This window comes from Scyliorhinus torazame, chromosome 12 (assembly GCF_047496885.1).
Source record: "Scyliorhinus torazame isolate Kashiwa2021f chromosome 12, sScyTor2.1, whole genome shotgun sequence".
NCBI classification, from domain to species: Eukaryota; Metazoa; Chordata; class Chondrichthyes; order Carcharhiniformes; family Scyliorhinidae; genus Scyliorhinus; species Scyliorhinus torazame.
In genome coordinates this window covers 72612248-72682496 of record NC_092718.1, presented here as the reverse complement: position 1 = coordinate 72682496, position 70249 = coordinate 72612248, and the positions used below count along the sequence as shown (strand labels likewise).

The 70249-nt window shown below is 50.5% G+C and overlaps 1 protein-coding gene across 2 annotated transcripts; it reads right to left on the bottom strand.

Moving 5' to 3' along the window:
- Positions 1-58937: 58937 nt before the first annotated feature.
- On the bottom strand, positions 58938-69750 carry lin37 (lin-37 DREAM MuvB core complex component). Of its 2 annotated transcripts, none has more exons than XM_072468857.1 (5): positions 69611-69750; positions 67606-67772; positions 62626-62772; positions 60959-61032; positions 58938-60382 (listed from the first exon to the last, which is right to left on the bottom strand). In XM_072468857.1, the coding sequence occupies exons 1-5, from the start codon at positions 69702-69704 to the stop codon at positions 60301-60303; spliced, it is 564 nt and encodes a 187-aa protein (XP_072324958.1). In that variant the 5' UTR covers positions 69705-69750; the 3' UTR covers positions 58938-60300. The 2 variants fall into 2 exon arrangements, with proteins under 2 accessions (XP_072324958.1, XP_072324959.1); XM_072468858.1 differs by lacking the exon at positions 69611-69750 and adding an exon at positions 69320-69585.
- Positions 69751-70249: the final 499 nt, after the last annotated feature.

Here is a 70249-nt window from a genome sequence, read left to right as displayed (position 1 = left end):
CCGCACTTTTTAAATCTCCACTCTGACTCACAGCTCCCGCACTTTTGAAATCTCCGCTCTGACTCTCAGCGCCTGCTCTTTTTAAATCTCCACTCTGACTCTGAGCACTTACTCTTTTTAAATCTCCACTCTGACTCGCAGCTCCCCCTCTTTATAAATCTCCGCTCTGCCTCACAACTCCGCTCTTTTTAAATTTCCACTCCGACTCTGAGCACTCACTCTTTTAAAATCGCCGCTCTGACTCTTAGAGCCTGCTCTTTTTAAATCTCCGCTCTGACTCGCAGCTCCCGATCTTTTTAAATCTCCGCTCTGACTCGCAGCTCACGCTCTTTTTCAATCTCCGCTCTGACTCACAGCACTCGCTCTTTTTAAATCTCCGCTCTGACTCGTAGCTCCCGCTCTTTTTAAATCTCCGCTCTGACTCGCAGCTCACGCTCTTTTTAAATCTACGCACTGTCTCTCAGCTACTGCGCTTTTTAAATCTCCGCTCTGACTCTGAGCACACACTCTTTTTAAATCTCCGCTCTGACTCACAACTCCGCACTTTTTAAATCTCAGAACTGACTCGCAGCTCCCGCTCTTTTTAAATCTCCGTTCTGACTCACAGCTCCCGCTCTTTTTAAATTTCCACTCTGACTCTCAGTGCCCTCTGTTTTTAAATCTCCGCTCTGACTCTCAGCTCCCGCTTTTTTAAAATCTCCGCTCTGACTCACAACTCCGCTCTTTTTAAATCGCCGCTCTGACTCGCAGCTCCCGCTCGTTTTAAACCTCCGCTCTGACTGTCAGCGCCCGCTCTTTTTAAATCTCCGCTCTGACTCACAGCTCGCGCTCTTTTTAAATCTCCGGTCTTACTCGCAGCTTCCGCTCTTTTTAAATCTCCGCTCTGACTCGCAAGTCCCGCTCTTTTTAAATCTCCGCTCTGACTCGCAAGTCCCGCTCTTTTTAAATCTCCGCTCTGACTCTCAGCGCCTGCTCTTTTTAAATCTCCACTCGGACTCTGAGCACTTACTCTTTCTAAATCTCCACTCTGACTCACAGCGCCCGCTCTTTTTAAATCTCCGCTCTGACTTGCAGCTCCCGCTCTTTATAAATCTCCGCTCTGACTCTCAGCACCCGCTTTTTAAATCTCCGTTCTGAGTCTGAGCACTGGCTCTTTTTAAATCTCCGCTCTGACTCACAGCTCCTGCTCTTTTTAAATCTCCGCTCTGACTCGCAGCTCACGCTCTTTTTAAATCTCCGCTCTGACTCACAGCGCCCGCTTTTTAAATCTGCGCTCTGACTCACAGCTCCCGCTCTTTTTAAATCTACGCTCTGACTCGCAGCTCCCGCTCTTTTTAAATCTCCGCTCTTACTCGCAGCTTCCGCTCTTTTTAAATCTCCACTCTGACTCACAGCTCCCGCACTTTTTAAATCTCCACTCTGACTCACAGCTCCCGCACTTTTGAAATCTCCGCTCTGACTCTCAGCGCCTGCTCTTTTTAAATCTCCACTCTGACTCTGAGCACTTACTCTTTTTAAATCTCCACTCTGACTCGCAGCTCCCCCTCTTTATAAATCTCCGCTCTGCCTCACAACTCCGCTCTTTTTAAATTTGCACTCCGACTCTGAGCACTCACTCTTTTAAAATCGCCGCTCTGACTCTCAGAGCCTGCTCTTTTTAAATCTCCGCTCTGACTCGCAGCTCCCGATCTTTTTAAATCTCCGCTCTGACTCGCAAGTCCCGCTCTTTTTAAATCTCAGCTCTGACTCGCAGCTCCCGCTCTTTTTAAATCTCCGTTCTGACTCACAGCTCCCGCTCTTTTTAAATTTCCACTCTGACTCTCAGTGCCCTCTGTTTTTAAATCTCCGCTCTGACTCTCAGCTCCCGCTTTTTTAAAATCTCCGCTCTGACTCACAACTCCGCTCTTTTTAAATCGCCGCTCTGACTCGCAGCTCCCGCTCGTTTTAAACCTCCGCTCTGACTGTCAGCGCCCGCTCTTTTTAAATCTCCGCTCTGACTCACAGCTCGCGCTCTTTTTAAATCTCCGGTCTTACTCGCAGCTTCCGCTCTTTTTAAATCTCCGCTCTGACTCGCAAGTCCCGCTCTTTTTAAATCTCCGCTCTGACTCTCAGCGCCTGCTCTTTTTAAATCTCCACTCGGACTCTGAGCACTAACTCTTTCTAAATCTCCACTCTGACTCACAGCGCCCGCTCTTTTTAAATCTCCGCTCTGACTTGCAGCTCCCGCTCTTTATAAATCTCCGCTCTGACTCTCAGCACCCGCTTTTTAAATCTCCGTTCTGAGTCTGAGCACTGGCTCTTTTTAAATCTCCGCTCTGACTCACAGCTCCTGCTCTTTTTAAATCTCCGCTCTGACTCGCAGCTCACGCTCTTTTTAAATCTCCGCTCTGACTCGCAGCTCCCGCTCTTTTTAAATCTCCGCTCTTACTCGCAGCTTCCGCTCTTTTTAAATCTCCACTCTGACTCACAGCTCCCGCACTTTTTAAATCTCCACTCTGACTCACAGCTCCCGCACTTTTGAAATCTCCGCTCTGACTCTCAGCGCCTGCTCTTTTTAAATCTCCACTCTGACTCTGAGCACTTACTCTTTTTAAATCTCCACTCTGACTCGCAGCTCCCCCTCTTTATAAATCTCCGCTCTGCCTCACAACTCCGCTCTTTTTAAATTTCCACTCCGACTCTGAGCACTCACTCTTTTAAAATCGCCGCTCTGACTCTTAGAGCCTGCTCTTTTTAAATCTCCGCTCTGACTCGCAGCTCCCGATCTTTTTAAATCTCCGCTCTGACTCGCAGCTCACGCTCTTTTTCAATCTCCGCTCTGACTCACAGCACTCGCTCTTTTTAAATCTCCGCTCTGACTCGTAGCTCCCGCTCTTTTTAAATCTCCGCTCTGACTCGCAGCTCACGCTCTTTTTAAATCTACGCACTGTCTCTCAGCTACTGCGCTTTTTAAATCTCCGCTCTGACTCTGAGCACACACTCTTTTTAAATCTCCGCTCTGACTCACAACTCCGCTCTTTTTAAGTTTATACTCTGACTCTTAGTGCCCGCTCTTTTTAAATCTCCGCTCCGACTCTCAGCGCCCGCTCTTTTTAAATCTCCGCTCTGACTCGCAGCTCCCGCTCTTTTTAAATCTCCGCTCTGACTCACAACTCCGCACTTTTTAAATCTCAGCTCTGACTCGCAGCTCCCGCTCTTTTTAAATCCCCGTTCTGACTCACAGCTCCCGCTCTTTTTAAATTTCCACTCTGACTCTCAGTGCCCTCTGTTTTTAAATCTCCGCTCTGACTCGCAGCTCCCGCTCTTTTTAAATCTCCGCTCTGACTCACAACTCCGCACTTTTTAAATCTCAGCTCTGACTCGCAGCTCCCGCTCTTTTTAAATCCCCGTTCTGACTCACAGCTCCCGCTCTTTTTAAATTTCCACTCTGACTCTCAGTGCCCTCTGTTTTTAAATCTCCGCTCTGACTCTCAGCTCCCGCTTTTTTAAAATCTCCGCTCTGACTCACAACTCCGCTCTTTTTAAATCGCCGCTCTGACTCGCAGCTCCCGCTCGTTTTAAACCTCCGCTCTGACTGTCAGCGCCCGCTCTTTTTAAATCTCCGCTCTGACTCTCAGTGCCCGCTCTTTTTAAATCTCCGCTCTGACTCTCAGCGCCTGCTCTTTTTAAATCTCCGCTCTGACTCAGCGACCGCTCTTTTTAAATCTCCGCTCTGACTTGCAGCTCCCGCTCTTTATAAATCTCCGCTCTGACTCTCAGCACCCGCTTTTTAAATCTCCGTTCTGAATCTGAGCACTGGCTCTTTTTAAATCTCCGCTCTGACTCACAGCTCCTGCTCTTTTTAAATCTCCGCTCTGACTCGCAGCTCACGCTCTTTTTAAATCTCCGCTCTGACTCACAGCGCCCGCTTTTTAAATCTGCGCTCTGACTCACAGCTCCCGCTCTTTTTAAATCTACGCTCTGACTCGCAGCTCCCGCTCTTTTTAAATCTCCGCTCTTACTCGCAGCTTCCGCTCTTTTTAAATCTCCACTCTGACTCACAGCTCCCGCACTTTTTAAATCTCCACTCTGACTCACAGCTCCCGCACTTTTGAAATCTCCGCCCTGACTCTCAGCGCCTGCTCTTTTTAAATCTCCACTCTGACTCTGAGCTCGCGCTCTTTTTAAATCTACGCACTGTCTCTCAGCTACTGCTCTTTTTAAATCTCCACTCTGACTCGCAGCTCCCCCTCTTTATAAATCTCCGCTCTGCCTCACAACTCCGCTCTTTTTAAATTTCCACTCCGACTCTGAGCACTCACTCTTTTAAAATCGCCGCTCTGACTCTCAGAGCCTGCTCTTTTTAAATCTCCGCTCTGACTCGCAGCTCCCGATCTTTTTAAATCTCCGCTCTGACTCGCAGCTCACGCTCTTTTTCAATCTCCGCTCTGACTCACAGCACTCGCTCTTTTTAAATCTCCGCTCTGACTCGCAGCTCACGCTCTTTTTAAATCTCCGCTCTGACTCTCAGCTCCTGCGCTTTTTAAATCTCCACTCTGACTCTGAGCACTCCCTCTTTTTAAATCTCCGCTCTGACTCGTAGCTCCCGCTCTTTTTAAATCTCCGCTCTGACTCGCAGCTCACGCTCTTTTTAAATCTACGCACTGTCTCTCAGCTACTGCGCTTTTTAAATCTCCGCTCTGACTCTGAGCACACACTCTTTTTAAATCTCCGCTCTGACTCACAACTCCGCTCTTTTTAAGTTTATACTCTGACTCTTAGTGCCCGCTCTTTTTAAATCTCCGCTCCGACTCTCAGCGCCCGCTCTTTTTAAATCTCCGCTCTGACTCGCAGCTCCCGCTCTTTTTAAATCTCCGCTCTGACTCACAACTCCGCACTTTTTAAATCTCAGCTCTGACTCGCAGCTCCCGCTCTTTTTAAATCTCCGTTCTGACTCACAGCTCCCGCTCTTTTTAAATTTCCACTCTGACTCTCAGTGCCCTCTGTTTTTAAATCTCCGCTCTGACTCTCAGCTCCCGCTTTTTTAAAATCTCCGCTCTGACTCACAACTCCGCTCTTTTTAAATCGCCGCTCTGACTCGCAGCTCCCGCTCGTTTTAAACCTCCGCTCTGACTGTCAGCGCCCGCTCTTTTTAAATCTCCGCTCTGACTCACAGCTCGCGCTCTTTTTAAATCTCCGGTCTTACTCGCAGCTTCCGCTCTTTTTAAATCTCCGCTCTGACTCGCAAGTCCCGCTCTTTTTAAATCTCCGCTCTGACTCTCAGCGCCTGCTCTTTTTAAATCTCCACTCGGACTCTGAGCACTTACTCTTTCTAAATCTCCACTCTGACTCACAGCGCCCGCTCTTTTTAAATCTCCGCTCTGACTTGCAGCTCCCGCTCTTTATAAATCTCCGCTCTGACTCTCAGCACCCGCTTTTTAAATCTCCGTTCTGAGTCTGAGCACTGGCTCTTTTTAAATCTCCGCTCTGACTCACAGCTCCTGCTCTTTTTAAATCTCCGCTCTGACTCGCAGCTCACGCTCTTTTTAAATCTCCGCTCTGACTCACAGCGCCCGCTTTTTAAATCTGCGCTCTGACTCACAGCTCCCGCTCTTTTTAAATCTACGCTCTGACTCGCAGCTCCCGCTCTTTTTAAATCTCCGCTCTTACTCGCAGCTTCCGCTCTTTTTAAATCTCCACTCTGACTCACAGCTCCCGCACTTTTTAAATCTCCACTCTGACTCACAGCTCCCGCACTTTTGAAATCTCCGCTCTGACTCTCAGCGCCTGCTCTTTTTAAATCTCCACTCTGACTCTGAGCACTTACTCTTTTTAAATCTCCACTCTGACTCGCAGCTCCCCCTCTTTATAAATCTCCGCTCTGCCTCACAACTCCGCTCTTTTTAAATTTGCACTCCGACTCTGAGCACTCACTCTTTTAAAATCGCCGCTCTGACTCTTAGAGCCTGCTCTTTTTAAATCTCCGCTCTGACTCGCAGCTCCCGATCTTTTTAAATCTCCGCTCTGACTCGCAGCTCACGCTCTTTTTCAATCTCCGCTCTGACTCACAGCACTCGCTCTTTTTAAATCTCCGCTCTGACTCGTAGCTCCCGCTCTTTTTAAATCTCCGCTCTGACTCGCAGCTCACGCTCTTTTTAAATCTACGCACTGTCTCTCAGCTACTGCGCTTTTTAAATCTCCGCTCTGACTCTGAGCACACACTCTTTTTAAATCTCCGCTCTGACTCACAACTCCGCTCTTTTTAAGTTTATACTCTGACTCTTAGTGCCCGCTCTTTTTAAATCTCCGCTCCGACTCTCAGCGCCCGCTCTTTTTAAATCTCCGCTCTGACTCGCAGCTCCCGCTCTTTTTAAATCTCCGCTCTGACTCACAACTCCGCACTTTTTAAATCTCAGCTCTGACTCGCAGCTCCCGCTCTTTTTAAATCTCCGTTCTGACTCACAGCTCCCGCTCTTTTTAAATTTCCACTCTGACTCTCAGTGCCCTCTGTTTTTAAATCTCCGCTCTGACTCTCAGCTCCCGCTTTTTTAAAATCTCCGCTCTGACTCACAACTCCGCTCTTTTTAAATCGCCGCTCTGACTCGCAGCTCCCGCTCGTTTTAAACCTCCGCTCTGACTGTCAGCGCCCGCTCTTTTTAAATCTCCGCTCTGACTCACAGCTCGCGCTCTTTTTAAATCTCCGGTCTTACTCGCAGCTTCCGCTCTTTTTAAATCTCCGCTCTGACTCGCAAGTCCCGCTCTTTTTAAATCTCCGCTCTGACTCTCAGCGCCTGCTCTTTTTAAATCTCCACTCGGACTCTGAGCACTTACTCTTTCTAAATCTCCACTCTGACTCACAGCGCCCGCTCTTTTTAAATCTCCGCTCTGACTTGCAGCTCCCGCTCTTTATAAATCTCCGCTCTGACTCTCAGCACCCGCTTTTTAAATCACCGTTCTGAGTCTGAGCACTGGCTCTTTTTAAATCTCCGCTCTGACTCACAGCTCCTGCTCTTTTTAAATCTCCGCTCTGACTCGCAGCTCACGCTCTTTTTAAATCTCCGCTCTGACTCACAGCGCCCGCTTTTTAAATCTGCGCTCTGACTCACAGCTCCCGCTCTTTTTAAATCTACGCTCTGACTCGCAGCTCCCGCTCTTTTTAAATCTCCGCTCTTACTCGCAGCTTCCGCTCTTTTTAAATCTCCACTCTGACTCACAGCTCCCGCACTTTTGAAATCTCCGCTCTGACTCTCAGCGCCTGCTCTTTTTAAATCTCCACTCTGACTCTGAGCACTTACTCTTTTTAAATCTCCACTCTGACTCGCAGCTCCCCCTCTTTATAAATCTCCGCTCTGCCTCACAACTCCGCTCTTTTTAAATTTGCACTCCGACTCTGAGCACTCACTCTTTTAAAATCGCCGCTCTGACTCTTAGAGCCTGCTCTTTTTAAATCTCCGCTCTGACTCGCAGCTCCCGATCTTTTTAAATCTCCGCTCTGACTCGCAGCTCACGCTCTTTTTCAATCTCCGCTCTGACTCACAGCACTCGCTCTTTTTAAATCTCCGCTCTGACTCGTAGCTCCCGCTCTTTTTAAATCTCCGCTCTGACTCGCAGCTCACGCTCTTTTTAAATCTACGCACTGTCTCTCAGCTACTGCGCTTTTTAAATCTCCGCTCTGACTCTGAGCACACACTCTTTTTAAATCTCCGCTCTGACTCACAACTCCGCTCTTTTTAAGTTTATACTCTGACTCTTAGTGCCCGCTCTTTTTAAATCTCCGCTCCGACTCTCAGCGCCCGCTCTTTTTAAATCTCCGCTCTGACTCGCAGCTCCCGCTCTTTTTAAATCTCCGCTCTGACTCACAACTCCGCACTTTTTAAATCTCAGCTCTGACTCGCAGCTCCCGCTCTTTTTAAATCTCCGTTCTGACTCACAGCTCCCGCTCTTTTTAAATTTCCACTCTGACTCTCAGTGCCCTCTGTTTTTAAATCTCCGCTCTGACTCTCAGCTCCCGCTTTTTTAAAATCTCCGCTCTGACTCACAACTCCGCTCTTTTTAAATCGCCGCTCTGACTCGCAGCTCCCGCTCGTTTTAAACCTCCGCTCTGACTGTCAGCGCCCGCTCTTTTTAAATCTCCGCTCTGACTCACAGCTCGCGCTCTTTTTAAATCTCCGGTCTTACTCGCAGCTTCCGCTCTTTTTAAATCTCCGCTCTGACTCGCAAGTCCCGCTCTTTTTAAATCTCCGCTCTGACTCTCAGCGCCTGCTCTTTTTAAATCTCCACTCGGACTCTGAGCACTTACTCTTTCTAAATCTCCACTCTGACTCACAGCGCCCGCTCTTTTTAAATCTCCGCTCTGACTTGCAGCTCCCGCTCTTTATAAATCTCCGCTCTGACTCTCAGCACCCGCTTTTTAAATCTCCGTTCTGAGTCTGAGCACTGGCTCTTTTTAAATCTCCGCTCTGACTCACAGCTCCTGCTCTTTTTAAATCTCCGCTCTGACTCGCAGCTCACGCTCTTTTTAAATCTCCGCTCTGACTCACAGCGCCCGCTTTTTAAATCTGCGCTCTGACTCACAGCTCCCGCTCTTTTTAAATCTACGCTCTGACTCGCAGCTCCCGCTCTTTTTAAATCTCCGCTCTTACTCGCAGCTTCCGCTCTTTTTAAATCTCCACTCTGACTCACATCTCCCGCACTTTTTAAATCTCCACTCTGACTCACAGCTCCCGCACTTTTGAAATCTCCGCTCTGACTCTCAGCGCCTGCTCTTTTTAAATCTCCACTCTGACTCTGAGCACTTACTCTTTTTAAATCTCCACTCTGACTCGCAGCTCCCCCTCTTTATAAATCTCCGCTCTGCCTCACAACTCCGCTCTTTTTAAATTTGCACTCCGACTCTGAGCACTCACTCTTTTAAAATCGCCGCTCTGACTCTTAGAGCCTGCTCTTTTTAAATCTCCGCTCTGACTCGCAGCTCCCGATCTTTTTAAATCTCCGCTCTGACTCGCAGCTCACGCTCTTTTTCAATCTCCGCTCTGACTCACAGCACTCGCTCTTTTTAAATCTCCGCTCTGACTCGTAGCTCCCGCTCTTTTTAAATCTCCGCTCTGACTCGCAGCTCACGCTCTTTTTAAATCTACGCACTGTCTCTCAGCTACTGCGCTTTTTAAATCTCCGCTCTGACTCTGAGCACACACTCTTTTTAAATCTCCGCTCTGACTCACAACTCCGCTCTTTTTAAGTTTATACTCTGACTCTTAGTGCCCGCTCTTTTTAAATCTCCGCTCCGACTCTCAGCGCCCGCTCTTTTTAAATCTCCGCTCTGACTCGCAGCTCCCGCTCTTTTTAAATCTCCGCTCTGACTCACAACTCCGCACTTTTTAAATCTCAGCTCTGACTCGCAGCTCCCGCTCTTTTTAAATCTCCGTTCTGACTCACAGCTCCCGCTCTTTTTAAATTTCCACTCTGACTCTCAGTGCCCTCTGTTTTTAAATCTCCGCTCTGACTCTCAGCTCCCGCTTTTTTAAAATCTCCGCTCTGACTCACAACTCCGCTCTTTTTAAATCGCCGCTCTGACTCGCAGCTCCCGCTCGTTTTAAACCTCCGCTCTGACTGTCAGCGCCCGCTCTTTTTAAATCTCCGCTCTGACTCACAGCTCGCGCTCTTTTTAAATCTCCGGTCTTACTCGCAGCTTCCGCTCTTTTTAAATCTCCGCTCTGACTCGCAAGTCCCGCTCTTTTTAAATCTCCGCTCTGACTCTCAGCGCCTGCTCTTTTTAAATCTCCACTCGGACTCTGAGCACTTACTCTTTCTAAATCTCCACTCTGACTCACAGCGCCCGCTCTTTTTAAATCTCCGCTCTGACTTGCAGCTCCCGCTCTTTATAAATCTCCGCTCTGACTCTCAGCACCCGCTTTTTAAATCTCCGTTCTGAGTCTGAGCACTGGCTCTTTTTAAATCTCCGCTCTGACTCACAGCTCCTGCTCTTTTTAAATCTCCGCTCTGACTCGCAGCTCACGCTCTTTTTAAATCTCCGCTCTGACTCACAGCGCCCGCTTTTTCAATCTGCGCTCTGACTCACAGCTCCCGCTCTTTTTAAATCTACGCTCTGACTCGCAGCTCCCGCTCTTTTTAAATCTCCGCTCTTACTCGCAGCTTCCGCTCTTTTTAAATCTCCACTCTGACTCACATCTCCCGCACTTTTTAAATCTCCACTCTGACTCACAGCTCCCGCACTTTTGAAATCTCCGCTCTGACTCTCAGCGCCTGCTCTTTTTAAATCTCCACTCTGACTCTGAGCACTTACTCTTTTTAAATCTCCACTCTGACTCGCAGCTCCCCCTCTTTATAAATCTCCGCTCTGCCTCACAACTCCGCTCTTTTTAAATTTGCACTCCGACTCTGAGCACTCACTCTTTTAAAATCGCCGCTCTGACTCTTAGAGCCTGCTCTTTTTAAATCTCCGCTCTGACTCGCAGCTCCCGATCTTTTTAAATCTCCGCTCTGACTCGCAGCTCACGCTCTTTTTCAATCTCCGCTCTGACTCACAGCACTCGCTCTTTTTAAATCTCCGCTCTGACTCGTAGCTCCCGCTCTTTTTAAATCTCCGCTCTGACTCGCAGCTCACGCTCTTTTTAAATCTACGCACTGTCTCTCAGCTACTGCGCTTTTTAAATCTCCGCTCTGACTCTGAGCACACACTCTTTTTAAATCTCCGCTCTGACTCACAACTCCGCTCTTTTTAAGTTTATACTCTGACTCTTAGTGCCCGCTCTTTTTAAATCTCCGCTCCGACTCTCAGCGCCCGCTCTTTTTAAATCTCCGCTCTGACTCGCAGCTCCCGCTCTTTTTAAATCTCCGCTCTGACTCACAACTCCGCACTTTTTAAATCTCAGCTCTGACTCGCAGCTCCCGCTCTTTTTAAATCCCCGTTCTGACTCACAGCTCCCGCTCTTTTTAAATTTCCACTCTGACTCTCAGTGCCCTCTGTTTTTAAATCTCCGCTCTGACTCGCAGCTCCCACTCTTTTTAAATCTGCGCTCTGACTCACAGCTCCCGCTCTTTTTAAATCTACGCTCTGACTCGCAGCTCCCGCTCTTTTTAAATCTCCGCTCTTACTCGCAGCTTCCGCTCTTTTTAAATCTCCACTCTGACTCACAGCTCCCGCACTTTTTAAATCTCCACTCTGACTCACAGCTCCCGCACTTTTGAAATCTCCGCTCTGACTCTCAGCGCCTGCTCTTTTTAAATCTCCACTCTGACTCTGAGCACTTACTCTTTTTAAATCTCCACTCTGACTCGCAGCTCCCCCTCTTTATAAATCTCCGCTCTGCCTCACAACTCCGCTCTTTTTAAATTTGCACTCCGACTCTGAGCACTCACTCTTTTAAAATCGCCGCTCTGACTCTTAGAGCCTGCTCTTTTTAAATCTCCGCTCTGACTCGCAGCTCCCGATCTTTTTAAATCTCCGCTCTGACTCGCAGCTCACGCTCTTTTTCAATCTCCACTCTGACTCACAGCACTCGCTCTTTTTAAATCTCCGCTCTGACTCGTAGCTCCCGCTCTTTTTAAATCTCCGCTCTGACTCGCAGCTCACGCTCTTTTTAAATCTACGCACTGTCTCTCAGCTACTGCGCTTTTTAAATCTCCGCTCTGACTCTGAGCACACACTCTTTTTAAATCTCCGCTCTGACTCACAACTCCGCTCTTTTTAAGTTTATACTCTGACTCTTAGTGCCCGCTCTTTTTAAATCTCCGCTCCGACTCTCAGCGCCCGCTCTTTTTAAATCTCCGCTCTGACTCGCAGCTCCCGCTCTTTTTAAATCTCCGCTCTGACTCACAACTCCGCACTTTTTAAATCTCAGCTCTGACTCGCAGCTCCCGCTCTTTTTAAATCCCCGTTCTGACTCACAGCTCCCGCTCTTTTTAAATTTCCACTCTGACTCTCAGTGCCCTCTGTTTTTAAATCTCCGCTCTGACTCTCAGCTCCCGCTTTTTTAAAATCTCCGCTCTGACTCACAACTCCGCTCTTTTTAAATCGCCGCTCTGACTCGCAGCTCCCGCTCGTTTTAAACCTCCGCTCTGACTGTCAGCGCCCGCTCTTTTTAAATCTCCGCTCTGACTCACAGCTCGCGCTCTTTTTAAATCTCCGGTCTTACTCGCAGCTTCCGCTCTTTTTAAATCTCCGCTCTGACTCGCAAGTCCCGCTCTTTTTAAATCTCCGCTCTGACTCTCAGCGCCTGCTCTTTTTAAATCTCCACTCGGACTCTGAGCACTTACTCTTTCTAAATCTCCACTCTGACTCACAGCGCCCGCTCTTTTTAAATCTCCGCTCTGACTTGCAGCTCCCGCTCTTTATAAATCTCCGCTCTGACTCTCAGCACCCGCTTTTTAAATCTCCGTTCTGAGTCTGAGCACTGGCTCTTTTTAAATCTCCGCTCTGACTCACAGCTCCTGCTCTTTTTAAATCTCCGCTCTGACTCGCAGCTCACGCTCTTTTTAAATCTCCGCTCTGACTCACAGCGCCCGCTTTTTAAATCTGCGCTCTGACTCACAGCTCCCGCTCTTTTTAAATCTACGCTCTGACTCGCAGCTCCCGCTCTTTTTAAATCTCCGCTCTTACTCGCAGCTTCCGCTCTTTTTAAATCTCCACTCTGACTCACAGCTCCCGCACTTTTTAAATCTCCACTCTGACTCACAGCTCCCGCACTTTTGAAATCTCCGCTCTGACTCTCAGCGCCTGCTCTTTTTAAATCTCCTCTCTGACTCTGAGCACTTACTCTTTTTAAATCTCCACTCTGACTCGCAGCTCCCCCTCTTTATAAATCTCCGCTCTGCCTCACAACTCCGCTCTTTTTAAATTTGCACTCCGACTCTGAGCACTCACTCTTTTAAAATCGCCGCTCTGACTCTTAGAGCCTGCTCTTTTTAAATCTCCGCTCTGACTCGCAGCTCCCGATCTTTTTAAATCTCCGCTCTGACTCGCAGCTCACGCTCTTTTTCAATCTCCGCTCTGACTCACAGCACTCGCTCTTTTTAAATCTCCGCTCTGACTCGTAGCTCCCGCTCTTTTTAAATCTCCGCTCTGACTCGCAGCTCACGCTCTTTTTAAATCTACGCACTGTCTCTCAGCTACTGCGCTTTTTAAATCTCCGCTCTGACTCTGAGCACACACTCTTTTTAAATCTCCGCTCTGACTCACAACTCCGCTCTTTTTAAGTTTATACTCTGACTCTTAGTGCCCGCTCTTTTTAAATCTCCGCTCCGACTCTCAGCGCCCGCTCTTTTTAAATCTCCGCTCTGACTCGCAGCTCCCGCTCTTTTTAAATCTCCGCTCTGACTCACAACTCCGCACTTTTTAAATCTCAGCTCTGACTCGCAGCTCCCGCTCTTTTTAAATCCCCGTTCTGACTCACAGCTCCCGCTCTTTTTAAATTTCCACTCTGACTCTCAGTGCCCTCTGTTTTTAAATCTCCGCTCTGACTCGCAGCTCCCGCTCTTTTTAAATCTCCGCTCTGACTCACAACTCCGCACTTTTTAAATCTCAGCTCTGACTCGCAGCTCCCGCTCTTTTTAAATCCCCGTTCTGACTCACAGCTCCCGCTCTTTTTAAATTTCCACTCTGACTCTCAGTGCCCTCTGTTTTTAAATCTCCGCTCTGACTCTCAGCTCCCGCTTTTTTAAAATCTCCGCTCTGACTCACAACTCCGCTCTTTTTAAATCGCCGCTCTGACTCGCAGCTCCCGCTCGTTTTAAACCTCCGCTCTGACTGTCAGCGCCCGCTCTTTTTAAATCTCCGCTCTGACTCTCAGTGCCCGCTCTTTTTAAATCTCCGCTCTGACTCTCAGCGCCTGCTCTTTTTAAATCTCCGCTCTGACTCAGCGACCGCTCTTTTTAAATCTCCGCTCTGACTTGCAGCTCCCGCTCTTTATAAATCTCCGCTCTGACTCTCAGCACCCGCTTTTTAAATCTCCGTTCTGAATCTGAGCACTGGCTCTTTTTAAATCTCCGCTCTGACTCACAGCTCCTGCTCTTTTTAAATCTCCGCTCTGACTCGCAGCTCACGCTCTTTTTAAATCTCCGCTCTGACTCACAGCGCCCGCTTTTTAAATCTGCGCTCTGACTCACAGCTCCCGCTCTTTTTAAATCTACGCTCTGACTCGCAGCTCCCGCTCTTTTTAAATCTCCGCTCTGACTCTCAGCCCCTGCGCTTTTCAAATCTCCGCTCTGACTCTGAGCACTCGCTCTTTTTAAATCTCCGCTCTGACTCACAGCTCCTGCTCTTTTTAAATCTCCGCTCTGACTCGCAGCTCACGCTCTTTTTAAATCTCCGCTCTGACTCTCAGCTCCTGCGCTTTTTAAATCTCCACTCTGACTCTGAGCACTTACTCTTTTTAAATCTCCACTCTGACTCGCAGCTCCCGCTCTTTATAAATCTCCGCTCTGACTCACAGCTCCCGCTCTTTTTAAATCTCCTGTCTTACTCGCAGCTTCCGCTCTTTTTAAATCTCCGCTCTGACTCGCAGCTCCCGCTCTTTTTAAATCTCCACTCTGACTCGCAGCTCACGCTCTTTTTAAATCTCCGCTCTGACTCTCAGCCCCTGCGATTTTCAAATCTCCGCTCTGACTCTGAGCACTCACGCTTTTGAAATCTCCGCTCTGACTCGCAGCTCCCGCTCTTTTTAAATCTCCGCTGTGACTCACAACTCTACTCTTTTTAAATCTCCGCTCTGACTCGCAGCTCCCGCTCTTTTTAAACCTCCGCTCTGACTGTCAGCGCCCGCTCTTTTTAAAACTCCGCTCTGACTCACAGCGCCCGCTCTTTTTAAATCTCCGCTCTGACTCACAGCTTCCGCTCTTTTTAAATCTACGCTCTGACTCTCAGCGCCCGCTCTTTTTATATCTCCGCTCTGACTCGCAGCTCCCGCTCTTTTTAAATCTCCGCTCTGACTCACAACTCCGCACTTTTTAAATCTCAGTTCTGACTCGCAGCTCCCGCTCTTTATAAATCTCCGCTCTGCCTCACAACTCCGCTTTTTTTAAATTTCCACTCCGACTCTGAGCACTCACTCTTTTAAAATCTCCGCTCTGACTCGCAGCTCCCGCTCTTTTTAAATCTCCACTCTGACTCGCAGCTCACCCTCTTTTTAAATCTCCGCTCTGACTCTCAGCGCCTGCTCTTTTTAAATCTCCACTCTGACTCTGAGCACTTACTCTTTTTAAATCTCCACTCTGACTCGCAGCTCCCCCTCTTTATAAATCTCCGCTCTGCCTCACAACTCCGCTCTTTTTAAATTTGCACTCCGACTCTGAGCACTCACTCTTTTTAAATCTCCGCTCTGACTCACAGCGCCCGCTTTTTAAATCTGCGCTCTGACTCACAGCTCCCGCTCTTTTTAAATCTACGCTCTGACTCGCAGCGCCCGCTCGTTTTAAACCTCCGCTCTGACTGTCAGCGCCCGCTCTTTTTAAATCTCCGCTCTGACTCACAGCTCGCGCTCTTTTTAAATCTCCGGTCTTACTCGCAGCTTCCGCTCTTTTTAAATCTCCGCTCTGACTCGCAAGTCCCGCTCTTTTTAAATCTCCGCTCTGACTCTCAGCGCCTGCTCTTTTTAAATCTCCACTCGGACTCTGAGCACTTACTCTTTCTAAATCTCCACTCTGACTCACAGCGCCCGCTCTTTTTAAATCTCCGCTCTGACTTGCAGCTCCCGCTCTTTATAAATCTCCGCTCTGACTCTCAGCACCCGCTTTTTAAATCTCCGTTCTGAGTCTGAGCACTGGCTCTTTTTAAATCTCCGCTCTGACTCACAGCTCCTGCTCTTTTTAAATCTCCGCTCTGACTCGCAGCTCACGCTCTTTTTAAATCTCCGCTCTGACTCACAGCGCCCGCTTTTTAAATCTGCGCTCTGACTCACAGCTCCCGCTCTTTTTAAATCTACGCTCTGACTCGCAGCTCCCGCTCTTTTTAAATCTCCGCTCTTACTCGCAGCTTCCGCTCTTTTTAAATCTCCACTCTGACTCACAGCTCCCGCACTTTTTAAATCTCCACTCTGACTCACAGCTCCCGCACTTTTGAAATCTCCGCTCTGACTCTCAGCGCCTGCTCTTTTTAAATCTCCACTCTGACTCTGAGCACTTACTCTTTTTAAATCTCCACTCTGACTCGCAGCTCCCCCTCTTTATAAATCTCCGCTCTGCCTCACAACTCCGCTCTTTTTAAATTTGCACTCCGACTCTGAGCACTCACTCTTTTAAAATCGCCGCTCTGACTCTTAGAGCCTGCTCTTTTTAAATCTCCGCTCTGACTCGCAGCTCCCGATCTTTTTAAATCTCCGCTCTGACTCGCAGCTCACGCTCTTTTTCAATCTCCGCTCTGACTCACAGCACTCGCTCTTTTTAAATCTCCGCTCTGACTCGTAGCTCCCGCTCTTTTTAAATCTCCGCTCTGACTCGCAGCTCACGCTCTTTTTAAATCTACGCACTGTCTCTCAGCTACTGCGCTTTTTAAATCTCCGCTCTGACTCTGAGCACACACTCTTTTTAAATCTCCGCTCTGACTCACAACTCCGCTCTTTTTAAGTTTATACTCTGACTCTTAGTGCCCGCTCTTTTTAAATCTCCGCTCCGACTCTCAGCGCCCGCTCTTTTTAAATCTCCGCTCTGACTCGCAGCTCCCGCTCTTTTTAAATCTCCGCTCTGACTCACAACTCCGCACTTTTTAAATCTCAGCTCTGACTCGCAGCTCCCGCTCTTTTTAAATCTCCGTTCTGACTCACAGCTCCCGCTCTTTTTAAATTTCCACTCCGACTCTGAGCACTCACTCTTTTAAAATCGCCGCTCTGACTCTCAGAGCCTGCTCTTTTTAAATCTCCGCTCTGACTCGCAGCTCCCGATCTTTTTAAATCTCCGCTCTGACTCGCAGCTCACGCTCTTTTTCAATCTCCGCTCTGACTCACAGCACTCGCTCTTTTTAAATCTCCGCTCTGACTCACAGCTCCTGCTCTTTTTAAATCTCTGCTCTGACTCGCAGCTCACGCTCTTTTTAAATCTCCGCTCTGACTCTCAGCTCCTGCGCTTTTTAAATCTCCACTCTGACTCTGAGCACTCCCTCTTTTTAAATCTCCGCTCTGACTCGTAGCTCCCGCTCTTTTTAAATCTCCGCTCTGACTCGCAGCTCACGCTCTTTTTAAATCTACGCACTGTCTCTCAGCTACTGCGCTTTTTAAATCTCCGCTCTGACTCTGAGCACACACTCTTTTTAAATCTCCGCTCTGACTCACAACTCCGCTCTTTTTAAGTTTATACTCTGACTCTTAGTGCCCGCTCTTTTTAAATCTCCGCTCCGACTCTCAGCGCCCGCTCTTTTTAAATCTCCGCTCTGACTCGCAGCTCCCGCTCTTTTTAAATCTCCGCTCTGACTCACAACTCCGCACTTTTTAAATCTCAGCTCTGACTCGCAGCTCCCGCTCTTTTTAAATCTCCGTTCTGACTCACAGCTCCCGCTCTTTTTAAATTTCCACTCTGACTCTCAGTGCCCTCTGTTTTTAAATCTCCGCTCTGACTCTCAGCTCCCGCTTTTTTAAAATCTCCGCTCTGACTCACAACTCCGCTCTTTTTAAATCGCCGCTCTGACTCGCAGCTCCCGCTCGTTTTAAACCTCCGCTCTGACTGTCAGCGCCCGCTCTTTTTAAATCTCCGCTCTGACTCACAGCTCGCGCTCTTTTTAAATCTCCGGTCTTACTCGCAGCTTCCGCTCTTTTTAAATCTCCGCTCTGACTCGCAAGTCCCGCTCTTTTTAAATCTCCGCTCTGACTCTCAGCGCCTGCTCTTTTTAAATCTCCACTCGGACTCTGAGCACTTACTCTTTCTAAATCTCCACTCTGACTCACAGCGCCCGCTCTTTTTAAATCTCCGCTCTGACTTGCAGCTCCCGCTCTTTATAAATCTCCGCTCTGACTCTCAGCACCCGCTTTTTAAATCTCCGTTCTGAGTCTGAGCACTGGCTCTTTTTAAATCTCCGCTCTGACTCACAGCTCCTGCTCTTTTTAAATCTCCGCTCTGACTCGCAGCTCACGCTCTTTTTAAATCTCCGCTCTGACTCACAGCGCCCGCTTTTTAAATCTCCGTTCTGAGTCTGAGCACTGGCTCTTTTTAAATCTCCGCTCTGACTCACAGCTCCTGCTCTTTTTAAATCTCCGCTCTGACTCGCAGCTCACGCTCTTTTTAAATCTCCGCTCTGACTCACAGCGCCCGCTTTTTCAATCTGCGCTCTGACTCACAGCTCCCGCTCTTTTTAAATCTACGCTCTGACTCGCAGCTCCCGCTCTTTTTAAATCTCCGCTCTTACTCGCAGCTTCCGCTCTTTTTAAATCTCCACTCTGACTCACAGCTCCCGCACTTTTTAAATCTCCACTCTGACTCACAGCTCCCGCACTTTTGAAATCTCCGCTCTGACTCTCAGCGCCTGCTCTTTTTAAATCTCCACTCTGACTCTGAGCACTTACTCTTTTTAAATCTCCACTCTGACTCGCAGCTCCCCCTCTTTATAAATCTCCGCTCTGCCTCACAACTCCGCTCTTTTTAAATTTGCACTCCGACTCTGAGCACTCACTCTTTTAAAATCGCCGCTCTGACTCTTAGAGCCTGCTCTTTTTAAATCTCCGCTCTGACTCGCAGCTCCCGATCTTTTTAAATCTCCGCTCTGACTCGCAGCTCACGCTCTTTTTCAATCTCCGCTCTGACTCACAGCACTCGCTCTTTTTAAATCTCCGCTCTGACTCGTAGCTCCCGCTCTTTTTAAATCTCCGCTCTGACTCGCAGCTCACGCTCTTTTTAAATCTACGCACTGTCTCTCAGCTACTGCGCTTTTTAAATCTCCGCTCTGACTCTGAGCACACACTCTTTTTAAATCTCCGCTCTGACTCACAACTCCGCTCTTTTTAAGTTTATACTCTGACTCTTAGTGCCCGCTCTTTTTAAATCTCCGCTCCGACTCTCAGCGCCCGCTCTTTTTAAATCTCCGCTCTGACTCGCAGCTCCCGCTCTTTTTAAATCTCCGCTCTGACTCACAACTCCGCACTTTTTAAATCTCAGCTCTGACTCGCAGCTCCCGCTCTTTTTAAATCTCCGTTCTGACTCACAGCTCCCGCTCTTTTTAAATTTCCACTCTGACTCTCAGTGCCCTCTGTTTTTAAATCTCCGCTCTGACTCTCAGCTCCCGCTTTTTTAAAATCTCCGCTCTGACTCACAACTCCGCTCTTTTTAAATCGCCGCTCTGACTCGCAGCTCCCGCTCGTTTTAAACCTCCGCTCTGACTGTCAGCGCCCGCTCTTTTTAAATCTCCGCTCTGACTCACAGCTCGCGCTCTTTTTAAATCTCCGGTCTTACTCGCAGCTTCCGCTCTTTTTAAATCTCCGCTCTGACTCGCAAGTCCCGCTCTTTTTAAATCTCCGCTCTGACTCTCAGCGCCTGCTCTTTTTAAATCTCCACTCGGACTCTGAGCACTTACTCTTTCTAAATCTCCACTCTGACTCACAGCGCCCGCTCTTTTTAAATCTCCGCTCTGACTTGCAGCTCCCGCTCTTTATAAATCTCCGCTCTGACTCTCAGCACCCGCTTTTTAAATCTCCGTTCTGAGTCTGAGCACTGGCTCTTTTTAAATCTCCGCTCTGACTCACAGCTCCTGCTCTTTTTAAATCTCCGCTCTGACTCGCAGCTCACGCTCTTTTTAAATCTCCGCTCTGACTCACAGCGCCCGCTTTTTAAATCTGCGCTCTGACTCACAGCTCCCGCTCTTTTTAAATCTACGCTCTGACTCGCAGCTCCCGCTCTTTTTAAATCTCCGCTCTTACTCGCAGCTTCCGCTCTTTTTAAATCTCCACTCTGACTCACAGCTCCCGCACTTTTTAAATCTCCACTCTGACTCACAGCTCCCGCACTTTTGAAATCTCCGCTCTGACTCTCAGCGCCTGCTCTTTTTAAATCTCCACTCTGACTCTGAGCACTTACTCTTTTTAAATCTCCACTCTGACTCGCAGCTCCCCCTCTTTATAAATCTCCGCTCTGCCTCACAACTCCGCTCTTTTTAAATTTGCACTCCGACTCTGAGCACTCACTCTTTTAAAATCGCCGCTCTGACTCTTAGAGCCTGCTCTTTTTAAATCTCCGCTCTGACTCGCAGCTCCCGATCTTTTTAAATCTCCGCTCTGACTCGCAGCTCACGCTCTTTTTCAATCTCCGCTCTGACTCACAGCACTCGCTCTTTTTAAATCTCCGCTCTGACTCGTAGCTCCCGCTCTTTTTAAATCTCCGCTCTGACTCGCAGCTCACGCTCTTTTTAAATCTACGCACTGTCTCTCAGCTACTGCGCTTTTTAAATCTCCGCTCTGACTCTGAGCACACACTCTTTTTAAATCTCCGCTCTGACTCACAACTCCGCTCTTTTTAAGTTTATACTCTGACTCTTAGTGCCCGCTCTTTTTAAATCTCCGCTCCGACTCTCAGCGCCCGCTCTTTTTAAATCTCCGCTCTGACTCGCAGCTCCCGCTCTTTTTAAATCTCCGCTCTGACTCACAACTCCGCACTTTTTAAATCTCAGCTCTGACTCGCAGCTCCCGCTCTTTTTAAATCTCCGTTCTGACTCACAGCTCCCGCTCTTTTTAAATTTCCACTCTGACTCTCAGTGCCCTCTGTTTTTAAATCTCCGCTCTGACTCTCAGCTCCCGCTTTTTTAAAATCTCCGCTCTGACTCACAACTCCGCTCTTTTTAAATCGCCGCTCTGACTCGCAGCTCCCGCTCGTTTTAAACCTCCGCTCTGACTGTCAGCGCCCGCTCTTTTTAAATCTCCGCTCTGACTCACAGCTCGCGCTCTTTTTAAATCTCCGGTCTTACTCGCAGCTTCCGCTCTTTTTAAATCTCCGCTCTGACTCGCAAGTCCCGCTCTTTTTAAATCTCCGCTCTGACTCTCAGCGCCTGCTCTTTTTAAATCTCCACTCGGACTCTGAGCACTTACTCTTTCTAAATCTCCACTCTGACTCACAGCGCCCGCTCTTTTTAAATCTCCGCTCTGACTTGCAGCTCCCGCTCTTTATAAATCTCCGCTCTGACTCTCAGCACCCGCTTTTTAAATCTCCGTTCTGAGTCTGAGCACTGGCTCTTTTTAAATCTCCGCTCTGACTCACAGCTCCTGCTCTTTTTAAATCTCCGCTCTGACTCGCAGCTCACGCTCTTTTTAAATCTCCGCTCTGACTCACAGCGCCCGCTTTTTCAATCTGCGCTCTGACTCACAGCTCCCGCTCTTTTTAAATCTACGCTCTGACTCGCAGCTCCCGCTCTTTTTAAATCTCCGCTCTTACTCGCAGCTTCCGCTCTTTTTAAATCTCCACTCTGACTCACATCTCCCGCACTTTTTAAATCTCCACTCTGACTCACAGCTCCCGCACTTTTGAAATCTCCGCTCTGACTCTCAGCGCCTGCTCTTTTTAAATCTCCACTCTGACTCTGAGCACTTACTCTTTTTAAATCTCCACTCTGACTCGCAGCTCCCCCTCTTTATAAATCTCCGCTCTGCCTCACAACTCCGCTCTTTTTAAATTTGCACTCCGACTCTGAGCACTCACTCTTTTAAAATCGCCGCTCTGACTCTTAGAGCCTGCTCTTTTTAAATCTCCGCTCTGACTCGCAGCTCCCGATCTTTTTAAATCTCCGCTCTGACTCGCAGCTCACGCTCTTTTTCAATCTCCGCTCTGACTCACAGCACTCGCTCTTTTTAAATCTCCGCTCTGACTCGTAGCTCCCGCTCTTTTTAAATCTCCGCTCTGACTCGCAGCTCACGCTCTTTTTAAATCTACGCACTGTCTCTCAGCTACTGCGCTTTTTAAATCTCCGCTCTGACTCTGAGCACACACTCTTTTTAAATCTCCGCTCTGACTCACAACTCCGCTCTTTTTAAGTTTATACTCTGACTCTTAGTGCCCGCTCTTTTTAAATCTCCGCTCCGACTCTCAGCGCCCGCTCTTTTTAAATCTCCGCTCTGACTCGCAGCTCCCGCTCTTTTTAAATCTCCGCTCTGACTCACAACTCCGCACTTTTTAAATCTCAGCTCTGACTCGCAGCTCCCGCTCTTTTTAAATCCCCGTTCTGACTCACAGCTCCCGCTCTTTTTAAATTTCCACTCTGACTCTCAGTGCCCTCTGTTTTTAAATCTCCGCTCTGACTCGCAGCTCCCGCTCTTTTTAAATCTGCGCTCTGACTCACAGCTCCCGCTCTTTTTAAATCTACGCTCTGACTCGCAGCTCCCGCTCTTTTTAAATCTCCGCTCTTACTCGCAGCTTCCGCTCTTTTTAAATCTCCACTCTGACTCACAGCTCCCGCACTTTTTAAATCTCCACTCTGACTCACAGCTCCCGCACTTTTGAAATCTCCGCTCTGACTCTCAGCGCCTGCTCTTTTTAAATCTCCACTCTGACTCTGAGCACTTACTCTTTTTAAATCTCCACTCTGACTCGCAGCTCCCCCTCTTTATAAATCTCCGCTCTGCCTCACAACTCCGCTCTTTTTAAATTTGCACTCCGACTCTGAGCACTCACTCTTTTAAAATCGCCGCTCTGACTCTTAGAGCCTGCTCTTTTTAAATCTCCGCTCTGACTCGCAGCTCCCGATCTTTTTAAATCTCCGCTCTGACTCGCAGCTCACGCTCTTTTTCAATCTCCACTCTGACTCACAGCACTCGCTCTTTTTAAATCTCCGCTCTGACTCGTAGCTCCCGCTCTTTTTAAATCTCCGCTCTGACTCGCAGCTCACGCTCTTTTTAAATCTACGCACTGTCTCTCAGCTACTGCGCTTTTTAAATCTCCGCTCTGACTCTGAGCACACACTCTTTTTAAATCTCCGCTCTGACTCACAACTCCGCTCTTTTTAAGTTTATACTCTGACTCTTAGTGCCCGCTCTTTTTAAATCTCCGCTCCGACTCTCAGCGCCCGCTCTTTTTAAATCTCCGCTCTGACTCGCAGCTCCCGCTCTTTTTAAATCTCCGCTCTGACTCACAACTCCGCACTTTTTAAATCTCAGCTCTGACTCGCAGCTCCCGCTCTTTTTAAATCCCCGTTCTGACTCACAGCTCCCGCTCTTTTTAAATTTCCACTCTGACTCTCAGTGCCCTCTGTTTTTAAATCTCCGCTCTGACTCTCAGCTCCCGCTTTTTTAAAATCTCCGCTCTGACTCACAACTCCGCTCTTTTTAAATCGCCGCTCTGACTCGCAGCTCCCGCTCGTTTTAAACCTCCGCTCTGACTGTCAGCGCCCGCTCTTTTTAAATCTCCGCTCTGACTCACAGCTCGCGCTCTTTTTAAATCTCCGGTCTTACTCGCAGCTTCCGCTCTTTTTAAATCTCCGCTCTGACTCGCAAGTCCCGCTCTTTTTAAATCTCCGCTCTGACTCTCAGCGCCTGCTCTTTTTAAATCTCCACTCGGACTCTGAGCACTTACTCTTTCTAAATCTCCACTCTGACTCACAGCGCCCGCTCTTTTTAAATCTCCGCTCTGACTTGCAGCTCCCGCTCTTTATAAATCTCCGCTCTGACTCTCAGCACCCGCTTTTTAAATCTCCGTTCTGAGTCTGAGCACTGGCTCTTTTTAAATCTCCGCTCTGACTCACAGCTCCTGCTCTTTTTAAATCTCCGCTCTGACTCGCAGCTCACGCTCTTTTTAAATCTCCGCTCTGACTCACAGCGCCCGCTTTTTAAATCTGCGCTCTGACTCACAGCTCCCGCTCTTTTTAAATCTACGCTCTGACTCGCAGCTCCCGCTCTTTTTAAATCTCCGCTCTTACTCGCAGCTTCCGCTCTTTTTAAATCTCCACTCTGACTCACAGCTCCCGCACTTTTTAAATCTCCACTCTGACTCACAGCTCCCGCACTTTTGAAATCTCCGCTCTGACTCTCAGCGCCTGCTCTTTTTAAATCTCCACTCTGACTCTGAGCACTTACTCTTTTTAAATCTCCACTCTGACTCGCAGCTCCCCCTCTTTATAAATCTCCGCTCTGCCTCACAACTCCGCTCTTTTTAAATTTGCACTCCGACTCTGAGCACTCACTCTTTTAAAATCGCCGCTCTGACTCTTAGAGCCTGCTCTTTTTAAATCTCCGCTCTGACTCGCAGCTCCCGATCTTTTTAAATCTCCGCTCTGACTCGCAGCTCACGCTCTTTTTCAATCTCCGCTCTGACTCACAGCACTCGCTCTTTTTAAATCTCCGCTCTGACTCGTAGCTCCCGCTCTTTTTAAATCTCCGCTCTGACTCGCAGCTCACGCTCTTTTTAAATCTACGCACTGTCTCTCAGCTACTGCGCTTTTTAAATCTCCGCTCTGACTCTGAGCACACACTCTTTTTAAATCTCCGCTCTGACTCACAACTCCGCTCTTTTTAAGTTTATACTCTGACTCTTAGTGCCCGCTCTTTTTAAATCTCCGCTCCGACTCTCAGCGCCCGCTCTTTTTAAATCTCCGCTCTGACTCGCAGCTCCCGCTCTTTTTAAATCTCCGCTCTGACTCACAACTCCGCACTTTTTAAATCTCAGCTCTGACTCGCAGCTCCCGCTCTTTTTAAATCCCCGTTCTGACTCACAGCTCCCGCTCTTTTTAAATTTCCACTCTGACTCTCAGTGCCCTCTGTTTTTAAATCTCCGCTCTGACTCGCAGCTCCCGCTCTTTTTAAATCTCCGCTCTGACTCACAACTCCGCACTTTTTAAATCTCAGCTCTGACTCGCAGCTCCCGCTCTTTTTAAATCCCCGTTCTGACTCACAGCTCCCGCTCTTTTTAAATTTCCACTCTGACTCTCAGTGCCCTCTGTTTTTAAATCTCCGCTCTGACTCTCAGCTCCCGCTTTTTTAAAATCTCCGCTCTGACTCACAACTCCGCTCTTTTTAAATCGCCGCTCTGACTCGCAGCTCCCGCTCGTTTTAAACCTCCGCTCTGACTGTCAGCGCCCGCTCTTTTTAAATCTCCGCTCTGACTCTCAGTGCCCGCTCTTTTTAAATCTCCGCTCTGACTCTCAGCGCCTGCTCTTTTTAAATCTCCGCTCTGACTCAGCGACCGCTCTTTTTAAATCTCCGCTCTGACTTGCAGCTCCCGCTCTTTATAAATCTCCGCTCTGACTCTCAGCACCCGCTTTTTAAATCTCCGTTCTGAATCTGAGCACTGGCTCTTTTTAAATCTCCGCTCTGACTCACAGCTCCTGCTCTTTTTAAATCTCCGCTCTGACTCTCAGCTCCTGCGCTTTTTAAATCTCCACTCTGACTCTGAGCACTTACTCTTTTTAAATCTCCACTCTGACTCGCAGCTCCCGCTCTTTATAAATCTCCGCTCTGACTCACAGCTCCCGCTCTTTTTAAATCTCCTGTCTTACTCGCAGCTTCCGCTCTTTTTAAATCTCCGCTCTGACTCGCAGCTCCCGCTCTTTTTAAATCTCCACTCTGACTCGCAGCTCACGCTCTTTTTAAATCTCCGCTCTGACTCTCAGCCCCTGCGATTTTCAAATCTCCGCTCTGACTCTGAGCACTCACGCTTTTGAAATCTCCGCTCTGACTCGCAGCTCCCGCTCTTTTTAAATCTCCGCTGTGACTCACAACTCTACTCTTTTTAAATCTCCGCTCTGACTCGCAGCTCCCGCTCTTTTTAAACCTCCGCTCTGACTGTCAGCGCCCGCTCTTTTTAAAACTCCGCTCTGACTCACAGCGCCCGCTCTTTTTAAATCTCCGCTCTGACTCACAGCTTCCGCTCTTTTTAAATCTACGCTCTGACTCTCAGCGCCCGCTCTTTTTATATCTCCGCTCTGACTCGCAGCTCCCGCTCTTTTTAAATCTCCGCTCTGACTCACAACTCCGCACTTTTTAAATCTCAGTTCTGACTCGCAGCTCCCGCTCTTTATAAATCTCCGCTCTGCCTCACAACTCCGCTTTTTTTAAATTTCCACTCCGACTCTGAGCACTCACTCTTTTAAAATCTCCGCTCTGACTCGCAGCTCCCGCTCTTTTTAAATCTCCACTCTGACTCGCAGCTCACCCTCTTTTTAAATCTCCGCTCTGACTCTCAGCGCCTGCTCTTTTTAAATCTCCACTCTGACTCTGAGCACTTACTCTTTTTAAATCTCCACTCTGACTCGCAGCTCCCCCTCTTTATAAATCTCCGCTCTGCCTCACAACTCCGCTCTTTTTAAATTTGCACTCCGACTCTGAGCACTCACTCTTTTTAAATCTCCGCTCTGACTCACAGCGCCCGCTTTTTAAATCTGCGCTCTGACTCACAGCTCCCGCTCTTTTTAAATCTACGCTCTGACTCGCAGCTCCCGCTCTTTTTAAATCTCCGCTCTTACTCGCAGCTTCCGCTCTTTTTAAATCTCCACTCTGACTCACAGCTCCCGCACTTTTTAAATCTCCACTCTGACTCACAGCTCCCGCACTTTTGAAATCTCTGCTCTGACTCTCAGCGCCTGCTCTTTTTAAATCTCCATTCTGACTCTGAGCACTTACTCTTTTTAAATCTCCACTCTGACTCGCAGCTCCCCCTCTTTATAAATCTCCGCTCTGCCTCACAACTCCGCTCTTTTTAAATTTCCACTCCGACTCTGAGCACTCACTCTTTTAAAATCGCCGCTCTGACTCTCAGAGCCTGCTCTTTTTAAATCTCCGCTCTGACTCGCAGCTCCCGATCTTTTTAAATCTCCGCTCTGACTCGCAGCTCACGCTCTTTTTCAATCTCCGCTCTGACTCACAGCACTCGCTCTTTTTAAATCTCCGCTCTGACTCACAGCTCCTGCTCTTTTTAAATCTCTGCTCTGACTCGCAGCTCACGCTCTTTTTAAATCTCCGCTCTGACTCTCAGCTCCTGCGCTTTTTAAATCTCCACTCTGACTCTGAGCACTCCCTCTTTTTAAATCTCCGCTCTGACTCGTAGCTCCCGCTCTTTTTAAATCTCCGCTCTGACTCGCAGCTCACGCTCTTTTTAAATCTACGCACTGTCTCTCAGCTACTGCGCTTTTTAAATCTCCGCTCTGACTCACAACTCCGCTCTTTTTAAGTTTATACTCTGACTCTTAGTGCCCGCTCTTTTTAAATCTCCGCTCCGACTCTCAGCGCCCGCTCTTTTTAAATCTCCGCTCTGACTCGCAGCTCCCGCTCTTTTTAAATCTCCGCTCTGACTCACAACTCCGCACTTTTTAAATCTCAGCTCTGACTCGCAGCTCCCGCTCTTTTTAAATCTCCGTTCTGACTCACAGCTCCCGCTCTTTTTAAATTTCCACTCTGACTCTCAGTGCCCTCTGTTTTTAAATCTCCGCTCTGACTCTCAGCTCCCGCTTTTTTAAAATCTCCGCTCTGACTCACAACTCCGCTCTTTTTAAATCGCCGCTCTGACTCGCAGCTCCCGCTCGTTTTAAACCTCCGCTCTGACTGTCAGCGCCCGCTCTTTTTAAATCTCCGCTCTGACTCACAGCTCGCGCTCTTTTTAAATCTCCGGTCTTACTCGCAGCTTCCGCTCTTTTTAAATCTCCGCTCTGACTCGCAAGTCCCGCTCTTTTTAAATCTCCGCTCTGACTCTCAGCGCCTGCTCTTTTTAAATCTCCACTCGGACTCTGAGCACTTACTCTTTCTAAATCTCCACTCTGACTCACAGCGCCCGCTCTTTTTAAATCTCCGCTCTGACTCACAGCCGCTCTTTTTAAATCTCCGCTCCGACTCTCAGCGCCCGCTGTTTTTAAATCACTGCTCTGACTCTCAGCGCCCGCTCTTTTTAAATCAACGCTCTGACTCGCAGCTCCCGCTTTTTTAAATCTCCGCTCTGACTCGCAGCGCCCGCTCTTTTTAAATCTCCGCTCTGACTCGCAGCTCCCGCTCTTGTGAAATCTCCGCTCTGACTCACAACTCCGCTGTTTTTAAATTTCCACTCTGACTATCAGTGCCCGCTATTTTTAAATCTCCGCACTGACTCTCAGCGCCTCCTCTTTTTAAATCTCCGCTCTGGCTCTGAGCACTCACTCTTTTTAAATCTCCGCTCTGACTCGCAGATCCCGCTCTTTTTAAATCTCCGCTCTGACTCGCAGCTCCCGCTCTTTTTAAATCTCCGCTCTGACTCACAACTCCGCTCTTTTTAAATCGCCGCTCTGACTCGCAGCTCCCGCTCGTTTTAAACCTCCGCTCTGACTGTCAGCGCCCGCTCTTTTTAAATCTCCGCTCTGACTCTCAGTGCCCGCTCTTTTTAAATCTCCGCTCTGACTCTCAGCGCCTGCTCTTTTTAAATCTCCGCTCTGACTCAGCGACCGCTCTTTTTAAATCTCCGCTCTGACTTGCAGCTCCCGCTCTTTATAAATCTCCGCTCTGACTCTCAGCACCCGCTTTTTAAATCTCCGTTCTGAATCTGAGCACTGGCTCTTTTTAAATCTCCGCTCTGACTCACAGCTCCTGCTCTTTTTAAATCTCCGCTCTGACTCGCAGCTCACGCTCTTTTTAAATCTCCGCTCTGACTCACAGCTCCCGCTCTTTTTAAATCTACGCTCTGACTCGCAGCTCCCGCTCTTTTTAAATCTCCGCTCTTACTCGCAGCTTCCGCTCTTTTTAAATCTCCACTCTGACTCACAGCTCCCGCACTTTTTAAATCTCCACTCTGACTCACAGCTCCCGCACTTTTGAAATCTCCGCTCTGACTCTCAGCGCCTGCTCTTTTTAAATCTCCACTCTGACTCTGAGCACTTACTCTTTTTAAATCTCCACTCTGACTCGCAGCTCCCCCTCTTTATAAATCTCCGCTCTGCCTCACAACTCCGCTCTTTTTAAATTTCCACTCCGACTCTGAGCACTCACTCTTTTAAAATCGCCGCTCTGACTCTCAGAGCCTGCTCTTTTTAAATCTCCGCTCTGACTCGCAGCTCCCGATCTTTTTAAATCTCCGCTCTGACTCGCAGCTCACGCTCTTTTTCAATCTCCGCTCTGACTCACAGCACTCGCTCTTTTTAAATCTCCGCTCTGACTCACAGCTCCTGCTCTTTTTAAATCTCTGCTCTGACTCGCAGCTCACGCTCTTTTTAAATCTCCGCTCTGACTCTCAGCTCCTGCGCTTTTTAAATCTCCACTCTGACTCTGAGCACTCCCTCTTTTTAAATCTCCGCTCTGACTCGTAGCTCCCGCTCTTTTTAAATCTCCGCTCTGACTCGCAGCTCACGCTCTTTTTAAATCTACGCACTGTCTCTCAGCTACTGCGCTTTTTAAATCTCCGCTCTGACTCTGAGCACACACTCTTTTTAAATCTCCGCTCTGACTCACAACTCCGCTCTTTTTAAGTTTATACTCTGACTCTTAGTGCCCGCTCTTTTTAAATCTCCGCTCCGACTCTCAGCGCCCGCTCTTTTTAAATCTCCGCTCTGACTCGCAGCTCCCGCTCTTTTTAAATCTCCGCTCTGACTCACAACTCCGCACTTTTTAAATCTCAGCTCTGACTCGCAGCTCCCGCTCTTTTTAAATCTCCGTTCTGACTCACAGCTCCCGCTCTTTTTAAATTTCCACTCTGACTCTCAGTGCCCTCTGTTTTTAAATCTCCGCTCTGACTCTCAGCTCCCGCTTTTTTAAAATCTCCGCTCTGACTCACAACTCCGCTCTTTTTAAATCGCCGCTCTGACTCGCAGCTCCCGCTCGTTTTAAACCTCCGCTCTGACTGTCAGCGCCCGCTCTTTTTAAATCTCCGCTCTGACTCACAGCTCGCGCTCTTTTTAAATCTCCGGTCTTACTCGCAGCTTCCGCTCTTTTTAAATCTCCGCTCTGACTCGCAAGTCCCGCTCTTTTTAAATCTCCGCTCTGACTCTCAGCGCCTGCTCTTTTTAAATCTCCACTCGGACTCTGAGCACTTACTCTTTCTAAATCTCCACTCTGACTCACAGCGCCCGCTCTTTTTAAATCTCCGCTCTGACTCACAGCCGCTCTTTTTAAATCTCCGCTCCGACTCTCAGCGCCCGCTGTTTTTAAATCACTGCTCTGACTCTCAGCGCCCGCTCTTTTTAAATCACCGCTCTGACTCGCAGCTCCCGCTTTTTTAAATCTCCGCTCTGACTCGCAGCGCCCGCTCTTTTTAAATCTCCGCTCTGACTCTCAGCTCCTGCGCTTTTTAAATCTCCACTCTGACTCTGAGCACTCCCTCTTTTTAAATCTCCGCTCTGACTCGTAGCTCCCGCTCTTTTTAAATCTCCGCTCTGACTCGCAGCTCACGCTCTTTTTAAATCTACGCACTGTCTCTCAGCTACTGCGCTTTTTAAATCTCCGCTCTGACTCACAACTCCGCTCTTTTTAAGTTTATACTCTGACTCTTAGTGCCCGCTCTTTTTAAATCTCCGCTCCGACTCTCAGCGCCCGCTCTTTTTAAATCTCCGCTCTGACTCGCAGCTCCCGCTCTTTTTAAATCTCCGCTCTGACTCACAACTCCGCACTTTTTAAATCTCAGCTCTGACTCGCAGCTCCCGCTCTTTTTAAATCTCCGTTCTGACTCACAGCTCCCGCTCTTTTTAAATTTCCACTCTGACTCTCAGTGCCCTCTGTTTTTAAATCTCCGCTCTGACTCTCAGCTCCCGCTTTTTTAAAATCTCCGCTCTGACTCACAACTCCGCTCTTTTTAAATCGCCGCTCTGACTCGCAGCTCCCGCTCGTTTTAAACCTCCGCTCTGACTGTCAGCGCCCGCTCTTTTTAAATCTCCGCTCTGACTCACAGCTCGCGCTCTTTTTAAATCTCCGGTCTTACTCGCAGCTTCCGCTCTTTTTAAATCTCCGCTCTGACTCGCAAGTCCCGCTCTTTTTAAATCTCCGCTCTGACTCTCAGCGCCTGCTCTTTTTAAATCTCCACTCGGACTCTGAGCACTTACTCTTTCTAAATCTCCACTCTGACTCACAGCGCCCGCTCTTTTTAAATCTCCGCTCTGACTCACAGCCGCTCTTTTTAAATCTCCGCTCCGACTCTCAGCGCCCGCTGTTTTTAAATCACTGCTCTGACTCTCAGCGCCCGCTCTTTTTAAATCAACGCTCTGACTCGCAGCTCCCGCTTTTTTAAATCTCCGCTCTGACTCGCAGCGCCCGCTCTTTTTAAATCTCCGCTCTGACTCGCAGCTCCCGCTCTTGTGAAATCTCCGCTCTGACTCACAACTCCGCTGTTTTTAAATTTCCACTCTGACTATCAGTGCCCGCTATTTTTAAATCTCCGCACTGACTCTCAGCGCCTCCTCTTTTTAAATCTCCGCTCTGGCTCTGAGCACTCACTCTTTTTAAATCTCCGCTCTGACTCGCAGATCCCGCTCTTTTTAAATCTCCGCTCTGACTCGCAGCTCCCGCTCTTTTTAAATCTCCGCTCTGACTCACAACTCCGCTCTTTTTAAATCGCCGCTCTGACTCGCAGCTCCCGCTCGTTTTAAACCTCCGCTCTGACTGTCAGCGCCCGCTCTTTTTAAATCTCCGCTCTGACTCTCAGTGCCCGCTCTTTTTAAATCTCCGCTCTGACTCTCAGCGCCTGCTCTTTTTAAATCTCCGCTCTGACTCAGCGACCGCTCTTTTTAAATCTCCGCTCTGACTTGCAGCTCCCGCTCTTTATAAATCTCCGCTCTGACTCTCAGCACCCGCTTTTTAAATCTCCGTTCTGAATCTGAGCACTGGCTCTTTTTAAATCTCCGCTCTGACTCACAGCTCCTGCTCTTTTTAAATCTCCGCTCTGACTCGCAGCTCACGCTCTTTTTAAATCTCCGCTCTGACTCACAGCTCCCGCTCTTTTTAAATCTACGCTCTGACTCGCAGCTCCCGCTCTTTTTAATCTCCGCTCTTACTCGCAGCTTCCGCTCTTTTTAAATCTCCACTCTGACTCACAGCTCCCGCACTTTTTAAATCTCCACTCTGACTCACAGCTCCCGCACTTTTGAAATCTCCGCTCTGACTCTCAGCGCCTGCTCTTTTTAAATCTCCACTCTGACTCTGAGCACTTACTCTTTTTAAATCTCCACTCTGACTCGCAGCTCCCCCTCTTTATAAATCTCCGCTCTGCCTCACAACTCCGCTCTTTTTAAATTTCCACTCCGACTCTGAGCACTCACTCTTTTAAAATTGCCGCTCTGACTCTCAGAGCCTGCTCTTTTTAAATCTCCGCTCTGACTCGCAGCTCCCGATCTTTTTAAATCTCCGCTCTGACTCGCAGCTCACGCTCTTTTTCAATCTCCGCTCTGACTCACAGCACTCGCTCTTTTTAAATCTCCGCTCTGACTCACAGCTCCTGCTCTTTTTAAATCTCTGCTCTGACTCGCAGCTCACGCTCTTTTTAAATCTCCGCTCTGACTCTCAGCTCCTGCGCTTTTTAAATCTCCACTCTGACTCTGAGCACTCCCTCTTTTTAAATCTCCGCTCTGACTCGTAGCTCCCGCTCTTTTTAAATCTCCGCTCTGACTCGCAGCTCACGCTCTTTTTAAATCTACGCACTGTCTCTCAGCTACTGCGCTTTTTAAATCTCCGCTCTGACTCTGAGCACACACTCTTTTTAAATCTCCGCTCTGACTCACAACTCCGCTCTTTTTAAGTTTATACTCTGACTCTTAGTGCCCGCTCTTTTTAAATCTCCGCTCCGACTCTCAGCGCCCGCTCTTTTTAAATCTCCGCTCTGACTCGCAGCTCCCGCTCTTTTTAAATCTCCGCTCTGACTCACAACTCCGCACTTTTTAAATCTCAGCTCTGACTCGCAGCTCCCGCTCTTTTTAAATCTCCGTTCTGACTCACAGCTCCCGCTCTTTTTAAATTTCCACTCTGACTCTCAGTGCCCTCTGTTTTTAAATCTCCGCTCTGACTCTCAGCTCCCGCTTTTTTAAAATCTCCGCTCTGACTCACAACTCCGCTCTTTTTAAATCGCCGCTCTGACTCGCAGCTCCCGCTCGTTTTAAACCTCCGCTCTGACTGTCAGCGCCCGCTCTTTTTAAATCTCCGCTCTGGCTCACAGCTCGCGCTCTTTTTAAATCTCCGGTCTTACTCGCAGCTTCCGCTCTTTTTAAATCTCCGCTCTGACTCGCAAGTCCCGCTATTTTTAAATCTCCGCTCTGACTCTCAGCGCCTGCTCTTTTTAAATCTCCACTCGGACTCTGAGCACTTACTCTTTCTAAATCTCCACTCTGACTCACAGCGCCCGCTCTTTTTAAATCTCCGCTCTGACTCACAGCCGCTCTTTTTAAATCTCCGCTCCGACTCTCAGCGCCCGCTGTTTTTAAATCACTGCTCTGACTCTCAGCGCCCGCTCTTTTTAAATCACCGCTCTGACTCGCAGCTCCCGCTTTTTTAAATCTCCGCTCTGACTCGCAGCGCCCGCTCTTTTTAAATCTCCGCTCTGACTCGCAGCTCCCGCTCTTGTGAAATCTCCGCTCTGACTCACAACTCCGCTGTTTTTAAATTTCCACTCTGACTATCAGTGCCCGCTATTTTTAAATCTCCGCACTGACTCTCAGCGCCTCCTCTTTTTAAATCTCCGCTCTGGCTCTGAGCACTCACTCTTTTTAAATCTCCGCTCTGACTCGCAGATCCCGCTCTTTTTAAATCTCCGCTCTGACTCGCAGCTCCCGCTCTTTTTAAATCTCCGCTCTGACTCACAACTCTGTGCTTTTTAAATCTCCGCTCTGACTCTCAGCGCTCGCCGCTCTTTTTAAATCTCCGCTCTGACTCGCAGTTCCCGCTCTTTTTAAATCTCCGCTCTGACTCGCAGGTACCGCTCTTTTTATACCTCCGCTTTGACTCTGATCAATCACTTTTTAAAAAATCTCCGCTCTGACTCGCACTCCCGCTCTTTTTAAATCTCTGCTCTGACTCGCAGCTCCCGCTCTTTCTAAATCTCCGCTCTGACTCATGTAGCGCACAAAGTCTCACGAGAGACGAATAGAGATGAAGTCGATGAGGCTTTATTAAGCGTGACTTGTTCCCCGCAGTTCAGTAGCAGACTGGCCTGCGGGGGAGAACTCCTGGTTCTTATAATCCACCTTCAGGGCGGAGCTAGAGGTCAACAGCCAACCAGGACCCGGGATCTGTCAGCCAATGACATCACGGCTTCACAGTCCCACATGACCCCTAATGCATACTACCACATTCACCCCTTGTTAAAAATGAACCCGGTGGGGTGGTGCTTCGCATGGTGGTAAGGGTTTACGAGGCTGGTCCTGGGAGGAAAACTTTTGCCTGTCATCACAGTATGTACAGAGCTTTTTTATTTGTTTTGAACTATTTACAGTAAAAGGGGGAAAAAGAAAGAGTTCTCGTTAAAGTCCACAACATTGTAGTGTTACATCGATGCCACGAGTCGGTCGGGCGGTCTGGTCGTCCTCGTCGATCGCCTCGGCCCCGGTGGTGGTGCTTGTTCCAGTGTTGTCGTCTCCGGGAGCCTTACGGTTTCTGCTTCAGCTTCACTTCTGGTCGGACCTGGGAGGAGGACCGATCCTCCTGGGAAGGGGGCGCTCGCGGGGTGCGCCGGTGGCAGGGAGGGGGTGATTGGTGTCGGGGGGGTGTGCGTGTTGCCGGCGGGCGCCAGATCTCGCAGGGAGACCGTGTCCTGTCGGCCGTCGGGGTACTCCACGTAAGCGTACTGCGGGTTCGCGTGGAGGAGGCGAACCCTCTCGACCAACGGGTCCGACTTGTGCGCCCGCACATGTTTTCGGAGCAAGATGGGTCCTGGGACCGCCAGCCAGGTCGGCAGCGACGTTCCAGAGGAGGACTTCCTGGGGAAGACCAGGAGGCGCTCATGAGGCGTTTGGTTAGTGCTAGTACACAGTAGCGACCGGATGGAGTGGAGAGCGTCCGGGAGGACCTCCTGCCACCGTGAAACTGGGAGGTCCCTGGACCGTAGGGCCAGTAGGACGGTCTTCCAGACCGTGCCGTTCTCCCTCTCTACTTGCCCGTTCCCCCGGGGGTTGTAGCTGGTCGTCCTGCTCGAGGCTATACCGTTGCTGAGCAGGAACTGGCGCAGCTCGTCACTCATGAAGGAGGACCCCCTGTCGCTGTGGACGTATGCGGGGCAACCGAACAGTGTGAATATGGTGTTAAGGGCTTTAATGACTGTGGCCGCTGTCATGTCAGGGCAGGGGATGGCGAAGGGGAAACGGGAGTACTCGTCCACCACATTCAGGAAGTATGTGTTGCGGTCGGTGGAGGGGAGGGGCCCTTTGAAATCCAGACTAAGGCATTCAAAGGGACAGGAAGCCTTGATCAGGTGCGCACCATCCGGCCTGAAACAGTGCGGTTTGCACTCTGCGCAGATGTGGCAGTTCCTTGTGACTGTACGGACCTCCTCCACAGAGTAGGGGAGGTTGCGGGACTTTATAAAGTGGTAGAACCGAGTGACCCCCGGGTGGCAGAGGTCCTCGTGGAGGGTTTGGAGGCGGTTAATTTGTGCGTTGGCACATGTGCCGCGGGATAGGGCATCGGACGGCTCGTTCAGCTTTCCGGGACGGTACAGGATCTCATAGTTGAAGGTGGAGAGCTCGATCCTCCACCTTAAGATCTTGTCGTTTTTAATTTTGCCCCGCTGTGCATTATCGAACATGAAGGCTACCGACCGTTGGTCCGTGAGGAGAGTGAATCTCCTGCCGGCCAGGTAATGCCTCCAATGTCGCACAGCTTCCACTATCGCTTGGGCTTTCTTTTCCACTGAGGAGTGGCGGATTTCTGAATCGTAGAGGGTTCGGGAGAAAAAGGCCACGGGCCTGCCCGCTTGGTTAAGGGTGGCCGCTAGAGCTACATCGGAGGCGTCGCTCTCAACCTGGAAGGGGAGGGACTCGTCGATGGCGCGCATCGTGGCCTTTGCGATATCCGCTTTGATGCGGCTGAAGGCCTGGCAAGCCTCTGTCGACAGAGGGAAGGTCGTGGTCTGTATTAGGGGGCGGGCCTTGTCTGCGTACTGGGGGACCCACTGGGTGTAATATGAAAAGAACCCCAGGCAGCGTTTTAGGGCTTTTGAGCAGTGCGGGAGGGAAAATTCCATGAGGGGGCGCATGCGTTCGGGGTCGGGGCCTATTATCCCATTGCACACTACATATCCCAAGATGGCTAGCCAGTTTGTGCTAAAAACGCACTTGTCCTCGTTGTATGTGAGGTTCAAGGCTTTAGCGGTCTGGAGGAATTTTTGGAGGTTGGCGTCGTGGTCCTGCTGATCGTGGCCGCAGATGGTTACGTTGTCGAGGTACGGGAACGTGGCCTGCAACCCGTGTTGATCAACCATTCGGTCCATCTCTCGTTGGAAGACCGAGACCCCGTTTGTGACGCCAAATGGGACCCTTAGGAAGTGGTATAATCGCCCGTCTGCCTCGAAGGCTGCGTACTTGCGGTCACTTGGGCGGATAGGGAGCTGATGGTAGGCGGACTTGAGGTTCACGGTGGAGAAGACCTTATATTGGGCAATCCGATTGACCATGTCGGATATGCGGGGGAGAGGGTACGCATCTAGTTGTGTGTACCTGTTGATGGTCTGGCTATAGTCTATGACCATCCTTTGCTTCTCCCCTGTCTTTACTACTACCACCTGTGCTCTCCAGGGACTATTGCTGGGCTGGATTATGCCTTCCTTCAGTAGCCGCTGGACTTCGGACCGAATGAATGTCCGGTCCTGGGTGCTGTACCGTCTGCTCCTAGTGGCGACGGGTTTGCAATCCGGGGTGAGGTTTGCAAACAAGGATGGGGGCTCAACCTTGCGGGTTGCGAGGCCGCAGATAGTGAGTGGGGGTATTGGGCCGCCGAATTGGAAGGTCAGGCTCTGCAGATTGCACTGGAAGTCTAATCCCAGTAATGTGGGCGCGCAGAGTTGGGGAAGGACGTAGAGCCTGTAGTTTTTAAACTCCCTCCCTTGCACCGTTAGGGTCACTATGCAGAAGCCTTGAATCTGTACGGAGTGGGATCCTGCAGCTAGGGAAATCTTTTGCGCACTGGGACGGATGGTCAAAAAACAGCGTCTTACCGTGTCGGGATGGATGAAGCTTTCCGTGCTCCCGGAGTCGACCAGGCATGGTGTCTCGTGCCCGTTTATCAGCACCGTTGTTGTCGTCGTCTGGAGCGTCCGGGGCCGTGCTTGGTCCAGCGTCATAGAGGCCAGACGTGATCGTAGTGCTTGAGCGTCTTCCTCGAACCCCGTGGAGCCGTCAACACTGGGGTCCGTTGTTGCCGTCCAAGATGGCGGCGGGGGTGAACAAAATGGCCACCCCCATGCATCGCACATGGCTGGGGGGTCACAAGATGGCTGCGGGGGTGGTCAAAATGGCCATCCCCATGCGTCGCACAGGTCTGGGGGGTCCCAAGATGGCGGCGCCCCTCCTCCCCTCGTGGTGGACGGGACCCAAAATGGCGGCGCCTGCGGGTCGCACATGGGGCGCTGGGGGGGTTGGGGAGCGTTAGAAACGCGCAGGTCACCTTGTTCTCCGGGGACAGCGGTGGCCGGGACCCAAACTGGTTGCGCCTGCGGGTCGTACATGGGGCGCTGGACAGCGGTGGCCGGGACCCAAACTGGTTGCGCCTGCGGGTCGTACATGGGGCGCTGGGGGGTTGGGGAGCGTTAGAAGCGCGCAGGACTCCTTGTTCTCCGGGGACAGCGGCGACCTCCCGGGACCGGCACACAGCCGCGAAATGGCCCTTTTTCCCGCAGCTCTTACAAATCGCTGCGCGGGCCGGGCAGCGCTGCCGGGGGTGTTCCGCCTGGCCGCAGAAATAGCAGCGGGCTCCCCCGGGACGACTTGGCGTCTGAACCGCGCAAGCCTGTGGTGTGGGGGGGAGGGGGGGTTTGTCGCGACGGGGGTCCACGGAGCCCAAGGGGCTGCCGCGCGCTCGGGGCCGTAGGCGCGGGCGTTTCGCGCGGCCACATCCAGGGAGGCTGCAAGGGCCCGTGCCTCTGAGAGTCCTAGCGACTCTTTTTCTAAAAGTCTTTGGCGGATTGGGAAGAGTTCATACCAGCCACAAAAGCATCACGCATTAACATGTCCGTGTGTTCCATCGCGTTTACCGGCGGGCAGCTGCAGGCCCGTCCCAAAATTAGTAGCGCGGTGTAGAATTCATCTATCGATTCTCCGGGACTTTGCCGTCTCGTTGCGAATTGGTAGCGAGCGTAGATCTGGTTCACTGGGCGAACATAGATGCTCTTTAGTGCTGCGAACGCCGTCTGGAAATCCTCTGCGTCTTCGATGAGAGGGAAAATTTCCGGGCTTACCCTCGAGTGCAGGACCTGTAGTTTCTGGTCTTCTGTGACCCGGCCGGGGGCCGTTCTGAGGTAGGCCTCGAGACAAGTCTGCCAGTGTTTGAAAACTGCTGCTGAGTTCACTGCGTGGGGGCTGATCCTCAGGCATTCCGGGATGATCCTGAGCTCCATAGTCCTTTAAGCACGCTTAATAAATTGTAGCGCACAAAGACTCACGAGAGACGAATAGAGATGAAGTCGATGAGGCTTTATTAAGCTTGACTTGTTCCCCGCAGTTCAGTAGCAGACTGTCCTGCGGGGGAGAACTCCAGGTTTTTATACTCCGCCTTCAGGGCGGAGCTAGAGGTCAACAGCCAACCAGGACCCAGAATCTGGCAACCAATGACATCACGGCTTCACAGTCCCACATGACCCCTAATGCATACTACCACAACTCACAACTCTGCTCTTTTTAAATTTCCGCTCTGACTCGCAGCTCCTGCTTTTTTTAAATCTCCGCTCTGACTCTCAGCGCCTGGCCTTTTTAAATCTCCGCTCTGACTCGCAGCTCCCGCTCTTTTTAAACCTCCGCTGTGTCTCACAACTCCGCTTTTTAAATTTCTGCTCTGACTATCAGTGCCTGTTCTTTTTAAATCTCCGCTCTGACTCTCAGCTCCCGCTCTTTTTAAATCTCCGCTCTGACTCAGCGCCCGCACTTTTTAAATCTCCGCTCTGACTCGCAGCTCCCGCTCTTTTTTAATCACCGCTCTGCCAAACAACTCCCACTCTTTTTAAATCTCCGCTCTGACTCGTAGCTCCCGCTCTTTTTAAATCTGCGCTCTGACTCGCAGCTCCCGCTCTTTTTAAATCTCCGCTCTAACCTTGGGCACTCACTTTTTTGCAATCTCCGCTCTCACTCTCAGCGCCCGCTCTTTTTAAATCTCCGCTCTGACTCACAGCTCCTGCTCTTTTTAAATCTCCGCTCTGACTATCAGTGCCCGCTCTTTTTAAATCTCCGCTCTGACTCACAACTCTACTCTTTTTAAATCTCCGCTCTGACTCGCAGCTCCCGCTCTTTTTAAACCTCCGCTCTGACTGTCAGCGCCCGCTCTTTTTAAAACTCCGCTCTGACTCACAGCGCCCGCTCTTTTTAAATCTCCGCTCTGACTCACAGCTCCCGCTCTTTTTAAATCTACGCTCTGACTCGCAGCTCCCGCTCTTTTTAAATCACCGCTCTTACTCGCAGCTTCCGCTCTTTTTAAATCTCCACTCTGACTCACAGCTCCCGCACTTTTTAAATCTCCGCTCTGACTCTCAGCGCCTGCTCTTTTTAAATCTCCGCTCTGACTCTGAGCACTTACTCTTTTTAAATCTCCACTCTGACTCGCAACTCCCGCACTTTTTAAATCTCCGCTCTGACTCACAGCTCCCGCTCTTTTTAAATCTCCGGTCTTACTCGCAGCTTCCGCTCTTTTTAAATCTCCGCTCTGACTCGCAAGTCCCGCTCTTTTTAAATCTCCGCTCTGACTCTCAGCGCCTGCTCTTTTTAAATCTCCACTCGGACTCTGAGCACTTACTCTTTCTAAATCTCCACTCTGACTCACAGCGCCCGCTCTTTTTAAATCTCCGCTCTGACTCACAGCTCCCGCTCTTTTTAAATCTCCGCTCTGACTCTCAGTGCCCGCTCTTTTTAAATCTCCGCTCCGACTCTCAGCGCCCGCTCTTTTTAAATCTCCGCTCTGACTCAGCGACCGCTCTTTTTAAATCTCCGCTCTGACTTGCAGCTCCCGCTCTTTATAAATCTCCGCTCTGACTCTCAGCACCCGCTTTTAAAATCTCCGTTCTGAATCTGAGCACTCGCTCTTTTTAAATCTTCGCTCTGACTCACAGCTCCTGCTCTTTTTAAATCTCCGCTCTGACTCGCAGCTCACGCTCTTTTTAAATCTCCGCTCTGACTCACAGCGCCCGCTCTTTTTAAATCTCCGCTCTGACTCACAGCTCCCGCTCTTTTTAAATCTACGCTCTGACTCGCAGCTCCGGCTCTTTTGAAATCTCTGCTCTGACTCGCAGCTCCCGCTCTTGTGAAATCTCCGCTCTGACTCACAACTCCGCTGTTTTTAAATTTTCACTCTGACTCTGAGCACTTACTCTTTTTAAATCTCCACTCTGACTCGCAACTCCCGCACTTTTTAAATCTCCGCTCTGACTCACAGCTCCCGCTCTTTTTAAATCTCCGGTCTTACTCGCAGCTTCCGCTCTTTTTAAATCTCCGCTCTGACTCGCAAGTCCCGCTCTTTTTAAATCTCCGCTCTGACTCTCAGCGCCTGCTCTTTTTAAATCTCCACTCGGACTCTGAGCACTTACTCTTTCTAAATCTCCACTCTGACTCACAGCGCCCGCTCTTTTTAAATCTCCGCTCTGACTCACAGCTCCCGCTCTTTTTAAATCTCCGCTCTGACTCTCAGTGCCCGCTCTTTTTAAATCTCCGCTCCGACTCTCAGCGCCCGCTCTTTTTAAATCTCCGCTCTGACTCAGCGACCGCTCTTTTTAAATCTCCGCTCTGACTTGCAGCTCCCGCTCTTTATAAATCTCCGCTCTGACTCTTAGCACCCGCTTTTAAAATCTCCGTTCTGAATCTGAGCACTCGCTCTTTTTAAATCTTCGCTCTGACTCACAGCTCCTGCTCTTTTTAAATCTCCGCTCTGACTCGCAGCTCACGCTCTTTTTAAATCTCCGCTCTGACTCACAGCGCCCGCTCTTTTTAAATCTCCGCTCTGACTCACAGCTCCCGCTCTTTTTAAATCTACGCTCTGACTCGCAGCTCCCGCTCTTTTTAAATCTCTGCTCTTACTCGCAGCTTCCGCTCTTTTTAAATCTCCACTCTGACTCACAGCTCCCGCACTTTATAAATCTTCGCTCTGACTCTCAGCGCCTGCTCTTTTTAAATCTCCACTCTGACTCGCAGCTCCCGCTCTTTATAAATCTCCGGTCTTACTCGCAGCTTCAGCTCATTTTAAATCTCCGCTCTGACTCGCAAGTCCCGCTCTTTTTAAATCTCTGCTCTGACTCTCAGCGCCTGCTCTTTTTAAATCTCCACTCCGACTCTGCGCACTTACTCTTTTTAAATCTCTACTATGACTCACAGCGCCCGCTCTTTATAAATCTCCGGTCTTACTCGCAGCTTCCGCTCATTTTAAATCTCCGCTCTGACTCGCAAGTCCCGCTCTTTTTAAATCTCTGCTCTGACTCTCAGCGCCTGCTCTTTTTAAATCTCCACTCGGACTCTGCGCACTTACTCTTTTTAAATCTCCACTCTGACTCACAGCGCCCGCTCTTTTTAAATCTCCGCTCTGACTCTCAGTGCCCGCTCTTTTTAAATCTCCGCTCCGACTCTCAGCGCCCGCTCTTTTTAAATCTCCGCTCTGACTCTCAGCGCCGGCTCTTTTGAAATCTCCGCTCTGACTCGCAGCTCCCGCTCTTTATAAATCTCCGCTCTGACTCACAACTCTGCTGTTTTTAAATTTCCACTCTGACTCTGAGCACTCACTCTTTTTAAATCTCCGCTCTGACTCACAGCTCCCGCTCTTTTTAAATTTCCGGTCTGACTCACCGCCCGCTCTTTTTAAATCTCCGCTCTGACTCGCAGCTCCCGCTCTTTTTAAATCTCCGCTCTGACTCACAACTCCGCTCTTTTTAAATTTCCACTCTGACTCTCAGTGCCAGCTCTTTTTAAATCTCCGCTCTGACTCGCAGCTCCCGCTCTATTTAAATCTCCGCTCTGACTCTCAGCACACGCTTTTTAAATCTCCGCTCTGAATCTGAGCACTCGCTCTTTTTAAATCTCCGCTCTTGACTCACAGCTCCTGCTCTTTTTAAATCTCCGCTTTGACTCGCAGCTCACGCTCTTTTTAAATCTCCGCTCTGACTCTCAGCTCCTGCGCTTTTTAAATCTCCACTCTGTCTCTGAGCACTCCCTCTTTTTAAATCTCCGCTCTGACTCGCAGCTCCCGCTCTTTTTAAATCACCACTCTGACTCGCAGCTCATGCTCTTTTTAAATCTCCGCTCTGACTCTCAGCCCCTGCACTTGTCAAATCTCCGCTCTGACTCTGAGCACTCACGCTTTTGAAATCTCCGCTCTGACTCGCAGCTCCCGCTCTTTTTAAATCTCCGCTGTGACTCACAACTCTACTCTTTTTAAATCTCCGCTCTGACTCGCAGCTCCCGCTCTTTTTAAACCTCCGCTCTGACTGTCAGCGCCCGCTCTTTTTAAAACTCCGCTCTGACTCACAGCGCCCGCTCTTTTTAAATCTCCGCTCTGACTCACAGCTCCCGCTCTTTTTAAATCTACGCTCTGACTCGCAGCTCCCGCTCTTTTTAAATCTGCGCTCTTACTCGCAGCTTCCGCTCTTTTTAAATCTCCACTCTGACTCACAGCTCCCGCACTTTTTAAATCTCCGCTCTGACTCTCAGCGCCTGCTCTTTTTAAATCTCCGCTCTGACTCTGAGCACTTACTCTTTTTAAATCTCCACTCTGACTCGCAGCTCCCGCACTTTTTAAATCTCCGCTCTGGCTCACAACTCCGCTCTTTTTAAATTTCCACTCCGACTCTGAGTACTCACTCTTTTTAAATCTCCGCACTGTCTCTCAGTGCCCGCTCTTTTTAAATCAACGCTCTGACTCGCAGCTCCCGCTCTTTATAAATCTCCGCTCTGACTCACAGTTCCCGCTCTTTTTAAATCTCCGGTCTTACTCGCAGCTTCCGCTCTTTTTAAATCTCCGCTCTGACTCGCAAGTCCCGCTCTTTTTAAATCTCTGCTCTGACTCTCAGCGCCTGCTCTTTTTAAATCTCCACTCTGACTCACAGCGCCCGCTCTTTTCAAATCTCCGCTCTGACTCTCAGTGCCCGCTTTTTAAATCTCCGTTCCGACTCTCAGCGCCCGCTCTTTTTAAATCTCCGCTCTGTCTCTCAGCGCCGGCTCTTTTTAAATCTCCGCTCTGACTCGCCGCTCCCGCTCTTTATAAATCTCCGCTCTGACTCACAACTCTGCTGTTTTTAAATTTCCACTCTGACTCTGAGCACTCACTCTTTTTAAATCTCCGCTCTGACTCGCAGCTCCCGCTCTTTTTAAATTTCCGCTCTGACTCAGCGCCCGCTCTTTTTAAATCTCCGCTCTGACTCGCAGCTCCCGCTCTTTTTAAACCTCCGCTCTGACTCACAACTCCGCTCTTTTTAAATTTCCACTCTGACTCTCAGTGCCAGCTCTTTTTAAATCTCCGCTCTGACTCGCAGCTCCCGCTCTTTTTAAATCTCCGCTCTGACTCTCAGCACCCGCTTTTTAAATCTCCGCTCTGTCTCTGAGCACTCCCTCTTTTTAAATCTCCGCTCTGACTCGCAGCTCCCGCTCTTTTTAAATCTCCACTCTGACTCACAGCTCACGCTGTTTTTAAATCTCCGCTCTCTCAGCCACTGCGCTTTTCAAATCTCCGCTCTGACTCTGAGCACTCACGCTTTTGAAATCTCCGCTCTGACTCGCAGCTCCCGCTCTTTTTAAACCTCCGCTCTGACTGTCAGCGCCCGCTCTTTTTAAAACTCCGCTCTGACTCACAGCGTCCGCTCTTTTTAAATCTCCGCTCTGACTCACAGCTCCCGCTCTTTTTAAATCTACGCTCTGACTCGCAGCTCCCGCTCTTTTTAAATCTCCGCTCTTACTCGCAGCTTCCGCTCTTTTTAAATCTCCACTCTGACTCACAGCTCCCGCACTTTTTAAATCTCCGCTCTGACTCTCAGCGCCTGCTCTTTTTAAATCTCCGCTCTTACTCGCAGCTCCCACTCTTTATAAATCTCCGCTCTGACTCACAACTCCGCTCTTTTTAAATTTCCACTCCGACTCTGAGTACTCACTCTTTTTAAATCTCCGCTCTGTCTCTCAGTGCCCGCTCTTTTTAAATCTACGCTCTGACTCGCAGCTCCCGCTCTTTTTAAATCTCCGCTCTGACTCGCAGCTCCCGCTCTTTTTCAATCTCCGCTCTGACTCACAGCTCCTGCGCTTTTTAAATCTCCGCTCCGACTCTCAGCGCCCGCTCTTTTTAAATCTCAGCTCTGACTCGCAGCTCCCGCTCTTTTTAAATCTCCGCTCTGACTACAGCTCCCGCTCTTTTTAAATTACCACTCTGACTCTCAGTGCCCGCCGTTTTTAAATCTCCGCTCTGACTCTCAGCTCCCGCTATTTTAAAATCTCCGCTCTGACTCACAACTCCGGTCTTTTAAAATCGCCGCTCAGACTCGCAGCTCCCGCTCTTTTTAAACCTCCGCTCTGACTGTCAACGCCCGCTCTTTTTAAATCTCCTCTCTGACTCGCAGATCCCGCTCTTTTTAAATCTCCGCTCCGACTCATAACTCCGCTCTTTTTAAATTTCCACGCTGACTCTCAACGCCTGCTCTTTTTAAATCTCCGCTCTGACTCGCAGCTCCCGCTCTTTTTAAATCTCCGCTCTGACTCACAACTCCGCTCTTTTTAAATTTCCGCTCTGACTCGCAGCTCCCGCTCTTTTTAAATCTCCGCTCTGACTCACAACTCCGCTCTTTTTAAAGTTCCACGCTGACTCTCAGTGCCCGCTCTTTTTAAATCTCCGCCCTGACTCTCAGCGCCCGCTCTTTTTAAATCTCCGCTCTGACTCGCAGCACCCGCTCTTTTTAAATCTCCGCTCTTTTTAAATTTCCACTCAGACTCCCAGTGCCCGCTCTTTTTAAACCTCGGCTCCGACTCTCAGCGCCCGCCGCTCTTTTTAAATCTCCGCTCTGACTCGCAGATCCCGCTCTTTTTAAATCTCCGCTCCGACTCGCAGCTCCCGCTCTTTTTAAATCTCCGCTCTGACTCGCAGCTCCCGCTCTTGTGAAATCTCCGCTCTGACTCACAACTCCGCTGTTTTTAAATTTTCACTCTGACTCTGAGCACTCACTCTTTTTAAATCTCCGCTCTGACTCGCAGCTCCCGCTCTTTTTATATCTCCGCTCTAACTCGCAGCTCCCTTTCTTATTAAATCTCTGCTCTGACTCACAACTCCGCTCTTCCTAAATTTCCGCACTGACTGAGCGCCGCTCTTTTTAAATGTCCGCTCTGACTCGCAGCTCCCGCTCTTTTTAAATCTCCGCTCTGACTCGCAGCTCCCGCTCTTTTTAAATCTCCGCACTGACTCAGCGCCCGCTCTTTTTACATCTCCGCTCTGACTCGCAGCTCCCGCTCTTTTTCAATCTCTGCTCTGACACAGCGCCCGCCCTTTTTAAATTTCCACTCTGACTATCAGTGACCGCTCTTTTTAAATCTCCGCTGACTCTCAGCATCCGCTTTTTTAAAATCTCCGCTCTGACTCTCAGCGCTCGCTCTTTTTAAATCTCCGCTCTGACTCACAACTCCGCTCTTTTTAAATTTCCGCTCTGACTCGCAGCTCCCGCTCTTTTTAAATCTCTGCTCTGACTCTGAGCACTCACTCTTTTTAAATCTCCGCTCTGACTTGCAGCTCCCGCTCTTTTTAAATCTCCGCTCTGACTCGCAGCTCCCGCTCTTTTTAAATCTTCGCTCTGACTCACAACTCCGCTCTTTTTAAAATCTCCGCTCTGACTCTCAGCGCCCGCTCTTTTTAAATCTCCGCTCTGACTCGCAGCTCCCGCTCTTTTTAAATCTCCGCTCTGACTCGCAGCTACCGCTCTTTTGAAATCTCCGCTCTGACTCGCAGCTCACGCTCTTTTTAAATCTCCCTGCTGTTTTTAAATTTCCACTGACTCTCAGTGCCCGCTCTTTTTAAATCTCCGCTCCGACTCTCAGCGCCTGCTCTTTTTAAATCACCCTCTGACTCTCAGCGCCCGCTCTTTTTAAATCACCGCTCTGACTCGCAGATCCCGCTCTTTTAAAATCTCCGCTCTGACTCGCAGCGCCCGCTCTTTTTAAATCTCCGCTCTGACTCGCAGCTCCCGCTCTTGTGAAATGTCCGCGCTGACTCACAACTCCGCTGTTTTTAAATTTCCACTCTGACTATCAGTGCCCGCTCTTTTTAAATCTCCGCACTGACTCTCAGCGCCTGCTCTTTTTAAATATCCGCTCTGACTCTGAGCACTCACTCTTTTTAAATCTCCGCTCTGACTCGCAGATCCCGCTCTTTTTAAATCTCCGCTTTGACTCGCAGCTCCCGCTCTTTTTAAATCTCCGCTCCGACTCACAACTCTGTGCTTTTTAAATCTCCGCTCTGACTCTCAGCGCTCGCTCTTTTTAAATCTCCGCTCTGACTCACAACTCCGCTCTTTTTAAATTTCCGCTCTGACTCGCAGCTCCCGCTCTTTTTAAATCTCCGCTCTGACTCTGAGCACTCACTCTTTTTAAATCTCCGCTCTGACTTGCAGCTCCCGCTCTTTTTAAATCTCCGCTCTGACTCGCAGCTCCCGCTCTTTTTAAATCTTCGCTCTGACTCACAACTCCGCTCTTTTTAAAATCTCCGCTCTGACTCTCAGCGCCCGCTCTTTTTAAATCTCCGCTCTGACTCGCAGCTCCCGCTCTTTTTAAATCTCCGCTCTGACTCGCAGCTACCGCTCTTTTGAAATCTCCGCTCTGACTCGCAGCTCACGCTCTTTTTAAATCTCCCTGCTGTTTTTAAATTTCCACTGACTCTCAGTGCCCGCTCTTTTTAAATCTCCGCTCCGACTCTCAGCGCCCGCTCTTTTTAAATCACCGCTCTGACTCGCAGATCCCGCTCTTTTAAAATCTCCGCTCTGACTCGCAGCGCCCGCTCTTTTTAAATCTCCGCTCTGACTCGCAGCTCCCGCTCTTGTGAAATATCCGCTCTGACTCACAACTCCGCTGTTTTTAAATTTCCACTCTGACTATCAGTGCCCGCTCTTTTTAAATCTCCGCACTGACTCTCAGCGCCTGCTCTTTTTAAATATCCGCTCTGACTCTGAGCACTCACTCTTTTTAAATCTCCGCTCTGACTCGCAGATCCCGCTCTTTTTAAATCTCCGCTTTGACTCGCAGCTCCCGCTCTTTTTAAATCTCCGCTCTGACTCACAACTGTGCTTTTTAAATCTCCGCTCTGACTCTCAGCGCTCGCTCTTTTTAAATCTCCGCTCTGACTCACAACTCCGCTCTTTTTAAATTTCCGCTCTGACTCGCAGCTCCCGCTCTTTTTAAATCACCGCTCTGACTCGCAGCTCCCGCTCTTTTTAAAATCTCCGCACTGACTCTCAGCGCCCGCTCTTTTTAAATCTCCGCTCTGACTCGCAGCTCCCGCTCTTTTTAAATCTCCGCTCTGACTCGCAGCTTCCGCTCTTTTTAAATCTCCGCTCTGACTCGCAGCTCACGCTCTTTTTAAATCTCTCTGCTGTTTTTAAATTTCCACTGACTCTCAGTGCCCGCTCTTTTTAAATCTCCGCTCCGACTCTCAGCGCCCGCTCTTTTTAAATCACTGCTCTGACTCTCAGCGCCCGCTCTTTTTAAATCACCGCTCTGACTCGCAGATCCCGCTCTTTTTAAATCTCCGCTCCGACTCGCAGCTCCCGCTTTTTAATATCTCCGCTCTGACTCGCAGCGCCCGCTCTTTTTAAATCTCCGCTCTGACTCGCAGCTCCCGCTCGTGAAATCTCCGTTCTGACTCACAACTCCGCTGTTTTTAAATTTCCACTCTGACTGTCAGTGCCCGCTCTGTTTAAATCTCCGCACTGACTCAGCGCCCGCTCTTTTTACATCTCCGCTCTGACTCGCAGCTCCCGCTCTTTTTCAATCTCTGCTCTGACACAGCGCCCGCCCTTTTTAAATTTCCACTCTGACTCTCAGCGCCTGCTCTTTTTAAATCTCCGCTCTGACTCACAGCGTCCGCTCTTTTTAAGTCTCCGCTCTGACTCTGAGCACTCACTCTTTTTAAATCTTCACTCTGACTCGCAGCTCCCGCTCTTTTTAAATCTTCGCTCTGACTCACAGCTCACGCTCTTTTTAAATCTCCGCTCTGACTCGCAGCTCTCCCTCTTTTTAAATCTCCGCTCTGACTGGCAGCTCCCGCTCTTTTTAAATCTCTGCTCTGACTCTGAGCACTCAATCTTTTTAAATCTCCACTCTGACTCACAACTCCGCTCTTTTTAAATTTCTGCTCTGACTCGCAGCTCCCGCTCTTTTTTAATCTCCGCTCTGACTCTCAGCGCCTGCTCTTTTTAAATCTCCGATCTGCGTCACAACTCTGCTCTTTTAAAATTTCCTCTCTGACTCTCAGTGCCTGCTCTTTTGACACCTCCGCTCGGACTCGCAGCTCCCGCTCTTTTTAAATCTCCGCTCTGACTCAGCGCCCGCTCTTTTTAAATCACCTGTCTGGCTCTCAGCGCCTGCTCTTTTTAAATCTCCACTCTGACTCACAACTCCCTCTCTTATTAAATCTCCGCTCTGACTCTGAGCACACACTCTTTTTAAATCTTCGCTCTGACTCGCAGCTCCCGCTCTTTTTAAATTTCTACTCTGACTCTCAGTGCCAGCTCATTTTAAATCTCCCCTCTGACTCTCAGCGCCCGCTCTTTTTAAATTTCCGCTCTGACTCACAACTCCGCTCTTTTTAAATTTCCACGCTGACTCTCAGTGCCCACTATTTTCAAATCTCCGCTCTGACTCTCAGCGCCCACTCTTTTTAAATCTCCGCTCTGACTCGCCGCTCCCGCTCTTTTTAAATCTCCGCTCTGACTCGCAGCTCCCGCTCTTTTTAAATCTCCGCTCTGACTCGCAGCTCCCGCTCTTATTAAATCTCCGCTCTAACCTTGGGCAGTCACTTTTTTGAAATCTCCGCTCTCACTCGCAGCTCACGCTATTTTTAAATCTCCGCTCTGACTCGTAGCTCCCGCTCTTTTTAAATCTCCGCTCTGACTCACAGCATCCGCTCTTTTTAAGTCGCCGCTCTGACACGGAGCACTCACTCTTTTTAAATCTTCGCTCTGACTCGCAGCTCCCGCTTTTTTTCAATCTCCGCTCTGACTCGCAGCACGCGCTCTTTTCAAATCTCCGCTCTGACTCTCAGCGCCCACTCTTTTTAAATCCCCGCTCTGACTCGTAGCTCCCGCTCTTTTTAAATCTCCGCTCTGACTCACAGCATCCGCTCTTTTTAAATTTCTACTCTGACTCTCAGTGCCAGCTCTTTTTAAATCTCCGCTCTGACTTGTAGCTCCCGCTTTTTTAAAATCTCCGCTCTGACTCGCAGCCCCCGCTCTTTTTAAATCTCCACTCTGACTCACAACTCCGCTCTTTTTAAATTTCCGCTCTGACTCGCAGCTCCCGCTCTTTTTAATCCTCCGCTCTTTTAAATTTCCACTCGGACTCTCAGTGCCCGCTCTTTTTAAATCTCCACTCCGACTCTCAGCGCCTGCTCTTTTTAAATCTCCGCTCTGACTCTCAGCGCCCGCTCTTCTTAAATCTCTGCTCGGACTCGCAGCTCACGCTCTTTTTAAATCTCCGCCCTGACTCACAACTCGGCTCTTTTTAAATCTCCGCTCTGACTCTCAGCGCCCGCTCTTTTTAATTCTCCGCTCTGACTCACAGCTCCTGCTCTTTTTAAATCTCCGCTCTATCAGTGCCCGCTCTTTTTAAATCTCCGCTCTGACTCTCAGCGCCTGGTCTTTTTAAATCTCCGCTCTGACTCTGAGCACTCATTCTTTTTAAACCTCCGCTCTGACTCGCAGCTCCCGCTCTTTATAAATCTCCGTTCTGACTCGCAGCTCCCGCTCTTTATAAATCTCCGCTCTGACTCACAACTCCGCTTTTTAAATTTCCGCTCTGACTCAGCGCCCGCTCTTTTTAAATCTCCGCTCTGACTCTCAGCGCACGCTCTTTTTAAAACTCCGCTCTGACTCGCAGCTCCCGCTCTTTTTAAATCTCCGCTCTGACCCGCAGCTTCTGCTCTTTTTAAATCTCCGCTCTGACTCGCAGCTCCCGCTCTTTTTAAATCTCCGCTCTGACCCGCAGCTTCTGCTCTTTTTAAATCTCCACTCTGACTCGCAGGTCCCGCTCTTTATGAATCTCCGCTCTGACTCACAACTCCGCTTTTTAAATTTCCGCTCTGACTCAGTGCCCGCTCTTTTCAAATCTCCGCTCTGACTCTCAGCGCACGCTCTTTTTAAAACTCCGCTCTGACTCGCAGCTCCCGCTCTTCTTAAATCTCCGCTCTGACCCGCAGCTTCTGCTCTGTTTAAATCTCCGCTCTGACTCGCAGCTCCCGCTCTTTTTAAATCTCCGCTCTGACTCACAACTCCGCTCTTTTTAAATTTCCGCTCTGACTCAGCGCCTGCTCCTTTTAAATCTCCCCTCTGACTCGCAGCTCCCACTCTTTTAAAATCTCCGCTCAGACTCACAACTCCGCTCTTTTTAAATTTACGCTCTGACTCGCAGCGCCTGCTCTTTTTAAATCTCTGCTCTGACTCGCAGCTCCCGATCTTTTTAAATCTCCGCTCTGACTCTCAGCGCCTGCTCTTTTTAAATCTCCGATCTGCCTCACAACTCTGCTCTTTTTAAATTTCCTCTCTGACTCTCAGTCCCGGCTCTTTTTAAATCTCCGCTCTGACTCGCAGCTCCCACTCTTTTTAAATCTCCGCTCTGACTCGCAGCTCTCCCTCTTTTTAAATCTCCGCTCTGACTCGCAGCTTCTGCTCTTTTTAAAACTCCGCTGTGACTCTCAGCGCCCGCTTTTTAAATCTCCACTCTGACTCGCAGCTCCCGCTCTTTTTAAATCTCCGCTCTGACTCGCAGCTCTCCCTCTTTTTAAATCTCCGCTCTGACTCTGAGCACTCACTCTTTTTAAATCTCCGCTCTGACTCACAACTCCGCTCTTTTTAAGTTTCCACTCTGACTCGCAGCTCCCGCTCTTTTTAAATCTCCGCTCTGACTCGCAGCTCTCCCTCTTTTTAAATCTCTGCTCTGACTCTGAGCGCCCGCTCTTTTTAAATCTACGCTGAGTCACAGCTCACGCTCTTTTTAAATCTCCGCTCTGACTCGCAGCTCTCCCTCTTTTTAAATCTCCGCTCTGACTGGCAGCTCCCGCTCTTTTTAAATCTCCGCTCTGACTCGCAGCTTCTGCTCTTTTTAAAACTCCGCTCTGACTCTCAGTGCCCACTTTTTTTAAATCTCCGCTGTGACTCTCAGCGCCCGCTCTTTTTAAATCTCCACTCTGACTCGCAGCTCCCGCTCTTTTTAAATCTCCGCTCTGACTCGCAGCTCTCCCTCTTTTTAAATCTCCGCTCTGACTCTGAGCACTCACTCTTTTTAAATCTCCGCTCTGACTCACAACTCCGCTCTTTTTAAGTTTCCACTCTGACTCGCAGCTCCCGCTCTTTTTAAATCTCCGCTCTGACTCTCAGTGCCTGCTCTTTTTAAATCTCCGATCTGCCTCACAACACCGCTCTTTTTAAATTTCCACTCTGACTCTCAGCGCCTGTTCTTTTTAAATCTCCGCTCTGACTCTCAGCGCCTGCTCTTTTTAAATCTCCGGTCTGACTCTCAGCGCCTGCTCTTTTTAAATCTCCGCTCTGGCTCTCAGCGCCCGCCGTTTTTCAATCTCCGCTCTGACTCTGAGCACTCACTCTTTTTAAATCTCCGCTCTGACTCACAGCGTCCGCTCTTTTTAAGTCTCCGCTGTGACTCTGAGCACTCACTCTTTCTAAATCTTCGCTCTGACTCGCAGCTCCCGCTTTTTAAATCATCGCTCTGACTCGCAGCTCCCGCTCTTTTTAAATCTCCGCACTGACTAGCAGCTCCCGCTCTTTTTAAATCTCCGCTCTCTCAGTGCCCGCTCTTTTTAAATCTTCGCTCCGACTCGCAGCTCCTGCGCTTTTTAAATCTCCGCTCTGACTCACAACTCCGATCTTTTTAAATTTCCGCTCTGGCTAGCAGCTCCCGCTCTTTTTAAATCTCCGCTCTCTCAGCGCCTGCTCTTTTTAAATCTCCAGTCTGACTCTCAGCGCCTGCTCTTTTTAAATCTCCACTCTGACTCACAACTCCCGCTCTTTTTAAATCTCCACTCTTTTAAAATCACCGCTCTGACTCTCAGCGCCCGCTGTTTTTCAATCTCCGCTCTGACTCTGAGCACTCACTCTTTCTAAATCTTCGCTCTGACTCACAGCTCCCGCTCTTTTTAAATCTCCACTCTGACTCGCAGCTCCCGCTCTTTTTAAATCTCCACTCTGACTCGCAGCTCCCGCTCTTTTTAAATCACCGCTCTGACTCACAACTCCGCTCTTTTTAAATTTGCTCTCTGACTCGCAGCTCCCGCTCTTTTTATATTTCCGCTCTGACTCTCAGCGCCCGCTCTGACTCTGAGCACTCACTCTTTTTAAATCTCCGCTCTGACTCGCAGCTCCCGCTCTTTATAAATCTCCGCTCTGACTCACAACTCCGCTTTTTAAATTTCCGCTCTGACTCAGCGCCCCCTCTTTTTAAATCTCCACTCTGACTCGCAGCTCCCGCTCTTTTTAAATCACCGCTCTGACTCACAACTCCGCTCTTTTTAAATTTGCTCTCTGACTCGCAGCTCCCGCACTTTTTATACTTCCGCTCTGACTCAGCGCCCGCTCTTTTTAAATCTCCGCTCTGACTCGCAGCTCCCGCTCTTTTTAAATCTCCGCTGACTCACAACTCCGCTCTTTTTAAATTTCTACTCTGACTCTCCCTGCCAGCTCTTTTTAAATCTCCGCTCTGACTCTGAGCGCCCGCTCTGACTCTGAGCACTCACTCTTTTTAAATCTCCGCTCTGACTCGCAGCTCCCGCTCTGACTCGCAGCTCCCGCTCTTTATAAATCTCCGCTCTGACTCACAACTCCGCTTTTTAAATTTCCGCTCTGACTCAGCGCCCGCTCTTTTTAAATCTCCGCTCTGACTCGCAGCTCCCGCTCTTTGTAAATCTCTGCTCTTACTCACAACTCCGCTTTTTAAATTTCCGCTCTGACTCAGTGCCCGCTCTTTTCAAATCTCCGCTCTGACTCGCAGCTCCCGCTCTTTATAAATCTCCGCTCTTACTCACAACTCTGCTTTTTAAATTTCCGCTCTGACTCAGTGCCCGCTCTTTTCAAATCTCCGCTCTGACTCTCAGCGCACGCTCTTTTTAAATCTCCGCTCTGACTCGCAGCTCCGGCTCTTTTTAAATCTCCACTCTGACCCGCAGCTTCTGCTCTTTTTAAATCTCCGCTCTGACTCGCAGCTCCCGCTCTTTTTAAATCTCCGCTCGTTTAAATTTCCACTCTGAATCTCTGTGCCCGCTCTTTTTAAATCTCTGCTCTGACTCTCAGCGCATGCTCTTTTTAAATCTCCGCTGTGACTCGCAGCTCCGCCTCTTTTTAAATCTCCGCTCTGACTCACAACTCCGCTCTTTTTAAATTTCCGCTCTGACTCAGCGCCTGCTCCTTTTAAATCTCCGCTCTGACTGGCAGCTCCCGCTCTTTTTAAATCTCCACTCTGAGTCGCAGCTTCTGCTCTTTTTAAATCTCCGCTCTGACTCGCAGCTACCGCTCTTTTTAAATCTCCGCTCTTTTAAATTTCTGCTCTGACTCGCAGCTCCCGCTCTTTTTAAATCTCCGCTCTGACTCTCAGCGCCTGCTCTTTTTAAATCTCCGATCTGCCTCACAACTCTGCTCTTTTTAAATTTCCTCTGACTCTCAGTGCCAGCTCTTTTTAAATCTCCGCTCCGACTCGCAGCTCCCGCTCTTTTTAAATCTCCGCTCTGACTCGCAGCTCCCGCTCTTTTTAAATCTCCGCTATGACTCACAACTCTGCTCTTTTTAAATTTCCGCTCTGACTCAGCGCCCGCTCTTTTTAAATCTCTGCTCTGACTCGCAGCTCCCGCTCTTTTTAAATCTCTGCTCTGACTCACAACTCCACTCTTTTTAAATTTCCTCTCTGACTCGCAGCTCCCGCTCTTTTTAAATCTCCGCTCGGACTCTCAGAGCCTGCTCTTTTTAAATCTCCGCTCTGAGTCGCAGCTTCTGCTCTTTTTAAATCTCCGCTCTGACTCGCAGCTACCGCTCTTTTTAAATCTCCGCTCTTTTAAATTTCCACTCTGACTCTCAGTGCCCGCTCTTTTTAAATCTCCGCTCCGACTCTCAGCGCCCACTCTTTTTAAATCTCCGCTCTGACTCTGAGCGCCCGGTCTTTTAAAATCTCCGCTCTGACTCGCAGCTCACGCGCTTTTTAAATATTCGCTCCGACTCGCAGCTCCCGCTCTTTTAAAATCTCCGCTCTGACTCGCAGCTCCCGCTCTTTTTAAATCTCCACTCTGACTCGCAGCTCCCGCTCTTTTTAAATCTCCGCTCTGACTCACAACTCCGCTCTTTTTAAATTTGCTCTCTGACTCGCAGCTCCCGCTCTTTTTATATTTCCGCTCTGACTCAGTGCCCGCTCTTTTTAAATCTCCGCTCTGACTCGCAGCTCCCGCTCTTTTTAAATCTCCGCTGACTCACAACTCCGCTCTTTTTAAATTTCTACTCTGACTCTCAGTGCCAGCTCTTTTTAAATCTTCCACAAATACAGATCCCTCACCTTGACCAGCCCCACTTCCCTCCAGCTCGTGTATACACTATGCATCCCCCTCGGCTCAAACCCATGATTCTCGCACAGCGGCATTAACACCGACATCCCTTCCACCCTAAAATGCCTCCTCAACTGATTCCATATCTTCATCATGGACTGCACCACCGGGCTCCCTGAATACCTACTCGGAGCCATTGGCAATGCTGCCATCACCACAGCCCTCAAACTAGACCCCTTACAAGATTCCTCCTCCATCCTTTAAAAAAAAATATAAATTTAGAGTATCCAATTCATTTTTCCAATTAAGGGGCAATTTAGCATAGCCAATCCAGCTACCCTGCACACCTTTGGGGTTGTGGGGGCAAAACCCACGCAAACACAGGGAGAATGTGCAAACTCCATACAGACAGTGACCCAGAGCCAGGATCGAACCTGGGGCCTCGGCACCGTGAGACAGAAGTGCTAACCACTGCACCACCGTGCTGCCCTCCTCCTCCATCCTAACCCACTCTACCCTTTCTACCCATTTTTATTTCTATCAATTTATCTTCCATTTCTTCATCAATCTGTTATCCCCTCACCCTTGCCCTCCCCCCACCACACTTGGGCCATCAGTTCCCTTTTCCTAGTTGCCCTTTGACGCACTGCTCATCTTTGTTCTGTCATTCACACATTCTAATCTCCTTATGTGCCACTATCAGCACTCTTTAGTCTTAAATCACCCCCATTTACATTACCTTTGCCTTTCTGTCCACAACATCTTTGTCAATCTCCACCTATCGCTGCCCCCCCCCCCCCACTACAGTATAAATCTGACCCCATTTCCATTTCTCTCCAGCTTTGACAAAGAGTCACCCACACTCAATATTAGCTCCCTTCTCTCTCCACAGATGCTGTCAGACTTGCTGCGAACGTCCAGCATTTTTCTGCTTCAGATTTCAGCATCTGCAATCATTTGCTTTCATATTTATGGATGTAGTATATTTGGATTTTCAGTAGTTTTAAAAATAAATTCTCCCATAGGAGGTTAGTTATCAAAATGAAAGCACATGGGATAGAAGGCCATATACTGACATGGATTGAGGATTGGCTGACAGGCAGAAAACAGTAGGAATAAACAGGTTGTTCTCACGTTGGCAGGCTGAGTAGTGGGATACCGCAAGGATCAGAACCTGGGGCCTTAGCTGTTCACGATATAGATCAATGATTTGGATGTGGGGACCAAACATAACATTTCCAAACTCATGAATGATACAAAGCTAGACAGGAATATATACTGTGAGGAAGATGTAAAGCGACTACAGGAGGATTGAAGAGACAAGTGAGTGGGTAAGAATATAATGTGGAAAATATGAGGTAATCCACTTTGGTAGAAGGAACAGATGTGCAGAGTATTTCCTAAATGGTAAGAAAGTGTAGGGTGGTACAGTGGTTAGTACTGCTGCCTCACGGCACCGAGGACCTGGGTTTGATCCCGGCCATAGTCACTGTCCATGTGGAGTTTGCACATTCTCCCTGTGTGTGGGTCTCACCTCCACAACCCAAAGATGTGCCGGATAAGGTGGTTTGGCCACGCTAAATTGCCCCTTAATTGGAAAAAGAAAAATTAAATAAAAAATTGGGAAGTGTAGAGGGACCTGGGTGCCCTTGTCCATTAGTCACTGAAGGCAAACATGCAGGTGCAGCAAGCTATTAGGAAGGCAAATGGAATGTTAGGCTTTTTCACGAAAGGATTAGAGTACAGGAGTAGTGAGGTTGGTTAAACCATAACTGGAGTCCTGGGTGCAGATTTGCTCCCCTTGCCTCCGAAAGGACATTACTGCTATCGAGGAGTGCCAGGAAGGTTCACCAGCCTCGAGAAATTGGTAGAAACCGGGCCTGTATTCTCTCGAGATGCGCGAGACAAAGAAAAAAGAAAAGTACAGCATAGGAACAGGTTCTTCGGCCCTCCAAGCCTGCACCGACCATGCTACCCGACTAAACTAAAATCTTCTACACTTCCTGGGTCCGTATCCCTCTATTCCCATCCTATTCATTTATTTGTCAAGATGCCCCTTAAACGTACCTATCGTCCCTGCTTCCACCACCTCCTCCAGTAGCGAGTTCCAGGCACCCACTACCCTCGATGTAAAAAAACTTGCCTCGTACATCTCTAAACCTTGCCCCTCGCACCTTAAACCCATGCCCCCTAGTAATTGACCCCTCTACCCTGGGAAAAAGTCTCTGACCATCCACTTTGTCTATGCCCCTCATAATTTTGTAGACCTTTATCAGGTCTCCCCTCAATCTCTGTCGTTCCAGTGAGAACAAACCGGGTTTATTCAACCTCTCTTGCTGAGGTGATCTCATTGAAACCTACAAAATAATTAAAGGACTAGACAGGAGATGCAGGCAAGATGTTTCCCCTGGTCGAGGAGTACAGAACCAGGGGACACTGTCAAACTAAACGGGGGGAGGAGCATTGACGTCTGCGATGAGAAATTTCTTCACACGAAGGGTTGTGAATCTTTGGAATTCTCTACGCCAGAGGCTTGTGGAAGCTCAGACATCGAGTGCGTTTAAAGCAGAGATTGAGATCCCTGATTACCATAAAAGGGGTTATGGGGATAGTGGGTGCAAAAGGCACTGAAATCTCCAATAAGCTATGATCTACTGATTGACGGAGTTGGCTCGACCCAGAAATCACAGTGATCGAGTATAAGTATTGCTGCAAACATATATAACACTGGTGAGAAAAGGTTTTGGTTCCCTTTTTGAGGAGGGATGTAGTTGCATTGGAGGCACTTCAGAGGAGGTTCACTAGATTAATTCCACAGTTCAGGGGTTTGTCGTATGAAGAGAGATTGAGCAGTTTCGGCCTGTACTCTAGAGTTTTGAAGAATGAGGGGAGATCAAATTGAGGTGTACAAGATGATAAAAGATATGAAGAAAGTGGACATGGAGTGGATGCTTCCTCTTGTGGGACATTCTTTTTAGTTTTAGGATAAGGGGTAGCAAATTTAAAACGGATGAGGAAATTTTATTTCTCCCAAAGGGGCGTGAATCTGTGGAATTCATTACTTCAGAGTGCAGTGGATGCCAGGACATTGAGTACATGTGAGGAGACAGATTTTTAGTTTATGGGTTGATAGGTTATGGAGAACCAGCAGGAAAATTGAGTTGAGGCCAAGAGATCAGCCATGATCGTATTGAATGGTGGAGTGGGCTTAGGGGCTGAATGCCCTACTCCTGCTCCTAGTTCTCATGAAAGGAGCAGGAACCCTGGCTGATTTCTCCTCTCTCCCTAACCCATGGATGACTGGACAGTGATCAGGAGCGGGAACCCTCTCTGAGAAACATAGAAAATAAGAGTACAAAGCCCTTCGAGTCTACTCCGCCATTCATTATGATCATGGTTCATCATCCAACTCGATACCCTGATCCCACATTCCTTCCCCCCCCCCAATATTCTTTCCCCCCCCAATATTCTTTGATCGCCTTTGCCCCAAATGTTATATCTAACTGCTTCTTGAAAACATGTAGGGGCAGCATGGTGGCGCAGTGGTTAGCACGGCTGCCTCACGGCACCGGGGTCCCAGGTTCGATCCCGGCTCTGGGTCACTGTCCGTGTGGGGTTTGCACATTCTTCCCGTCTTTTGCATGGGTTTTGCCCCCACAACCCAAAGATGTGCAGGGTAGGTGAATTGGCCATGCTAAATTGTGCCTCAACTAGAATACAATTTTTGGCCTCAACTACTGTGTGGTAGTGAAATCCACAAGCCGACCGCTCTCTGGGTGAAGACATTTCTCCTCATCTCTGTCCTAAATGGTCAACCCCATATCCTCAGACTGTGACCCCTGGTTCTGGACACCCCCAACTTCTTAAACATCCTTCCTGCATCTACCCTGTCCAGTCCTGTTAGGATTTTATAGGTTTCTATGAGATTGCCCTCTTCTAAACTCCAGCGAATACAATCCTAACCGACTCAATCTCTCCTCATTTGTCTCTAACCCTGAGATCACTGGACAGTGATTAAGAGCAGGAACCCAAACCTGGACTGATTTCCCCACTCTCAAACCCAGGCATCACTGAACAATGTTCAGGAGCAGGAATCCTCTCTCTCAGGGTTCAGTGGAGTGATCAGGAGCAGGATCCTGGCAAAGTTACACTGCGATGGTGGTAGGTATCATCAAAAGCAGCCAATTGTATTTGAGCCCTCCTTACCAACTGGATATGAAGAAATTCACACAGTGCTCATGCCCCATTGGCACAGAGATTTATTTGCTAAAATGACAACACATCTTAAATTTAAACTTAGTGAGAATGCAGAGAATGTCTGAGCTACCAACCGTACCAGGCTGAAATGGACAAAGCATCGGGATAAGAACCCCGGTCACAGTAGGCAGGGACCCTTCCATCAGCGAGTTAGTTTCACAGTTCTGAGTTTCGATTGAGCTCTCCAAGGGGTAGGACACGGAATCTGCCTTTGGATTTGGTTTGAGGTGATGGCAATGAGCTCCCCGGCCGTTCGGTGGATTGGCCTTGGCTGATTCCTTGCGCAGACGGTTTAACCACATAAATTGGTACATACAGGTGTGCGACCAGACAAAAATACAGACTTGTCATCACACAGCTAGCAGCCAGCCAGACCAGTGCATCCAGACATAGACGCAGGCATACAGATGCAGACAACTGTAGAGGAATGGATACATATGAACTTGTATAAACAGAGATACGCACATACACTTGCAGATACACTGACCTATACACAAATATTCAAGTTAGTCAAACAGACATGGTTACAGACAGACAGACGCAGTGATACAGAATTTTTATAACATTTTTCCAATTAAGGGGAAATTTAGCTTGGCCAATTCACCTATCTTTGGGTTGTGAGGGTGAGACCCAGATAGACAGGGGAGAATGTGCAAACTGCACACGGACAGTGACCCGGGGCCGGGATCGAACCTGGGTCCTCGGCACTGTGAGGCAGCAATGCTAAACATTGCACCACCATACCGCCCTGCACAGAGATACAGATAAATGGATATGCATACAGACAGAACAACAAGGAACATAATTACTTGGACAGATGCTGATGCACAGGCAGACAACTGACTCTGACAAAACATGCCCACCAAAATGACACATTGCTTCCGCAGTGGAAGCAACAATCAAGATCCAGAACAGACTGACTTCAGTCTCATGGTTTCTAACTCAGATCCCCTGGTAAGGGTCTGTCCCCCATGTCCAGCCACGGGTTGACTTGACAGCAGAGGGGGAGGGAGAGCTGGAAACTGACTGCTCCGACCTCAGTCAGGAAGAATGGGGGGGCCAGGGCTCATCATTTTAATCCACAGAGCCCAAAGGAACGAGGGCTGTCTTCAGTCACAATCGCACAACCGAATCAGAGACAGGCCAGTAACCCATTCCCTGCTCATCCCGCTGTGAAGACGCTGGGTCGAGGGGGGGGGGGGGATGGGATGGGAGCGCTGTAACGCACCAGCGTCAATATGCCCACGTGTACATACAGATCAAAGTGCAGAGCTGGGAAAGGATCTCGGCCAGGGCCTCTGTCTAAGGCCACACAGTGGTTTGTCCTGATCCATAGCAGAGTGAGCCCTCACTGCCTTTCAAACATCTCCTTCAGGATCTTCATGCTCTCTGTGTAACGGTGCTGGTTCCTGTGAGAGGACTCCTTCCACCTAAAGGAAGACAAGATCAGAGCATGGCTGAGCAACATGAACTCAAACCAGAGAAGCTGCACATCATAACCAGAGCCACAATGCAATCTCACACCATATCACAGTACAGACAGTGGAAAAGAAATGCTGTCCATTACATGCAATGGATGTGAACAGGAAGGGGTTTGTCTCCATTGGGATTGTTTACAGTGGGAGTGAACGGGATGGGATTTGGTTCCTTTGGGATTGTGTACAGTGGGAGTCAGCAGGAAGGGGTTTGGGTCCATTGGAATTGTGTACAGTGGGAGTGAACGGGAAGGGGTTTGGGTCCATTGGGATTGTGTACAGTGGGAGTGAACGGGATGGGGTTTGGGTCCATTGGGTTTGTGTACAATGGGAGTGAACGGGATGGGATTTGGTTCCATTGGGATTGTGTACACTGGGAGTAAACGGGAAAGGGATTAGATTATATTTAGTTAAACAAGGATAGATCATTTCCTGTGATGTCGAGAGCACACAACTTAGCAATGTCACATGGGGAGACACTGACAGTCTTGCGGGTCCAAAGAAATGAAAGGCAGCATGAGTCCAGCTTACCTCTGTCGAATCTTCTTCCAACGATCCATGTGATTATAAAGCAAGGTGGGTACGCCAGGGGCATTACTGCGGCTCTGTAAATGAACACAGGTTAAATAGCATCAAAATTTCAGAGAAGAAAATATGAGTACTATTGTCCCTTGACAGACACATCACCGTGTGGGGGGAAATCACAAACATAGACTCCCGTCCAATCACCGTGAGGGTGTGTTACAGACACAGGTCCACGTCCCATCACCGTATGGGGAATCACAGTGAGGGAATATCACAGATTTGCGTGCCATCACTGTGTGGGGGTATCAAAGACACAGGCTCACGTCCCACCACCGTGTGGGGGAATTACAGACACAGACCCCATGTCCCATCACCGTGTGGGGGAATCACAGACCGCACGTCCCATCACCATGTGGGGGAATCACAGACCGCACGACCCATCACCGTGTGGAGGAATCACAGACCCACATCCCATCACCGTGTGGGGGAATCACAGACCCACGTCCCATCACCGTGTGGGGGAATCACAGACCGCACGTCCCATCACCGTGTGGGGGAATCACAGACCCACGTCCCATCACCGTGTGGGGGAATCACAGACACACATCCCATCACCATGTGGGGGAATCACAGACCCGCGTCCAATCACCGTGTGGGGGAATCACAGACACAGACCCGCGTCCCATCACCATGTGGGGGAATCACAGACCGCACGTCCCATCACCATGTGGGGGAATCACAGACCCGCGTCCAATCACCGTGTGGGGGAATCACAGACACAGACCCGCATCCCATCACCATGTGGGGAATCACAGACCCCCGTCCCATCACCGTGTGGGGGAATCACAGACACAAACCCACGTCCCATCACCGTGTGGTGGAATCACAGACCCACGTCCCATCACCATGTGGGAGAATCACAGACACACGTCCCATCACCATGTGGGGGAATCACAGACACAGATCCACGTCCCGTCACCGTGTGGGGGAATCACAGGCACAGACCCACGTCCAGTCACCATGTGGGGGAATCACACAGACCCACGTCCAATCACCGTGTGGGGGAATCACAGACATAGACCCCTGTCCCATCACCGTGTGGGGGAATCACAGACACAGACCCGCGTCCCGTCACCGTGGGGGAATCACAGACACAGACCCGAGTCCCATCACCGTGTGGGGGAATCACAGACACAGACCCATGTCCCGTCACCGTGTAAGGGAATCACAGACACAGACCCACGTCCCATCACCGCGTGGGGGAATCAGACACAGACCCACATCCCATCACCGTGTGGGGGCATTACAGACACAGACCCACGTCCCATCACCGTGTGGGGGAATCACAGGCACAGACCCACGTCCCATCACCGTGTGGGGGCATCACAGACCCATGTCCCCTCTCTGTGTGGGGGAATCACAGGCACAGACCCACGTCCCATCACCGTGTGGGGGCATCACAGACCCATGCCCCATCAATGTGTGGGCGAATCACAGACACAGACAGACCCACATCCAGCACCGTGTGGGGGAATCACAGACACAGACCCACATCTCATCACCGTGTGGGGGAGTCACAGACCCATATCCCATCACCGTGTGGGGGAATCACAGACACAGACCCACGTCCCATAACGTGTGGGGGAATCAGACACAGACGAGTGGGTGTTTACCATATTGATGTCAAGAGCTTTTTCAGTGGAAGGCAATGGTGATGGAATACGTAGACTGACTGGGTGTTCCGGTGTGTTTAATGAGCAGGGTGTTGGGACTGGCATTTTGTAAATATCCTGACTCTTCCCGTTCATCAGATCAGCAACCTGTGAAAAAAGGAGTTGTATCATTCTGGGAAAACAGCTTCGACATGGAGAAGGTATCGGCCTGCACGCCATGCACCACCTGACCCAGGGTCAGTCCCAGCCCCTCCCCCCGCCTGACCCAGGGTCTGTCGCAGCCCCTCCCCTATCTGACCCAGGGTCTATCCCAGCCATTCCCCCTATCTGACCTAGGGTCTATCTCAGCCCCTCCCCTATCTGACACAGGCGCTATCCCAGCCCCTCCCCCTGTCTGACCCAGGGTCTATCACAGCTCCTCCGACCGTCTGACCCAGGGTCTATCCCAGCCCCACCCCCCCGCCTGACCCAGGATCTATCCCAGCCCCCCCCCCCCCCGACCCAGGGTCTATCACAGCTCCTCCGACCGTCTGACCCAGGGTCTATCCCAGCCCCACCCCCCCCGCCTGACCCAGGATCTATCCCAGCCCCACCCCCCCCGACCCAGGGTCTATCCCAGCTCCACCCCCCCCCCCGACCCAGGGTCTATCCCAGCCCCACCCCCCCGCCTGACCCAGGGTCTATCCCAGCCCCACCCCCCCCCCTGACCCAGGGTCTATCCCAGCTCCACCCCCCACCTGACCCAGGATCTATCCCAGCCCCTCCCCCCGTCAGACCCAGGGTCTATCCCAGCCCTCCCCCCGCCTGACCCAGGGTCTATCCCAGTGCCTCCCCCCACCTGACCCAAGGTCTATCCCAGCCCCTCCCCCGTCGGACCCAGGGCCTTTCTCAGCCCCTCCCCCCGCCTGACCCAAGGTCTATCCCAGCGCCTCCCCCCGCCTGACCCAAGGTCTATCCCAGCCCCTCCCCCCCGTCTGACCCAGGGTCTATCCCAGTCCCTCCCCCCGCCTGACCCAGGGTCTATCCCAGCGCCTCCCCCTGCCTGACCCAAGGTCTATCCCAGCCCCTCCCCCCCGCCTGACCCAGGGTCTATCCCAGTCCCACCCCCCGCCTGACCCAGGCTCTATCCAAGTCCCACCCCCGCCTGACCCAGGGTCTATCCCAACCCCACCCCCCCCGCCTGACCCAGGGTGTATCACAGCCCCTCCCATATCTGATCCAGGGTCTATCCCAGCCCCACCCCCCGCCTGACCCAGGGTCTATCCCAGCCCCACCCCCCCCCGCCTGACCCAGGGTCTATCACAGCCCTCCCCCTATCTGACCCAGGGTCTATCCCAGCCCCACCCCCTGCCTGACCCAGGATCTATCCCAGCCCCACCCCCGCCTGTCCCAGGGTGTATCACAGCCCCTCCCATATCTGACCCAGGGTCTATCCCAGCCCCACCCCCCGCCTGACCCAGGGTCTATCCCAGCGCCTCCCCCGTCTGACCCAGGGTCTATCCCAGCCCCACCCCCCGCCTGACCCAGGGTCTATCCCAGCCCTCCCCCTATCTGACCCAGGGTCTATCCCAGCCCCACCCCCACCCCACCCAGGGTCTATCCCAGCCCTCCCCCTATCTGACCCAGGGTCTATCCCAGTCCCACCCCCAGCCTGACCCAGGGTGTATCACAGCCCCTCCCCTATCTGACCCAGAGTCTATCCCAGCCCCTCCCCCTATCTGACCAGTGCTGTATGCTCTCCCACCCCACCCCCGACCCAGGGTCCATCCCAGCCCCTCCCCCTATCAGACCAGTGCTCAATGCCTTCCCCCCACCCCCTCCCCCTATCTGACCCAGGGTCTATCCCGGCCCGACCCCCCGCCTGACCCAGGGTCTATCCCAGTCCCACCCCCCTGTCTGACACAGGGTCTGTCACAGCACCTCCCATATCTGACCCAGGGTCTATCCCAGCCCCACCCCCAGCCTGACCCAGGGTCTATCCCAGCACCCCCCCTATCTGACCAGTGTTCAATGCCTTCCCCCACCCCGGCACAGGGTCTATCCCAGCCACTCCCCCCACCTGACCCAGGGTCTATCCCAGCGCCTCCCCCGTCTGACCCAGGGTCTATCCCAGCCCTCCCCTATCTGACCCAGGGTCTATCCCAGCCCCACCCCCGCCTGACCCAGGGTCTATCCCAGCCCTCCCCTATCTGACCCAGGGTCTATCCCAGCCCCACCCCCGCCTGACCCAGGGTCTATCCCAGCCCTCCCCTATCTGACCCAGGGTCTATCCCAGCCCCACCCCCGCCTGACCCAGGGTCTATCCCAGCCATCCCCCTATCTGACCCAGGGTCTATCCCAGTCCCACCCCCCGCCTGACCCAGGGTCTATCCCAGCCCTCCCCTATCTGACCCAGGGTCTATCCCAGCCCCACCCCCGCCTGACCCAGGGTCTATCCCAGCCATCCCCCTATCTGACCCAGGGTCTATCCCAGTCCCACCCCCAGCCTGACACAGGGTGTATCACAGCCCCTCCCCTATCTGACCCAGGGTCTATCCCACCCCCACCCCCTGCCTGGCCCAGTGTCTATCCCAGCCCCTCCCCCTGTCTGACCCAGGGTCTATCCCAGCCCCTCCCCCTGTCTGACCCAAGGTCTATCCCAGCCCCTCCCCCTGTCTGACCCAAGGTCTATCCCAGCCCCTCCCCCTGTCTGACCCAAGGTCTATCCCAGCCCCTCCCCCTGTCTGACCCAGGGTCTATCCCAGCCCCTCCCCCTGTCTGACCCAGGGTCTATCCCAGCCCCTCCCCCTGTCTGACCCAAGGTCTATCCCAGCCCCTCCCCCTGTCTGACCCAGGGTCTATCCCAACCCACACCCCCGCCTGACCCAGGGTCTACCCCAGCCCCTCCCCCTGTCTGACCCAAGGTCTATCCCAGCCCCTCCCCCCATCTGACCCAGGGTCTATCCCAGCCCCTCCCCCCGTCTGACCCAGGGTCTATCCCAGCCCCACCCCCCGCCTGACCCAAAGTCTATCCCAGCCCCTCCCCCATCTGACCCAGGGTCTATCCCAACCCACCTCCTGCCTGACCCAGGGTCTATCCCAGCCCCTCCCCCTATCTGACCAGTGCTGTATGCTCTTCCTCCCCCCCCGACCCAGGGTCTATCCCAGCCCCTCCCCCTATCTGACCAGTGCTCAATGCCTTCCCCCCACCCCCTCCCCCTGCCTGGCCCAGGGTCTATCCCAGCCCCACCCCCCCCTTGTCTGAACCGGGGTCTATGCTTCCTCCAAGCCCCTCCTCATCCCTCCCCCGTCTGACCCAGGTTCTCACCTCCTCCCAGCCATCCCTCCCGCCTTGTTGTTTATGCCAAACTGCTCACAGTATTACAGGTATGGCCTCACCAAAATTCTGTAGAACCCCAGCAAGACCTCTGTTACAAATTGATCAAAGAAGAATAAACTCCAACATGGAGGGGCTGATAGGTGACAGATGAAGTTCAATGTGGAGAAGTGTGAGGAGATGCATTTTGGTAGGAAGAACATGGAGAGACAATATAAAATAATGGGTGAAATTGTTAATGGGGAGCAGGAGCAGAGGGACCTGAGTGTATCTGTGCAGAGATCATTGAAGGTGGCAGGACAGTGTAGAGAGGTTCATAAGAGGGCAGCACGGCAGCACAGTGGTTAGCACTGTTGCTTCACAGCACCAGGTCCCAGGTTCGATTCCTGGCTTGGTTCACGGTCCGGAGTCTGCATGTTCTCCAAGTGTCTGTATGGGTTTCCTCTGGGTGCTCCAGTTTCCTCCCACAAGTCCCTAAAGACATGCTGTTGGGTAATTTGGACATTCTGAATTCTCCCTCAGTGTACCCGAACAGGCGCCGGAATGTGGCGGGCGACTAGGGGCTTTTCACAATAACTTCATTGCAGTGTTAATGTAAGCCTACTTGTGACAATAAAGATTATTATTATAAAGCAGATAGTATTCTGGGATTTATTAATAGGGACACCTTGCTCTTGAAAGGATCAAGAACAAGAGGGCACAGATTTAAAGTGATTCTTAAAAGAAGCAAATGTGGTGAGAGAATAAACTTTTCACACAGCAAGTGGCCGGTGTCTGGAATGTTCTGCCTTGAAATGTGGTGGAAGCAGGTTCCATAGAGGCATTCAAGAGGGCATTAGATGATTATTTCAATAGAAATTATGTGCAGGGGTAAGGGAGAAAAAGCAAGGGAATGGCACTAAGTCATGATGCTTGTTTGGAGAGCCGGTGCAGACACGGTGGACCAAAAGGCCTCCTTCTGCACCGTAGCAGTTGTGATTCTGATATGCTATTTGCCTTCCTAATTGCTTGCTGTACCTGTACTTTCTGCCTTCCTTACACAAGCCTCATTTGAACATCAACACTTCCAAGTTTCACACACTAAAAAAATTCTGCTTTTTCTATTCTTCCAATCAAACTGAGTAACTTCACATTCCCCTCCACATTATTATCCATCCGCGATCTCGTTTCCCACTCACCCAACCTGTATATATCTCTTTGCAGCCTCTCTGTGCCCTCCCCACAGCTTACTTTGCTACATTTCTTTCTGTCTCTTCATCAAACTCATTGCTATGGAATGTAAAGAGTTGAGGCCCAGGCCCTTGCCCGTTTATCACTCCACTATTCACTGCCTGCCAACCTGAAAAAGCCCCGTTTATCCCCACTCTGCTTCCTGTCCATTAACCAATCCTCTATCCAAGCTAATATTCCCAACTTCATGGGTCCTTGTCTTGCTTATTAACCTTTCACTAGGCACTTATCAAATGCCTTTTGGAAACCCAGGTATACAACATCTACTGGTTCCCCTTTATCTACTGCACTCGTTACATCCTCAGAAATCTTCATTAATTTATCAAACAGGATTTCCCTTCAGCAAAACTTTTGATTCTGACTATACTCTGCTTTTTTAAGTGCTTTGTAAAGACTTCCTTAATAATAGAATTGGGTGCAATTCACTCACTCACCTCGTCATCCTCCAGTGCAGCAGGCGGTTGGGGACTTGGGGTACGTGCCCCCTCCCGGAGGGTGGGGTTGTTCCTCATCCAGGCACGGCAGATGGGATAGAGGGGTGTATTCTCATTGAATTGAGCAAGGTCCACACTGCGGTCAAATAGTTTCATTGTGTAGGCATCTGGGGAGCATAACACAGCATCTCAATCATAGAAGAGAATCATTGCAGAATGAGGCCATTCGGCCCATCATGTCTGCACTAACGTTCTGCAAGAGTGCCTTGCCTCGGCGCACTCCCTCACCCTATCCCCGCAACCACACCCAATCTGCACATCTTTAGAATCACACCTCACACGTGCCCATATCCCCATCAATATTGCACTTTACAGTCCCCCTCCATTACAGGCCACCCCACACACACCCTCATTGCAGCCCCCCACACACACACCTTCATTACAGCCCCCCCACGGACAGATCCTCATTACAGCCCCCGCACACACATACCCTCACTACAACTCCCGCACACAGATACCCTCATTACAACTCCCGCACACACAGATACCCTCATTACAACCCCCCCCCACACCCCCCTCATCATAGCTCCCCCATACACACCCTCATTACGACCCCCCACATGCGCACCCCCTCATTACGGCCCCCCACACGCGCACCCCCCTCATTACGGCCCCGCACATGCACACCCCCTCATTACGGCCCCGCACACGCACACCCCCCTCATTATGGCCCTGCACATACACATCCCCATTTTACGACCCCACACACGCACATGCCCACCACCTCATTACGGTCCGGCACACGCACATGCCCACCACCTCATTACGGCCCGGCACAAGCACATATCCACCCCCTCATTACGGCCCTGCCCACCCTCATTACGGCCCTGCACATGGCCACCCCCTCATTACCAACCCGCATGTGCCTACCCCTGCATTAAGGCCCCGCACGCGCACACCCCCACCCCCTCATTACATGCCCGCACCGCTACGGCCCAACGCAACCGCACCGCTACGGCCCAACGCAACCGCACCGCTACGGCCCAACGCAACCGCACCGCTACGGCCCAACGCAACCGCACCGCTACGGCCCAACGCAACCGCACCGCTACGGCCCAACGCAACCGCACCGCTACGGCCCAACGCAACCGCACCGCTACGGCCCAACGCAACCGCACCGCTACGGCCCAACGCAACCGCACCGCTACGGCCCAACGCAACCGCACCGCTACGGCCCAACGCAACCGCACCGCTACGGCCCAACGCAACCGCACCGCTACGGCCCAACGCAACCGCACCGCTACGGCCCAACGCAACCGCACCGCTACGGCCCAACGCAACCGCACCGCTACGGCCCAACGCAACCGCACCGCTACGGCCCAACGCAACCGCACCGCTACGGCCCAACACAACCGCACCGCTAACGCCCAACACAAACGCACCTCTACGGCCCAACACAACCGCACCGCTACGGCCCAACACAACCGCACCGCTACGGCCCAACACAACCGCACCGCTATGGCCCAACACAACCGCACCGCTACGGCCCAACACAACCGCACCGTTACGGCCAACACAACCGCACCGTTACGGCCAACACAAGCGCACCGTTACGGCCAACATAAGCGCACCGTTACGGCCAACACACCCCCATGGCACAGTAACACAGTGGTTAGCGCTGTGGCTTCAATGCCAAGGGCTCGGGCTCGATTACCAGCTTGGTTCACTGCCCCCGTGTCTGCGTGGGTTTCCATCGGGTGCTCCGGTTTCCTCCCACAAGGCCCACAAGTCTTGCTTGTTAGGTAATTTGGACATTCTGAATTCTCCCCGTGTACCCGAACAGGCGCCGGAATGTGGCGACTAGAGGATTTTCACAGTAACTTCAATGCAGTGTTAATGTAAGCCGACTTGTGAAACTAATAAAGATTATTATTATTGTTGAGGCCCAACACACAACCCCCACCCATTGCAGCCCAATACATTTCCTCAAGCGGGGTGTGAGCACCAGTTTGACTCGGACTCCAGTCCTGGCGTCTGGGGAGTAAGCGCTCTGGTTTAAAGCTCACTCGGTCTCTGATGGCCTTCACATCCACCATCATCCGTTTCCTTCCGTCTCTTCCGCCGCTGATGAGGGAACCGGGTGGAGGGTCTGGAACAACAACAGGAGAAGGAGCTGGTGACAAGGAGATCAAGACAGGGGCAGTGTCGGGGGGTGGGGGGTGCTATTAGAGTGTAGAGGCTAGGGGGCAGTTGGAGGGGGGGACACGAGGGGGCAGGTTGGAAGGGTGGGGGCATGAGGGGGCAGGTTGGAGGGGTGGGGACGCGAGGGGGCAGGTTGGAGGGGTGGGGAGGCGAGGGGAAGGTTGGAGGGGTGAGGAGGCGAGGGGACAGGTTAGAGGGGTGGGGAGGCGAGGGTGCAGGTTGGAGGGGTGGGGTGGGGCAGGTTGGAGGGGAATTGAGGGGGCAGGTTGAAGGGGTGGGCGAGGCGAGGGGGCAGGTTGAAGGGGTGGGGAGGCAAGGGGGCAGGTTGGAGGGGAGGCGAGGGGGCAGGTTGGAGGGGAGTCGAGGGGACAGGTTGGAGGTATGGGGATACGAGGGGCAGGTTGGAGGGGTGGGGAGGCGAGGGGGCAGGTTGGAGGGGAGT

What these genes read in the sequence shown, in the direction of transcription:
- lin37 (XM_072468857.1), bottom strand. Translation starts at nt 69,704, where the DNA reads ATGATGGTGGATGTGAAGGCCATCAGAGACCGAGTGAGCTTTAAACCA. An exon ending in CTGGAGTCCGAGTCAAACTG is followed by an intron (nt 67,773 to 69,610) that starts GTGCTCACACCC and finishes TATGCTCCCCAG; the next exon opens with ATGCCTACACAATGAAACTA. An exon ending in TGGAAGAAGATTCGACAGAG is followed by an intron (nt 60,383 to 60,958) that starts GTAAGCTGGACT and finishes GTCTTCCTTTAG; the next exon opens with GTGGAAGGAGTCCTCTCACA.